The 72,089-nt window shown below is 24.3% G+C and overlaps 1 non-coding gene across 1 annotated transcript; it reads right to left on the bottom strand.

Moving 5' to 3' along the window:
• Positions 1-37,058: 37,058 nt before the first annotated feature.
• Trnah-gug (transfer RNA histidin (anticodon GUG)) lies at positions 37,059-37,130 on the bottom strand. The gene has a single exon. It is a non-coding gene; the product is annotated as a tRNA-His (tRNA).
• Positions 37,131-72,089: the final 34,959 nt, after the last annotated feature.

Below are 72,089 nucleotides of genomic sequence, written 5' to 3'. Positions count from 1 at the left end.
TATGCATATATGCGTATTATGTACATAACTTAAACAAAATTAAAATTTTTTGTATTGCACTTTTCAAAAGCTTAGTTATTAGGGAAATTAAAATTTGTAAGTTTAAAAATCACTTAGACGATTTTAGTTTTGGCAAATTCATTTTGATTTTGAACTAAATTTAAATATTGATTTATGATAATTGTATATCATAGCAGTTTTTTGTCAGTGTCAATATGCTCTTGGAGTCCGCGCATAATTCAAAGCCGTATTTTTAGATAAAAGTTTATTATTTTTAATCTGTTAGTTAAGAGAATATCTCTTAACTAACAATATGTCTGTGTAGAAAATTTAAATAAATTTTCAAATCTTTAACTTTTAAGATCGAAAATATTTTCTATTTAATCATACCATTCGATTTGATATGGTAGTGTCTATAAATAAGAATTTTTTTTCAAATTTCTTCAATTGAAGGAATGCGTGGCTTCATGTCGCTTGTACTTTTCAAAAAGGAAAAGAAAAACTACGAAATAATTAACAATGAAAAAAAGCATTCGAAACACATAAACCCTTTGTATAAGTACGAATGTATGTTATATGGGGTTTTATTTACATACATCCATGTATAATGTTGCCCGATAATTTTTAAGCCTAACAACCATAGCTAATTTCGATTGTATCACTTCACTATATTTAATGAAAAATATGATTGAAATGCTTAATTTTGTTTACTTTTCATTTTATTTTAAATTATGTGATTTATTAAAGTAGAATAAAATGAAATGGCAGTATTTGAGTACCTACACTTTATTAAAACGGTATTTTCAATCTTTAATGCTACTGCGCATGAGGACAAAAAAAAATATCACTTTTTTTCTTTCTCTCAATTTGAGAAATGATTATGGTTTAACATAACCATATTTAGTTAAAAAGTTTAGCGTATATTGCTGTCAGCATAAGCAAGAAGAAATCTGTCAAAAAAACTGTTTTCAACTAGGATAATGAATTTTAATGAAATTTAAAGAAAAAGGGGAATTTTTTTCATTATACGCACATACTGACACACTAAAGTAATAGAACAATTTATTAAATATTGTGTAAGTACTCTATAATTTGTACTTGAAAGAATTTCTTTGTAATTTTTGGTAATTTGTACCCTAGTGTAGTTTATATATGTTTGTATAACCATGTATATATGTAATATGTATACTGATCACTTGCAACTGAATATTATAAAATATACAAAAATATATACGGCGGAAGGCAAAGATGTTTTTATAAAATTTGACAGCTTTGAACTGATCTTTGAGGATAATATTATAATGAAGAGGGTTTGTTTTTAAACTATACATTTTTGCCAGAGACCTTAAAGTGAAGGGTTTTTCCTGTTAATGGGTTGCAGTTGGTTTTAGTATAATATACATATATTATGGGGGATGTAGAAACAAATTGATATTGAGAAAAAAAAGAATTGATTAAATTGTTTGCCTTAAAAATTATTAACACATACTATATATTATTCTTTATTCACTATTGTCATTCAAATTTTTGCTGTATGCGAACATATTTATGTGCGTACAACTGGTATAACTATATTAGAAGGAACTTTTAGTTAACATACATACGTGTATATCATAATATATGAATGTGTTGCATGTAAGTTAATAAGCACACTGGTTGCTTTTGCTTCTGTTTTCTTTATTTAAAATTTAATTTTAAAAGGATTGTGTTTTTTATATACATATATAGATAAATTTGAATTAATTATAATAAGGTGGTCCAATATTAAAATATAAATGTATATACTGAAACTGTATACTATATCCGAATTCTGAAACAAAAATACTAAAAATAAAATTGATAGATTTTTCTTTAAATAGTTTCCATTATTTGCGTTGACATCGCACCTATAAGACTATGATGGTAATTAATATAACGCTTTTTCAAGTAAGCGATAGCATTTTCATTTGCGATTTTAAATGAATATAGTAATTTTGCTTGGACGAATATTATAGTTTTTTCCCAACTACTCCTGTAAAAAGCTAGGTAATCATTAAAAAATTTGCACAAATATCAATCAAATATCAGCTTTGAGTTTTTTTTTTGTAGAACTTTAAAAAATCTTACCAAATATAGACCCACTCTAAAAAAAAAATACAATATTGTTAATTCTTCAATTGTTGAATCTTTTTTTTCCTATTTCTTAATATTTTTTTATTTTATTGTTTTGTGTGTTATTATTTAAAGATCATATTTCACTTTGAAAGGTTTCTATTCTTCTTCTTTCTCTTTCATTAAAATTCACAAAAGGATTTTGTAAAAATATTGTATAGTCTTGATTGCGTGGTTTTTATATAATAATACTTGAATAAACTTACATACATACATGCATCATTCATGTACATACTTAATATCGCTCCTTGTGGTCTTAAAATTACTTTCAATACTCTTTATATGAATAAAATATTTATTCAAAATAAAAGAGAAAATTTTGTGTAAATAATACTAAATTTGTATATATTTTTAATGTAAGTTACGTATTTATATATGTATAAAAGAATATAATTCAAAAATAAATATTGAATTTAAAGATTTACACTCATTTTATGTTTAAATTTTTAAATAAGGCTAATTTGGCGGGCCAAGTGTATATACACCAAACTTATTAAAATAAATGTATGACAAACAATTTTTTTATTTTTAAATCAATTGAATTTGAATGAAGTCGATTTCTGAACAGTTTCGATATCGATAATAAAATTAAAATATTCTCGTGATCACATTGAGTGTACGGAACGTTAACTGTTATTAAAAAAATTTTGTTGGCATTGATTAGCATAGTAGGCCTATTCATAAACGCAGTGTATCTCGGTATATGAATATTGTGGAAACTGCGCTTTTTTTATGTTCATAAAAATTTGATGACTTGAAAATTGTGGTATTGCCAAATAATTCTGAAATTTTTAGCGTATTGCAGCAACTTTGAAGTCAGTTACTTTATAATTATATCAGAATATTATATAAAGTAATTATAACAAATAATTTATTATAGTTTTAATGGCACGTTCTTAAATATAATGATCCACTCCTGTTGTCTACATACTATATTGTATGAATATGTATTAATTGTGTGTTTGAAGATTGATTAGTTATACGCGCGTTGTATGTACACAAAACTAATCAATCAAAAACTGTCCTTAAAGAAAATTTGAATTAAGCAATTCTTCTATACATACGAATATTTAAGAAACCCATAAAGAGTTGTAAATAACTCTTTTGTATATGTATATCGTTAAAGAATAAGAAAATGCTCTTTTCTTATTGAACAACAACAACAAAAAAACAAAAATATATTTTTAATTAACTTAAAATTTTTTTCTTTTATAATTATTGTTCCCTGTGTATATAAGGGGCTGGAACATTAAAAAATACCAAATATAAAGAAGAATAAAGATAAAAAACACAAAGAATCAAAAATATGAATGACAGCTTTTCATAAAATTTTTGAAATAAAATTATATAATTTTTTTTTTCGAAAAAAAAAAAAACAAAAAAAAAAATATTTTGAAATGGAGAAATTGTACTTTAAACTCATTTTAAATTTTCTTATTTGAAAAGCTTTTAAAATTGGAAAAACATTATAAATACAAACATGTACAATGAACTTTATATATTGATCCAAAGCAACTTACTACACAAAAGAAAGACATTAACATTGATTTAAAATAAGAAATTATCGTATCTATGAGTTCTATGAGTTCTTTTCATCCAACAAACTATTGAAAATATGCTCGCTATATACATATGTATAATAAATGTTTTAAATATTTGACAGGCATTGTTTAAAATCGATTTAAATCTAGAATTCAATTTAACATTTAAATTCTTAAATAATAAAGAAAAAGATGAATTATAAAATTGTATAAATATGGTACTTAACAGTTTAAAAATAGAATAACATAATAGAATCAAACTGATTATGAAAATGGAAAATTTTTAAAAGTGAATTGTAACCGAATGTAATTTAAGGTTTAATATATTTATTATGTTGTTTGTCTTAACAATATTACAGTGATACGATGTTTGTATACAATTCAGCTGATAAATTGAAATTGCTGAATTGTGTAATATTGCCGTTTTTTTGCAATTTCGAAGTCATGAATGTTTTTGTTTGCATACTATATGAAAATGCAGTAAAAAAACGCAATGGTGTTGAAATACGATAATCTTACCCTATATTACATTAATTTTTTATTAAATACCTCAGAATTTAAAGTTCATATTTCAATCCAGTAGACAAAAAATAATTTTAGCTATAATTTAAAATTTGCTAAACAAAGAGAGTTAAGTTTAAGAAATGAGAAAGCAAATAATTAGGATGAACGATTACATTACTGTTACGCTTTTTGTAATTTTGACAGATTTTGTAAGGAAATAACACCATATTTTGAGTGAACTTTTTCACAGTGGTTTCTCACATCACATTTCAATTTAAACAAAATGATTTTGTTTCATACAAACATAGTGTTTGTGGAAATAAAGTAGAAAACGGTTATATTTTATGCACAGTACACCATCATTATTCTTGGCCCTTGTGTGTATGCTTACTTAAATCCTGATATATGTGCATATCTATGTAATAACAGTTTGAACCCACGAACTTTTTTTACCTATTCAATAAAAATTTAATATAAAGTAAAATTGAAAAAAAAAAATAATTTTGTAAAACAGAAAAAAAATAGTTTATTTGTGTAACAACATGTGTGACGACTGTTATGTTTATTTGTGTTAATTTGTAAAATATGTACATTTAAAATGTATCAACTATAGTGTAATGTAAATATGTACATAATTGCTCTGTCGTGTAAATTTTATGTCATAACATATACACTATAAACAAGAACTAAAATTTGTATGTAAATAAAAAAAAAATAAGCGAAAAATACAGAAAAATTTCATACGCGTCATCAATCTTTCCAGTCTTACATACTCTTGTTTTAATTTTATTTTAATTTTTAATTTTTACACAACGCGACAACCTAATTTTTTCCATTTTTTCCATTTTTCTCTACATTTTTTTTATATTTGATTTTTTTTTTCATTTTAAAATTGGATTAAAACTGATCGGGGAAATTTTTTTTACAGTACTTACATAATTTTTGTATAATATGAAAAAATAAAAAAAATTTCGTGTATGTACATAAATAGCAGTTGTTAATGTCAACTATAGATGTCAGCATAAAATGTCAATATCTGAAAAGTGCATATTGATTACTTCATCTGTTGAGTCTGGTACTTATTTAATCAAGACTAGAATGTTAACTTGTTGATATTATGGCTCTGAAATTAAATTACAAATCATTGCAAAAGTGATTTATTAAAATTTACGATATAAACTTATTAATATTTACGATATAAGTTTATTAAAATTTACGATAATGATTTAACATCCAATTCAGCTTATTACTGAAAATTATATTATTACCATATTACTGCAATTTTGAGCTCAGAGATAATCAACTGTACATTTTCGTGTACTCAATTATTATTACTGTACAAAATATGTCTCGAAAGTATTAGTAGAATGCTACAGGTAAAGTTTAACGTTAAATTAATTTCGTAATATTTAGTCTTGTAAAAAGTACGAGTTCCAATATAATTATTTAGTTACATATATTTTATTTTTAAAAAGAAAAATGTAACATGAAGAAATTGTGCTACATGCTGTCACTCTTTAGTATCTTACAAATGTAGGTATGTGCTTTATTTATATTATTAAGATTGCGAAAACAACGGAAATGTAAGAAAAATTAAAAATAAATTTACAATTATATTCCAAACCATAATTTACTAGCATGCATTACACACAATAATATGTACATTATTTATTATACATGATATTGTAAAATTTGTGTATAAAATAATTAGTAATATTGTACTGAATTGTAACTAAAGGTACAACAATAAAAATTTAGTTGAATTTTTTATGTATTTGTTTGTATTTCTGTGTTTGGTTTTTAAATGATTGTAGGTCAAACGATACGCTTCATTTTGTTAAACGACTAATCGGGTATTTTTCTTGCGTTTACATTAAATTTTTTTCTTAGCACAATATATTAATAAAACATATATTATAAGAGTATATGTAATATTTGAATAGGTATGTGTCAAAACATAATATGTAGTTTTATTCATGAATATCTTATAATAGCTTTATATAAGACAACGTCTAAAATCATTGAATTTTATATTACTTATGTTTTTATTTAAATTTCTCGAAAAATAAAAATAAGAAAACTTAAAAGTAATTTAGAATTTCTGCATAACGCATTATTTTATACACACTTTATTTCCAATACAAATACATATAAGTATGTTTTATGCTGGTTACTGTGATGACACAGTATGATGCAAATATGAATTCATTTTCAATTTTATTTTTTTCAAATTTTTAAGTAAATTATGTAATTTTTATTTTGTGAAAATTACATTTTCAATATTATTTTAATTTAAATTGTATAAATGAAATAATTTAAATTGTATAAAATAGCTGTAGTACGATATTATTATCCTGTTCAGCTATATGATTTGTAATTGCTGAATTATATGGGAATAAAATTCTAAAACAATTTTGATCTCAGGCTAATGAGTGTAGTTTGTAAGTTATTGTCAAAATTAAAATTTAACTTGAAAAAATTTAACGTATGTGAAATATTTTTGAGTTAAACAGTAATAGATTTAGTTAAATATAATTCAGCTGACAGATGAATTGAGCTTAATTTTGGATTTCTAAATAGAATTAAATAACCAATAATTGGTATAGAATAAGCACTATATTACCAATTATTGCTTTGCTATTTTAATTATTACCAATTTAATTAGGAAGTGGCACAAGCGCGTAACAATTTAATTAAACTATACTTTAATTAAAAATATATTAAGATTTTAAAATGTTGGACAGACGGTGAAACGAATTAAGTCAATGCATTAATTTTATTTTCTAAAATTTTAGATATTTATTCAAAATCTGCTACTGGTGATAAGTGCAAAGAATTAAAAAAATAAAACAATTTTTGCATTAGAATTTTTTTGCTCTAATTCACGCGTTTTGTGTTGTTCATAATTGAAACTCATTGATCTTTAGAACTTTTGCGTTCATTTACATTGCCGGCACGCGTATATGAATTGTTCATTTGTAAAAAATATGTAAAAAAAAAATGAACATCATAATTTGATTTGAAATTTTTTTTTTAATTTTTAATAAGATTTTGCTTTTCGTCTTTTGAGTTCTTAAGTATTATTAGATTAAGCATGTAGTATTATATAGTATACCTCCAAATTTTTTAATATGGTGGGGGAAGATTTTTTGATGCGCGTATGTGGTATATTATGGTATAATAATTAGATTTTAAAATTACTAATTGTTTTCAATATTAAAAATTATTATTTTTTTTTTTTTTTGAAACATTTACACGGTTGACACATAGTTGGTAATTAATGCAATTATAAGCGTCATGTAAAAAAGCGTGCGTATAAATTTTGTATTTTCACATTTCAAAATTTCAAACCTTCTTATATTAAAAAGAAACTTATAAGAAACTTATATTTAGTACAAGAATAAACTATTCAGAGTTTTTTAGGATTGCAAAAATATCGGCCACTTGTGGGATGGAGGCCTAGTGTGTCCGATAAGAGTAGGCGTTCATCACAAAAATAACTATGAACGCAATGATAAGTTTAAAAAGTAACAAAGCCGCAGGTGCAAACGGAGTGCCAGCTGAACTACTTAGGACTTACCCTAGTCTGGCAGCTACACGTCTCGAAAATAGAGAAAATTTGGCAAGAAGAAAAAATATAGATAACAAATGGAAAGGAGCAATATTTATAAAACCAGCGAAGGAAGGCAATGTTGAAGTATACACGAACTTGGTGGGAGGGGGGTATCATTCTGCTCAACAGGAGACATAATGTGCTGACTGTTACGAGCAGAATTTACCAAAAATAGACAAAGTATTCAGAGAAGAACAGGCCGGGGGTATATAAGTAAGGCATAGGCATATATCAGCAGATACATAAGAATAATATGTATGTGAAATATTCTAGCTCCGAACAATAATTAACATTGAACTATGAGCGATTATGTACTAGATGGAAAAATGGAAATGGCTATGGAACAAACGCATAATACTTTAGCCAGGTAGGTATTTGAGTGGAACTCACAGGGAAAAAAAGATGGTTAGACCTTGTGACACTTGGTAACTAACTAAACTTAAGAAGACTTAAGGAATCAAATGGACACTATTAATCAAAAATAGCCCATAGCAGAGAGCAATTCAGAGGGTTTTTTGAAACCATACGTTCCCTTGAAAACTTTTTTAGCTGTTTAAAGTTCATTTTGTTAATAAAACAGTTAAATTTGGTTTTGGATAATTTATTATTATAATGTATTGCACGATTTATAATATAGCTGAAATTGCTGTTTAGCTTAAACTTTAAATCCTTAAATGACTTATTTTATTTGTGATTTGTATTCTTACGCACATGACCGCTTCAAGGAAACTAATTATACAGAACAATTTTAAATTGTTTTAGCTTCAAGAAATTTTCAATTTTCCATGCTATTTTATCATACGCTATTTATAGTAATAGGCTTTAAATTGGTGTACATATGCAAATTTTTTTATTAATTTTTTTAATACTACGAAATATTTTTATTTCTGCAATCTTTATAGGTATAAAAATACGGCAAACAGCTTAAGATTTATAATTTTGATAAATTTTCCTATTATATAAGTACATACATATATTTTAAAAAATTCATAATATTCCCATTTTTATTATAATTTAAGTTTTCGTTTCTTCTTTTTATTTTAATTTTTCTCTAAATTACTTTGCTATTGTAAGCATATAGTCGAATATTGCTTAGTTCAAATTGTTCTGTAATCTTTTAAAATGTTATTATTCTTATTTTTTTCGCAATTACATTCCCCCTGTTTTTTTTAATATCTTTTCCTCTTCTAGTATTTATTATGTGTACTGTAACGTCGCAATTACCAACCGACTATTTATTTTATGACTACCAGAAATTACAAAAATAGAAAACATTTATCTCCATTATAAACAAATATATAGTGAAGAATCCCAATTTTGTTAATTTTCTCTATTAGTTCCCCCTTTGCTTATACTCCAGCGCCATCCTAGTGAAAAATTATCAAAGACAGAAGAGCCTTATTAAATATTCATAAGTAAAATATGAAATATTTTTGTAAAAACAAACATGTACTAAAAAAAATAAATAAAAATTTTTTTTTAATCAAGTTCCAAGGGCATATTATTGTAACAATATGTAAACCGCATGTAAATGCAAGAGATTTAAATTCTTTTAGAAACCATTGAAAATAATAAGAAAAAACAAAAATTAAAAGAAAAAGGAATGAGACAAAGAAAACAGTCTTTCCATTTTTATACTTTATAATTCTGTCTCCCTTCATTTATTTTTTTTTAATAATAATTTAAAATATGATTCATAAAAATAAATATGCAAAAAAAAAACTTATTTAAAATCTAAAAAAAAAATGTGGCCATAAATATTTGCCATGAAATCTTTTTTAAATATAGTTACCATAAGATAATCGAATTTAAGGGGAGTTGTGTATATACCATAAAGCATCCGCAATAATCGACTTACTAAAGTTAAAATTTGGGTATAAATTGATTTCGAGAAATAAGCTTGTTAGGCAGTGTCTAAATTTCTGTGATTTCTTTCCTCACGCTTATTTACTTCAAAGCTACTTGAAGTCACTAATTTACTTCTGGTAAATTAGCAGTATTTGACATTTTCGAGTCTAATATAATTCATGTCATTTATAACAAACAACGAGCAGTGTTGCAAGAAGTAACTAAGAGAATATTTGATCGGAAAAATTGGCAAATAAGAAAATTTTGATTAAAAACCAATTTTTTATGTTATTTTCTAAAATTCAAGTTCTATCGGGCTTAACAAAAAAAAAACTTTATCGAACTTTTTCGTTTCTCATAGCAATGCTTGCATGAAATTAATTTAATTTTCAATTATTTGAATATTTTTATACTTTTTGAAAAAATAATCAAATGGTAACTCTATTATCCTCCAGGAATTTATCCTCGAGTTTGATACAAGTATATGCGATTAAAATTTATCCTTTTTTTCATTTCGAAAAGGAAACATTTCAAGGGTAAAACGCGATAGTGGTTTTGTGTTGCTTAGTTTTTTATTATAATAATTTTTTTTCTTTTTTGTTGGATTTATTTTAACTTTTGTTTTTTTTTAATATGTTTTTTCCTATTTTATTTTTGTGGCAATAATACACATATTTCATTTTACAAAAAAAAAAAAAAATGAAATAATTGAGGGCGAATATTTGGGGCAGTTATGGTTATTTTTTTTTCAATATTGTGTCTGTATATTTTTTTTTTGTTTTAATAAAGGCGAGAAAATACTCAACTTAGTTACATAAAAAAAAAAACAAAAATTTGAAACCATAAAAATGTATAATAAATATTTGAATATTATTTCATTTACAATATTTTCGGTTAGGGTTACAGATTATAATTACATGAACAAAAACAAAACCAAAATTCAAATCTCCAAAGGTTATTAAAGTATAATATATAACAAAAAAAAACAATAATAACTGAGGAATTATATTAAATCATAAAAAATGAACAAAAGAATTTAAGTATAACAAAAAGCAACAAAATTAACAAATAGCGTCACATTCCCGATTTACTGATAATTTGACAGTGATCAAATTGGAGAGTAAGATGCTCACGTTTATTCAATTAAATATATGTAATAAATGACAATAATATTTTTGGAGTTTTTATATTCAATTGAAATGTTGTATTGTGCACTGTGATTTAAGTATAGGTTAACATTCCAACTTTAGCATTTTAAGAGCCAAAAATTATTATTACACATTTCATTCATAGAAGATAGCTAAATAAGAGTTACATATGTAAATGCTAATAATATGAAACCTGCAGACAACACTCTGATTGTAACAAAAATGTTTGAATAACCAGTTAAGAATTTATCAGAAGACCGTTTGAAGAACCGTTAATTTGAACATGTTCATTTTCGATAACACTTAATGTATAAAGGCAATGTTGTCCTAGTTAAAATGATCTCTTTAACAGTAAGAGACAAACTTAGTTTTTGTTCAGTTTATAAATGAAGCTCGACTACTTTAATATTTATTTTTGATAATTGTTCTTTTCAATATTAAACTCTCATTTCTCTTAAAACCGGGAAAGTGTAAAATGATTGAATAAAAACATAAAGGAAAATCTTTAGAGAATGTATATTTATAACACGCCCGAAATTATGGAATATATATGTATGTATATAGAAGAAATGTTATTTTATTCTCTCCAGTTTAATTATAAAGTTGTAAATAAGAAAGGGAAAATTAATTTATTTTACTATATTTTTTTTGTTTTTAAAAGGGAAATGGATAATATCCTTGAACGATATTTCGTTTTTTGTCTTCATTTATCCTTTCTCAAACTCCTCTGTTCGACTATACATATTTTATTTTCCCGTACGAGTATACCGAATATAATGCGTTTATGGTCTGATGAAAATTATTAAATTTTTTTGACTAATTTGTTGATTTTTTTACGATGAAAAGTTGAGTGGTGGTCCCACTTCAATTTTTGAAAAAGAAAAAAAAAATTAATTTATTAACAATAAAAGTCCTAAGAGTATGCAATGTATAATGTCCTTAAGGATTTATTGTTTTCAAGTTTTTCTTTTTTTTTTTATATCAAATTATTATAATGATGCAATTACATATTTTTTGTTGTTGTAAAAGCAGTTCTATAACGTAAAATATCATTTGCTTTTAGTTAATTACCAAAAAAACAATGTGATCAAAGTGAAAATTAAAGGAATTCTACTGGTCGGCCAACATCATTTTAATAAGTACATACTTAAAAGCCTATATAGAAATATTTTTTAGGAATATTAAATAAAATACAAATATAAAAAAATAGAATAAAGGCTATAAATATAGTATGTTATAGGAAAATTACAAAAGGAAAAAAAAATATAGCGTGTTATCCTTGAAATATTTCCTCTTCTTTTTTTAACTCTTCCTTTGTGAAATTTTCTAAGTATAACATTAAAGGATTATTATAATGTGTATATGTATGTATAAAATACTACTTAAATAAATTTACATATTTATTGTTATTTTATATTGTGTTAATATGTCATTTTATTTGAAATGACTTCATGAGTCATTCATATTGTATATATGTATGTAGTTTTGTGAATCGATGACGGAAAAATCGAAACTATAAGCTGACCTTGTGAATATTTAAAAATTTTGAAAAATTATTTAAATTATATAAGAATTATTGTTCAAACTATATGCCCCCCTTCTTGAATTATGGAGCTTCAATGCTAAAAGTTATGAAAACCAACCGTAAAAAATACGAAAGGCAGAACCTTTTCAGAGAGAGAAATAGAGAGGCAGAGAGAGAAATTCGGTACTTATTTCAAACCTCTTGGAACTCCCCATCTAGTGGTGCATCGTATTTTCGGTATTATAAAAGGTTCGAGTAAATTAAAAAAGTTATAATTAATAATGTTTTGAATTTTTAACTAAAATTTTCCAGACAATATCGAGCAGATTCCTAAATTATCTTATGAAGGGCAAAGTTTAGATGCTCCTTCTAATTCATTTATTTTAAAGTTTTATCATAAGCATTATAGTTAAAATACTTTTATAAAATAAAATTTAATCCTCAAATTTTTGTTTTCGTATAAATTGAAAAGGAATGAATTATTTTTTCTAGTGCTGATTGATTTAATTGTAAATAATAGGATTGTTGTCCACCCTTTTTTGACACCATAGCAAATTAATTTATAATTCGTTTCCAAAATTCATAAAATTTTTTTTTTTAATACAATTTTTAAAATGTTAGAATTTAAGAATATTTATTCCAAATTAAATCATAAATCATATTGTTCAAAGAAAATTGATTTTGTTTGACTATCCTTTAATAATTTTTGTATTTGAATGAACGCTGGTTCATATGGACAACAAAATTAATTTCATATTTATTTTTTGAAAGTCATTCCCATTTAGGAATTTCTTCAATTTGGTAGTAAATAATTTTGTTACACGCACGCAATATTTGATTGTTCACGGTAATTTTTTTTTTTTGATATGAAAAGATATTCGTTTGAATTTAAGGAATCGAGGAAAAAATAAATTTTTGTGAGGCGTCATCAATATTCTATAATTTTTGTAGAAACGTTATATTTGTTAAGATTTAAATCCGATTATTTTGATGAAATTATATTTATAAAGGCATGCGGATTTTTAACAAATTTCAAATAATATAGTCAAATTTAATATAGACCTTAATTTTGGAAAATATCATACAAGTTACTATCATAATCTTATCAGTTTGTAATTTATTTTGAACTTCCTCTGCAATTTTGTTCAGAATTATTGCATTATATAAAATTTTAATTGCTTTTTTTTTTAATTATTTAAAGTAATGTAAATTGGTTATGGATGGTTGTTTTTAAAACCATTAACATTTGAAAATTATAAAATATGAAAGTATATAATTTATAACTTAAGGTAATTATGAAAATTTACCATACATTTTAGTAATAATCAAGTTATACATAGTAATTTAAATAATATAGTATATAAATGTTATAAATGAGAATTACTGTACCTATATACGTCATTGAAGTAAACAGTAAGTTTACAAGGAAAAAGACCCTTGTCATACAAGACATAGTAACATTTGAAATAAAGGGGAAATGCACATAAACATGCACCTATATAATAAACTAAAGTCCAATTTCCCGTTGTTTTTATTATTTGAAGTTGTTGTACTGTTTAAGAACCCTCTTTTCAACATTGTTTGTTGCTATAACTATTATTCTAAGAATGCAGTTTTCATAATTTTGAATGCAATCAATTGTTTCAAAACATTATACAATACTTATATGTATATGATTATTTTAAGGGAATATGAACACATTGATGGGCCTGGCCATGATTTCTGAACGCAATCGCATATTTTACTGCATTTTGCATTATATAGTTAGAATAAAAAATATTTTGTATTTATTTTGTTCCTTTCATTGAATAGAATTTTTGTTTTTGCGCTTCATATTGTTATTAAGAAGAGGATAAAAAATGTTTGAAACATAAAAATAATAATAATCATCTTATAATAATAGTAATAATGAAATATAAAATTATAATTATAAAAAAAAAGGGAAAATAAATAATAATCCAAAATGGTAGTATTTCGACTAAACGTTGATGTTTTTTTACATTAAATTTTCTTTAAAAATAAAATTTGAGTTCTCGGCATATTTTATTATTATGTTATTGGCATAACAGTAAAATATCAAAAAAGTATCTTGTATAATTGAAGTCCCTCGGTGAAGTGGTTAATCGAATTTCAGATGGACATCGAGTTTTCGATAGTGAAACATTTTCATCGCCCTGGTTGCATAACTTACAAAGTTTAGTCAAAAGTTCGAAATATCAATAAGCCGTGGTTGAAATTGAAAGACTTAAATGCACCTTCCCATTGAGTGTGGGAACGTCATCGGAGCAAGAGAGCTGCGATAAATCGTTCTCCACAAGACACTTTTCCAGAAGGATTGCTTTCGAGGGAGAAGGAACTCTTAAGCAAGATTATTTTGTTAAAAATGCAAAAGGTTATTTATATTTAAACAAAATTAAAAATTCGGTATTTGAATAAGCTAGATTACGTAAAAAGCTGCATGGATTTATATTCGATGCCTCACTGTAGGTATTTTTCGTTTTACCCTTGAAATTTACTACATATACTTATCATTAATTTTGTACGGTAATTGCATAAATACGAGTACACCTACATAAGAGTTAATTTACTGCTAAAATTAATATTGTTATTATTTATAAATGGATACTTGTAATAATTTTAACTGTTATTCATTTACATATATGCGAATAAAAAACATGTTTATAGTTTTAATCGAAAAATATTCATATAACTCAAAATGTTAATGTACTTAAAGAATTTAATTTATAAGAAATATTTTGTTTGCATATTACCATATACTTTCATATATAGGTAATCTTATTAAAATGCAAAGAATTGTGCCAGACCGCTTGCTACAAAACTGAATTTAATTTTTTAACGACTATGCATTTTTTATATACATATATTACAGGTTTTATTTGATTTAATAAAATTCATTATTTTCATTAGTATTGCGCGATATATGTTCTGCAGTACCGCCTTAATATATAAAATTTATAAAGAAATGTAAACATATTTATTACAAAAGCAAAAATGAAATATATATAAAGGGAGCGGCGGTAAGTTGATAAAATATTGCACAAATCGTTGATATTGGTCTGAATTATAAATATCAGTTCTGATATACTTGTAGCTCTGTGGTTATAGTATGTGAGAATATAAGTATGTGAGCATAATATTTTCAGATCCTTTTATTAATATCGTTTTTAGAATACAGAAAAGCGACCACGATATTTTTCGTACCCTAAACTAAATATACATAGATTGTTTATTTTCACAAGTCCTTTTGATTAAAAAAAAGAAAAAAATATCTTATTTCATTGTTCAGTGAAAAAAATCACTAAAATAATACAAGAATTTGGTTTTTTCATTAAATGTTATTTGATTCGCATGTGTTGATTTGGTAGCTTTTATACATACATGCATTATATTTAATTTTTTTTTCTGTTGCTGATGTTATAATTCACATAATATTTATAATAACTGACATTTTATTATTATTATTATTTTGTTTCCCCTAAATTTCTAATTTTCTACATATTTCACAATAATATTATGGACAATTTGAATGACTGATGATATACAATATAACGAGTACATTGTATGTAGAGTACACATAGCATGAGCGTAAATTAATATAATGCTCAGTGTCTGTCAAATTTTGAGTGATATTCAATTAAGATAAAAATCAAGATAATTTTAATATATGTGTTTGTTAAAAATGTATGTTTGAGTATTGCTTGTTTATGCACAAATTTATAATGTTATTTAAGATTTATACTGTTATATAATTTAATACTCGTGTGGAATAGAAGTAATTCTTCAATTTCTTGCGTTCCTTTTAGAGAAATATAACTCTCAAAATTATTATCCAGTAGTTTACCAAAAGATCGCGATTTTTTATGTAAATCTTATCATCAATGAAAATTAGAGTAAAATATAACTTTTGTACAACTGGTTGACGCACAAGTTCTTAAATGGAAAGCTATAGTTATATGTAAGCTTGTAGAATTCGTTTTAGTTAACTTTAAATGGAATGCATAGTTTACGGTATTGTTTACATATGCGACAAAATCTAAGATAAAATCTATGGGTATTTGATGACTGTTTGCATATCAATTATCTGATAGAGCTCAGATTTTACGTCAAAAATTTAATAATTTTGCTACTAAAATTTAAAGCAAAATAAAAATCAGCTGACTGCTGTCCTAAAGTCTCACAAAAGAGTAAAATCTGACAGAAACTGATGGGAATAGAGTAATTTCTATAATTTGCCGTCAGATAAAGTCTGATAACAAAGAGTGTTTACATATACGGTTTTCATCAGACTCAGATTAAATCCTATAAATTTTGTCGTATATGATATGTAAACAGTACCTTACATAGTCTAGCATAGAACACAATAAATTTTCGCCATTTTAATATTTTTTTTAGGTTTATTTATTTTGACGATATCGGAAACCTCTTTTAAAAAAATTGTTTAAAACATTTACAGTTTTGAAATCGAGTTATATATTGCAATATATATATATGTATGTATGTAAGTTTGTATAAAAATGTTATACAAATTTTCGTAACAATATTCCAACAGTATTATCTTGTCAATCACTATTAATATTTACCAATGCACAATAATTGTTGAAAAGATTTTGCTTATTTATATTTTAGAATAAAATTGAGGGAAAAGAAGTTGTAAATTATTTTAAATTGAATTCCATTATAAATTGTAATATAATTGAATTTATTAAAAATATAGCATAACATATGAGATTATTTTAAAATTTTAAAAGAGCGTTAGTAATAATGCGTGTAAAAGAATTAATTTTATTATTGAATTTTTTTCAAAGATTTTAGAAATAACTTTAATGGGATTTACATAAAGATTATTTATCTGATGATCAAATCATAAAAATTTTTAATTTCAATTAAATTAATTTAATTCTAATAGATTAATGTATTTAATTAATATTTTTAAACTTAGTTTAATTTCAGTAAAAATCTCAAAACTTATCGAGAAAGTACACAATATTTTTTAAACGATAAGAAATTTTCAGAGAAATTCAATTGCTATTGTAAAAAAAAATTCAATTTAATCTGAAACACTTTTATATTAGCACGTTTTTTTCGGGTTTGCAAATAGCTTCATATATGAGAAAATATAGAAGGTTTATCTTTAAGGCGAAAATAGAAAATTTATTTTTAAATGAAATTACAATAAATTTTTATTTTTTCAACTTGAATTTTGGCTCTCCTTTTCGTTTTTGAGTTTTAAAACATGTACACACACACAGACCCTTATACTTAAAAAAAAAATCAGTCTGATTAGGGAACTGGTTCAAATTAAAATTGAATGTTTTTTATCTTTATTTTAAGATAAAGTGTACGTTTAAAACAAAAAATAAATAAAAAGTACATAAGAAACAAAAAAATAAAAGTAACTATCATAGTACATACAATAGTTACCTTTAATTTTTTTTCTATACCTAATTTTACTTATTTTATATTTTGTTTTTTAGGTTTATTTTCTTGTTGATGATGGACTTTGTTAAGTGCAAAGTCACGTTCAAGTCTCACGCTGGCTGCCGTGTCACAAAAAATAAAACAATAGAGAAATAAAGCAGAAAAAAAAACTATATATACTACTAATGAAATAAGGTAATAATAATCTAAATATGTTTATATGTATATGCAAGTATTTGTGAGAATATGTGTGTACATATATAATAATAGTTTGAGTGAACTTAACCCTTACACAAAATTAACAATTAGTCAAATAATATAACATAGAGAGTTCTCAAAAATAACTTGATCTTACCGAATAAGAACAATAGGATGCTCTGCAAACAAAGGCAAATATGGCAAAGGCTGTATATTTCCGATTATAACACTCTGTTATTTATCGTAAAATGACGAACAATATTGTCTTAATTAACCATAATAATTAAAATTTGACGGAAAATTACTAAGAACTTAAATTTCTGAATTTCTGTATTTGGTTATAGACTAAAATTATTTTTGAATTTGGTCTAGAATTTACTTTTATGTGTTTATTTTCTAAAATCTACAGTACGGTTTTATAATCCGTAAACTGACTTTTATTTCAACATATTTTCAACACGCGTTTGATTATTCAAATGTTTTAATAAAATCGTAAAAATTTTTTGAATCACCCTGTATAATTGTACGAGTCTTATTATGACCATTTGTTAAATTACGTATATAATTTTAAGTGTATGTACATGCATATGTACAGGCATGCAATTCATGCATATACATTGAAATTTATTTTGTATTTAAATAAATTTATGTTTGATCATTTATAAGGGAGTAAAGGTAAAACTATAATCATTAGCAATCTTGTTTTGTTTTCTGATTTTTTTCACAAGTTTTTTTTTTGTATCACTTTCAATGCAATTTTTTTCAAATTTTCTCCCTATACAAAAGAGATTGTTTAGAGTGAATTTTGTATGGTGAAGTAGGGCAGTACATGTTTTTTTGTTATATTTTGTTTGGTGTTGACGTTTTTCTGTTTAAGAATGAAGTTGAAAATTTTGTGATCGGAAATTTTTTGGAATGAATTGCAGTTGTAGTTTTTTACTAATTTTTCTCCTCACTGTTTTATAAATTGTATATATAATAGCATAAATTGCTGTTTTAAATTTACTCTTTTCGGGTATAGTGTGCGGGTTTTAAGTATTCCTGACTAAGTAGATGTGTTTTTTCACCAATAAGATAAGGTGCTAGATGTGTTTTTGACACTAATTATTATTGCTTAGGTCATTATACTATGTGAAACGCATACTATAATTGTATCATTGATAATAAGTGTATGCTTACTTAACAAATCCCATTGGACTGTTCCCGTGAGATTACAAAATGGATATTGTTTTTTAATTTGATATTTCTGATGTTTTGCAAAAATTAAGTATATTGAATTTATATAAAGCAAATTAAATTTTCGTAAAAGGAGCAGCATATCTATTCTAAATAAGGTTATAACAAATTGCTTATATAAAATAAATATTAAACTGTATAGGGTAAATATAACAATTAAACACCGGCGAATTGCGGAACAAAAAATAAAAAGATTTAAGAGAGAAACTTGATATTTTATATAAATGAGAAGAAATTTAATCTTGGTTAAATTATAATTAATAGACTATTCGCTGATCGAAAGGAAAGGAAGAAATCTTATGAGTGCCATGTATCCAGAAAAGAACGCTTTTTGTATTTTTATTTATATCACTTATTATAAAAATACACGGAGTCCAGTTAACATTGGGTAATCTCTTCAACATTTCTGAGCTAAAAGGTGGCAAGTTTAGTTGAAACTAATTTTTTGCAAGAATCCAAAATAAGAAAGATTCGGATTGGGGTTTACTAATCCCATTTTGGTATTATGTATTGTGTTTTATGGAGCAATAATTTGGTAGTGCATAATATTCTAAAAATTCATTTTGAATTCAAAAACTTTTTTATATGTATGTACATTAAACAAAACCAAAGTTCTCCTAGTGACGGAAATAGATTACGTCAATAACTAAATTTGTTACCCTATATAGTGGTCAAAAATAATTTATGTATGAGCGCAACCGATACACTTTCAACTTTATTTATTTAAATTGAGATAAAAAAAAGTACTGAAATCGAAGAAAACGTTGAACTCCCGCGAGGGCATATTATTATCTTTACCTTCATTTTATTTTTTTTTTTATGTTTTTGTTTTATGTTTTGTTTCATTAGCTTGCCCATTGTTTTATTTTGTTTTTTTTGTAGTGCTTTTGCAAATATAATTCAACCATACTTTTTTTTTTATTTTGTATCTTTACGGTTTTAGCATTTTGTATACTTACAAATACACATACAAAACTTGTGTATTATTATTCGAAAACACGAAATTTTCATTAACGAATTTACATATGTACACAGATCTATGGATATACGTTATTATTATCAATGCAGAATAGTGAAAATTTTAAATAACAAAAATAATATCTAAATTCAAATTTTACTTAAAATATTAACGATTTAGAATGATGAGCAAGCAGCTAATTTATTTATGCATTATGTATAAAATCGATGATAATTTCAAATGTTTGTCAAAGTGTGCGGTGACTGGGCACTATGAGAAATTAGCATTTAACTTTGATTGTCATAATAATTTTTTTTCCTAATAATGTTATACAAATTGTGTATTTGTAAATTTTTGAATGTAATTCAAATAATACAACTTAAACTAGTCATGTTATAGATTATTAATTAAGTAATATTTTTGTTTGTACAGAATAATGGACTAAATATATTATAGAATAAATTATAGAATATGACTAAAATTGTAATACACTTTTAAACATTTTCTTTTAAATTTTCTTTGGTTACTAGTCGCTATATATCCTGAAATATAAATACAAATTGCTCAATTCAATTGGTCTAAGAGGACTTTTGCTACTTAATTTTTGTAATTATCATAATTTACCCAGAAATTCCAACCATAAATTCTCTTCTTATACTTAATTATGTAAAATTGTTTAAATTTTTTAGTTTTAAATTGCAAAGAAAAAATTATTCTTATAATTATTATTTTGTAATTAATAATCGAAATAATTCGTCTAGCCAATGTCATGTTTGACAACAGAATTAAATGATGATAAATATAGAGAATTTTATCATATTTCAAAAAAAATTTTAAAGAATGACAAATATTTAGTAAAGCTAAATAAGTATCTACATTATATAAGAACAATTTTAATATAAATGCAACAAACAAAACTTTCGTTTAAGTATTAAATTTAAATGCATTTTGTATACCCACACTCTTCTAACTTATAGACGTCCTACTTTTATACATGTAATATGTTGAGTTTGTCCAATATTACAAAACCTCAATCAATATAAATTTTTTTGTTGTTTTTAATTTTAAACGAAGGGTTTTTTTTTTAGAGTACGTGCTGCTGATAAAAGAAACAAAAAAGAGAGAAAATTAATTAAGAAAAAACAGAAGAAGCAAAAAAAGGAAATTCTGCATTTTGATGTGACGTTGTCAACTTTTAAATGCGTTTTCGAAGCAGTCAGCATAAGAGAGAAACAATAAAAAAAAAAACAAAATGAAAAAAATCTGTGAAAAAAAAACTCAATGGTAAAAGAAAAATTCATGCATGACCAGCGATTAATTTCGAGTCCCGATTTTTTTATGTGTAACAGAGATATGTTTTTTGTATACATATTATGTATGTTTGTATAATCAAAATGTTATACAGTACGTTGAATTTTTTTCCCTTGTAGTATTTTAAAAAATTTCAAGTTTTCTTAAAGTTTAACAAATCTTTAGCGTTTTGAATAATTTTAAAATATAATATGTCTGAAAATTAATGCTCTTAAATATCTAATGCTTTAAAACAATATTAATGCTCAAAAATAATTAATAAACTTTTTCGTATAAGATATTTAATAATTGATACTCTGCTTCAATTAATGTTGGGGTTATTTCTAGTGTCATGCTTCATCATGCTCTTGTTAAAAGAAGTGGTTTATTAAGTAAATGTACTTTAAGTAAAAATACCGAAACTTTCACGGCAGCAACCGTGAATTTTTTCCGTTTCGAGATTCGAAATTACGATTCGAAGCTTGAAATTTTGAAGCTAGAAGCTATCTTCAATTTTTTGTTTTTTTTTGTGAAATTTTCGAGATTCCGGAGCGATGCGTAATTTTTTACAACCGCGTGCAGTGTGAAATAATTTTATTGTTATTTAAAATTCAATATTGTCTTTTTTACAAACAATGCAGAATTTGCTTAAAATTTGGTAGATCCACTGTATATACTCGTTTAACTCATTTTTTTCTATATAATGTACATGCAAGTAGTTATAAAAATAAAAAAGTTTGGTACTTTTTATTCATACACGTATGTATGTATTTAAATACTTGTAGGCTCACGTTCTTTATTTTATAATTTCAAGATTTTCGTAGTTGTAACAATATAGTTAGTTTGATGTAATTAGATTATGCATTGGGTTATACATACAGTCAGTTTAACAAAGAAAATGCATATAAAATTTGCAAAACATGCAAAAATATTGTCCAGAGGGTTTAGATTTAAAGCACTCAACAAATTTGATACACAAATGATATTGAAAATTTTGTTTTCTATATAGGATTTTGAGTGAATTGTTTATAATGCAATACAAAGCAGCTGCAAGCAGTAAACAGAGTAGTTACATTTTTTATTTTTCGATTTCTCAACTGCATAGCTGCATTAGTTTTTTTGTTTATTTCCAAATGAACACGTTTTTGCATCAACTGTTTTTGGATTTTCTGCTGCTTTTGCTTTTATGATTTTTGTTTTTGCTAATTTTTTTTACGCTTTGGTTTTACCATTCTTTGTAAAGTTCTGGTTTTCTTAAATTAAAATAGTATCAAAAAATAAAGTAAAAATTTATTTATAGTCCTTATCTTGAAATTTGTTGAAAAGGAGAATAAAGGGAATATTTAAATAACATATTATGAAGAAATTACTATAAAATCCATTCAATTGGAAATTGGTTAACGTAATTTTGACAATCTATAAAATTTGTAACACGTTTTTAACTTTATTCATCCAATTATTTTGAGTTTTGAACAATTTTTTGTTCCGATTATGATTTGCCTGATTTATTAAGTATTTGTATAACTATTTTACTATAAAAATTAATTAGATCATAAAAGCTGAACAATCATAAATGTTCCCACTTAATACTTAATCACATTGAATGAGTATTTTGAAAAGTTTTAACGGTCTCCAGCTTTGATTTATTTTAATTTTAATGTAAAAAACCTATATGTATAGGCATAAATTCATAATTCATGAAATTAATTCCCATATTTATGTTATATAATAATGTAAATATGGAAATTACTTACTAAAATAGTAAAAGTTAAATTTTGGATGCAATCTAGTTTTCCATTCATTCCTCACAGAAAAATAATGTAAGTTATAAAAAAATATGTGTCTATGTATGTCTTTCAAAAACCAGTTTAATACTAGTCGTATTATAGGATCAAGTTCAATATCTTTATATTAAAATCGATTTCTTCTTTTAAATTTTGCACTTAATACACACCAAAACGTACAAAATTAATTAATTCTGCAATAAATGTAATTGCACCCATTATTTTTATAGCTGGTACTTTGGTCTGCATGAGTGAATATTCGCAATATAAATATGTACATACATATATGCATACTTTTGTGTACATGAGAATGACATTCCTTTTTTAGCAACATGTTATTATCACGTGCGATGGATTTTCAACTTAAAAGACAAGTGATTATTTTGCTTTATATTTTTGTTGTTTTTTTTTTCAAAGTGCATTGACAAATTAATAATATAAAAAAAAATTTATTCTGATTGATTTAATTGGTGATGGTCGGCCGACAATCATTTCTTAGAATTTACAAAAACTCACACGCAAAAAATTTGAATAACATTTAATTGCATCAATTAATTTTGAAATGAAACTATTGAAGCGGATAAAATCGATATAAAAATATTTCTGACATTTATAATGTCAGAAGAGTTTGTACGGCGTATCAGTTACTTACATTTTATTGATTTGAATTCGATTACAAATTGGGAGTGCTTGACTTTTTTTGTTTTTTTATTAATAATAAAACAAAAAGAAAACAGCAGAAAACTGAATTGTGTCATAGTAAAAATAATATACATACATTTTTTTTAAAATAATAAAGGGGGTTTCCATACCAACGATAACCACTGAAAGTAGATTATTTTGGTTTGTTTCATTTGAAATTTTCGAGAGGTTTTTCGTTATTTTAAAATTAAAAAAATTTTAACCTGAAAATATTCCAAATATTCTCGAAGTAAGAAATTCTTGAAACTTGAGATTATCTGCCTTATGGTGTTTAAGTTAATCGAATTCAAATGATTATGATATGCTTTTTACATTTATTTTTTCCCGTGTTGTTTGTGCCATACATATGCATCTTTGTGGGAGTTACTATTTTAGCATAACTTTTTGAGGATACAATTTCTTCTATCGGTGCTTTATTGTCTGTCAATTTGTGCAAATAATCGGATATTATTGTTTTAATTTACAGCATTGAATGTTGAATTGTGCGGTTGAACAGTCTTCCGATGTCACAATTCGGTATATTTAACTGTTTCACACCTTTTTAAATTGTTTTCATGCACTTAATCGTTTTACATTTCATTGTAGGAAGGTTTATGCCACAGCTTCCATATGTATACTTAATTTTGTATTGTTATATCCATGTATTTATAGATGGAGCATTACTAGTAAATTTATTTTCATAGTAATATTTCATAAATATTTTTGGGTTTAGCTTCCGAAATAAATTGTGTCATCTAAAAAATTTAAACTAATATTTTCACTTTTTATTAATAATTTTTAATATAATTAAATATTCATTAAGTTAAATAATTTATGAATCACAATCACGGAATTCTTCAATTTTTTTTGTTTTCATTCCACTTTTCATTTTTGTTAAATGAAAGTGTGTGGTCAAAAATTATTGAATTATAACATATTAGCTTAAATCCACTCAAAAAATCACAGTGGGATTATTGTAAAAAAAAATAATAAAAAATAAGTTTTTGGCATTTATGTACATAATATATGTATATGTATATATATATAATATATATATGAATTTACATGTATGTTCATATATTGTGTGTTTACAGCTATCTTGTGGATGTAGAAGAAAAAAAGCACTAAAGTATCATATTATAAAGATTAAAAACAGCAGCTGTGCAAAGAAATCACTATTTAAAAATTGGAGTTCAACAGAAAAACAAGAAATATGGTAAAAAAATGGAAGGTGATTTAGATCAAAAGAAAATAAATATTAACCTCTCTACTCTTTCTTTATATAATTACTACAATGGCAACCGGCATGTTACGCTACAAACTATATGGTGTCAATCGAACAAAAAAAAAACGAAACGAAAACTTAAATAAATGACCAGCATAAATTTTAAAACAAAAAGCGGTCAAAAATTAAAAAAAAAAAACAAAAAAAAATATAAAAAGCAAGGAAAAAACAGACAATGAAATTTAGGCGTATTGAACTCAAATGTAAGTTATTACAATCACTGCCCAGAAAGATAAAGGTAAAATTTTGAAAAACAAAAATAATAATAAATAAAATGAGTACAAGTAAGAATTATTTTACTCTATTGTAGGATATTCCGTTGACGTACATACACGCAAATTTTATAACAACACGGAATTAGTTTTTGAATTTCGTTGGATTGAAACTTTTTTGTGTCTGTCAGAAGCTTACATCAAAGATTTTTGCGAGAAACAAATTATCCATTTACAATATACGGGGATTGGCTAGAATTGAGGCCAAGTTTTTTATTTTGATTCGCTTGGCGACGGAGATTTGACACAAGAACTTAACGGTGGTCACGGATTGGAATTTGTTATGGATCATTAAGACATAAAAAAAATCGGAAATTAACGTAACACGCCTTTATTGCTGTAAGGTATAAGTCAAACATGGGTTAAGCACCTGTAACGAGGTTACTTTGTTCTGTTCGTAAACCACTAGGACGCGAAACTTTTATAGAATGTGAAGTTTGATGATCTGGTTACCTATTACGTTGTCCGAATCCTTCCAATTGGATCTAATCTAATAATCATTAGGTATTCTGATACATAAAAAGTTTTGCGTCATATCTGAATTTGATATAATAATAATAACCGAATTGCCAAAATAAGTATGCCAACATCTTTCAGGAAAAATATTTACTTGAATAAACCAACAAAATTATTAACTAAATAAAAAATTGTGAAAATTTTTACCGGTATTAAAATGTTGGTAACTTTTCAAAAAGTTTATAAGTTAAAATATTATTATTAGGTATGTCGCTAATTTATAAAATTTTGGAAATTTTTTTTTTAATGTTGTTGAATCATTCAACTTTCATTCACTTATACACTTTTGTTGTGCACTTATATAAAAATTTATTCACTGAGATTACATTTAAAAAAAAAAATTAAAGTGGTTCACTTTGTGTAAATTTTTATTTTAAGTACTAAAATATGTTTTGAATGTTTGTATGTATGAACATTTGTACATATATTTCGTTAATAATAATGCGAGTATGTTAAGCAATTCATCTTAATTTAAAATATCTAATTATTCACAATATGATGTCATTTCAAAAATAATTCATTGCATGTACTTTTTATTTATTTACTTGATTTGACTATACAATAATTTTATGACAAATGTATTGTCGTATACAAATAAATAAATTGTATTTTATACATGCATCTACAGAGTAACCAGTTTTAGTCGATTTTTTTTAATGACGTTTAATTTAAATTCAGAAATCAGTTTTGTTGATTATAATGAATATTTTCTTAATTTAAGTAAGAGTTTTTAATTCCGGTTTTTCTTTTATTGCGTGAAAATGTTCATATTGTATTATTGTAGGTACTTATAAAAGTTATTAGAATCGTCAGTTTAATTTGATTTTTAAATGTCCGTATCTAATAGTTTGAATTAATGTATTGAAGACTGTCAAAATCTTTAAATCAAGAATTTTTAATTCTGTACTTTAAGCAGGATGTTCTTCGTGGCTATAAATTTTCATTTACATTAACACTTCGATTTTATCAGTAAAAGTAATTCTGAGTATTCCATTTTCTTTTGAAAAATTTATTAAATTTTCTTTTAAGCAAAATTTGAAAATAATTGTAATTGTTGTAATTATTATTAAAATTATATTATAGAAAATAGACTTGAAAATTATCTAAATTTAATATTAGGGAAATTTAAATTTTTCTTTATTTTAAATAAAATTATTTTACATTTTATGTTTATTACATAAGTACATATATTTGTACAGAAAATAAGTCATGCATGTTATGAGGAATTAAATTGCACTTTATAGTATTTTTATGGTTTTATACACAATACGATTATAGAAAAGTTTTACTATAATAAATATTTTTAGTTGATTTTCGAAATTGTGTAAATGCCTTAAAATAATATTTAAAAAAAAGGGGGTAAATTTTGTAATTTTATTTGATTTGAATGATGTTAGAATAGTCACACCTTATAAGACTTATTCAAATAGAAAATTTTGTGTTCAACAGAGCAATAAAATGAAACTATTAACCGTTTTTTTATTAATTGTTATTAATTGAATAATCTTACTTTTGCAAAGAATTAGTTTTAAATTTTAGAATACTTAAGTATTAAAAGGTAGAATTGTAATATTTTTATTATAGTAGGTATTTTTAACCTAAAGTGCGCAATATTAGGGTGCTCAGTTATCTTTTTATTGAAAAAACGATTAAATTCATCCGATCAACTGAAATTTCAAATCTGATGTTTCATTTACTTAAGGTTTTTTTTATTACCTCAAAAATGCTTAATTTTCGAGTTACTTGAGAAATTTTCCATATGTAGTTTTTTAATATTTCCGAGGATAGTTCAATAATTCACAGTTGATCAAAATTAATTTGATATTAACAAAACTTCTTAAATCGTTCTAATAATAAAATCAAATTTATAATTCGATTTTTATATTCAAAAAATTACTTGGAAAATTTAAAGTTATAATGATGAATCTCTTTAAATAATATGTAAGTAAAATACAAAAATATTTTTAGAAATTATATAACTTAATTAAAATATTCAATCAAGATTAAAATTTCTTTGATTGATCATTTAACTATCATAACCAAAAGTTTATGAATAAATTTTTAACACATTTAAAATATAATAAAATTTCAAAATTATTATTTGAAACGGATTATGTTTCTCCTTAAGAATTCCTTATGAATCATCATCGAAATCTGATCTGTTGCCGACAAGTAATAAGAAAAATTTATTACCCATCGAATTTGGTATTAAAAAAATACCTAATGAATCATTTTTCTTTTTCTTTATTTTGCTTTTTTAGAGGTTATGATTTTGTAATCTTAAATTTTAATTCAAAGAACACAAAATATTACTCATTTGATCTGTTTTATGTCATTTGGCAATCATTCATCCATTAATTTGTACAAACATATTTACAATTAAGAAAATTGATTTTTCTAAATTCAAAACTGTCATTTTTTATCTGATAAATACGATCCAAATCGATTAATTTGAAGAAAATATTGTTAGAAAAAATAAAATTTTAAACGCCCGGAGTAATTAATTTGTTTTTCTGTTTGTAATGTCGAACTTTTCAAGAATAGTAGAGTACTGAAACCTTTATGACAAAAGAAACATGTGTGTTAAATATCAGAAAGGTGGTTTTAAGGTTAGAATTATAAAGTGAATTATTGGGGCAGTTCAACTGTTAAGAAATTCAGTGCTTGTGATGTTTATTGCCAAATTGTAATTTACACTAAGAATATGCTTAATATTTATGTTTGTTCTACTATTAGACAATGTGCTATTTTCGAGTACTGAAATCATCTCAATTCTATACATTAGTACATCAACCTTATAGTTAATTGGAAAATTTAGATTTGCTCGCTCATTGTAATTAAAAATATACAAATTCAATTTCAATTTATTATAGTTTCTGTACAAATTTATCATCATTTAGATGAAAAATTAAGACCCCGATCGATCTTCTGTTTTATTTATATTATAAAAAAACTGAAATTTTTCTTTTATTTTTCAAAAAAAAAAAAAAATCTCAAAGTTAAATACAAAATTTTAATAATATCAACTTAAATTTTCGTATGCTACTTTATATATACAAAATTAAATAATAAAAGGAATTATAATAGGAAAAAAATTGTGATGGAAGAAAAAGTGGCAAAACGAATTTCAATCAGTTAACAAATCAAAAAAAGAAAATATTTTTTTTTATTTAAATCAAAAGCGGGAAAATTTATGATATTTCAGGCAAACTATCAGACATTTGTGCAATTAATATTCAAATATGAAGTATTTTCCATTTAGTTTATTGACATATTCACTTTTTTTTTCATTTTAGATTCCTACTTTATTGAGGAAGTTGGTCTGATCATAAGAATAGGTGTGTAATGTTGGCTGTCACAATTTCATTAAATTTACCGAACATTTTTTAAAATATCGATTAAGTTCCATTAAAGCTGTTATACTATTGATGCCTAAGCCGTTGTGAATTTAAAAATATGTGTAACCTCATTTGGAACTCATTAAACTAAAGGATTTGAAGTTTATTTTACATATGAAAGTATGGAGCCATATGCTGGAATAAATGTGCATTACTATACTCATTATAATTCTGAAGTATTCTCTAGAAAATCTAAGTAGATAACATACCAATTGCATCTGTATCTCTAACAATGTGATAATTATGCTCCCGTATTTGTTTTATACTCGTATATAATGCAAAGTTATGAATGGAGTGACAAATTTGGTATGTATTGGTTTTTTTTCTTTTTCCCTATTTAATTGAACAATAAATTATTAATCTGTTCTATTATTGTGAATCTGATATTCTGATCTATAATTTGAGAGAATTCATCTCAATTGAATGGAACTTAAAAATTTTAATAAATTTGTTTGTTGCTGTCTTTGCATACAGCTATTGATTGTTATTATTTTAGGTTAATTGTGTATAGATGTAGTAGATGTGCTTCTAGTAAAATTATTTAACGTTAATAGTTACTGTGCCATATTAAATTCATAGTTCAGATTTTGATTTGAGTTTTTAATTGCTTTGTTAATGTTAAATATCAATGCACCATGTATATTATACGCGTTGATGTATTATATATAGTATGTTTGTGATTTTATATAAATTTTTTCACTCTTTTAATTTATTTTAATAATCGAAAGAGAAAGATTTTTTTTTCTTTTCAAAATATAATTCATATCTTTTTACTCTAAATTGAAACTAATGTTTTCAGATTGCATCGATTAATCGGTTTTGTTTAAATTAATTTCTTAATTTTTTTAACTTCTTTTTAAACTTTTTATATGTTTAAATATTAAGTTAATGGTATTAAACTTTGATTTGCATAAATTTTAAATCCAGTTTTGTTTTCGGTGCAACAAAACCTTGGAAAAAATAAAATTCCATAAAACATTTCGAATTTTTGTTGTATTAGTAATTTGTGAATACTACAAAGTAAAAACTTGATGAGAATTAATTAATAGTTTTATAAATTTTATTAATTAAACTATGAAAACTATTTATGTCACCTTGATCTGTATATTAATATCTCACAATGCTAATGAATTAGTTGTAGTTCTTACTAAAATGGAATTATTTTAAAATTCTCATAAAATTTAAAATAATTGGAATACAAATTTTCCAATTTAATGTAAAGTAAAATCAGTTTAATGATTGACGTTTAAAAATATAAGGATTTTCAATAATTCAAATCTAGCTTACGTTTTAAAATAATAAAGCACGTTCGATAAATCCAAACTGCAAAAATGAAATACAAGAATATAAATTAGAAGAAGAGCATAACAGAAAAATGTTGGATATTGAAAAATTCCTCACTATGTTACAAATCTGTAAGTAAACTTTCCAGTTTTTGCATTTTTTTAAGTATGTGTAAAAATACTTTTGAATCTTAATTTAGATCTTTCAGTGTATATCTGATTTATTGGAAATCCCCTATTTTCTCTTCTCATACTTCTCTTAAAGCTTTAACTCATACTAAAATATTCTGACAAATCACACAATTAGCTTTATATAGAGTTTAATTAAAAGTTGGGCATAATATCTAAATAGGAAAATATTATGCAGTATTTTTTAATAAATTCAAATCTCTTCATAAACATATATACATATGCACGTAGGTGCCCTCTTTGAAAATAATTTCAAAAATAAGGAAAATATTCTGGTAACCTAAAATTAAATAAAAAAAAATTGCTTAAATAGTAGAATTACATATTGGAGTCACGATTAATGTGCACACATATATTTGTATTATATTCAATTTCTTTTAGATTATTCAAATCAATTGACATAATTAACATTTTTATGCCCTTCTCTTTACACATTTAATTCAAATGAATGGGACTGCGATTGAAATTTATACTATTTTGTAGATTATTTAGTATTTGTTTTGCGCATACATATGTATATATTCTAGTGCATATATTCATATTGCAATGTGTAATTTAAATGAATTTTTTTATTTTTTACCCGTATGTTGAAAATAAGAAAAATAAAAGTTGAAAATTGGCTCTTGATAACTATAGGTAATAATTGTCGAAATTTTTTTCAGGTATGTTGTTTAATTAGTCAAAGATAACAATTAGTTTGCAATTAGGTAACTGTGTCCGTTTTTTGCAGCGATAATATTTCGTTTTTCCGTTTTTTCTTTTGTAGCTTTTAATAACTTAAAAATCAAATTAAAAAGGAGCTATTAGGGTTAGATACAAAAAAAAGTTCAAATTTTCTTTTTGTCAGTAAATTAAATAAAAGACAAGCTACCTGCTTGCTTGTTACTCTTTTGCAAAATTTCTTCTCTAATTAAACATAATCTATTTCGTACACCCATTTTTGAGTATAACAATATTACTAGAAATTCTAATGTATAAAGAAAACTATGTGTAAATACCTTAATTTTGCACATTTCAAATTTCATCCGATTCATAACATCGCATTAACATTGCTAGAATTAACTCAAAGTACATGCACGTAGAAGTATTTTCATTCCAACTACACAGTCCCTTCTAAAATATCTTTATCTACGTTTTTTAAATGTTTTTTTTTTTTTCAAATTAAAATCACCCTCTTTATAATGCTGTTTTTTTTTTTTAAAGATGCAACTAAAAAAAGAAAAGAACAACAAGCAACTAGCAAAGAAAAAGAATTAAATCAGAATTCAAAACTCGCTCGATCTAGATAAATATTATAATATTCAAATAGGCAAAGAATATTTTTTTTCATTAAAAAGCAATAAATGGTGCAATGCACGCATTCATTACAACATAACATCAAACCAAGTGGTTGCTTGCTATGATACTTCATTTAATTTTTAATTCTATTAAAATGATAGCATTTTATATGTTGACAATGCTCTGTCTGTGAATTTGATGTGAATGCTATTAAGCTACTATATATAAATAGACAGTGCCTGTTGTATTGCTATTATTGCTTCATGTTATACATATTCATTGATTCCCATCACGGAGTGTTAATCAAATTATTCAATCACCAAATTTATTATTCCCGTTCTATTATGTTAATTTGCTTTTTTTCGTTTTTAGACGAGAATGGAGTTCGATTACAAACGAAATATTGAATACTATCTTTTCTTCCCTTAAGGCCTTTGCAAATTCACTTGATTTCTCCATTTCCCTCCATCTTCCTCAATTTTTTGTAACCTGTCTGAGTTGATCCCATGAGAGGCGTGAATCCCATTCTCCCCTTTCAACATCAGCTCTGCTTTTTTTCCTTCTTTGTTATTGTTCAAATTTGTTTGTTACTAGCACTTTAGCCCAGATTTTTTGGCACGTTATTCTTAGATATTTGTTGAGGCTGAAGGATTTTTCTTTTAAGACAACTCGCAAGACTGGAATCTTCTCAATAAAACTACTGAATGTTACTCCAATCTTTTTCAGTCTGTTGTTTATTGGTTTTTGAATTTATATGTGAACTATAAAATGTTAGTGAAAAATGTCAATCGAGAAAATAACATGGTTTCGTTACTTTAAGTTTCATAATATATTTAATAGTAGTTGTTAAAAACCGTACAAAATTGTCAGAATTATAAAGAAAATTAAAAAAAAAACTGAAAGAAATCAAGTACAAAAGTTCATAAAAATGACAAAAAGTCTATTTTAAAAACGATTATATTAATCCAAGCGTTACATTATTGCAATCATGTAATAAGTGATTTTTAGTATTTTTGGTGTTTTCCATAGTCTTGTTTTTTTTTTTCTTAAATTGAGGTCTCTGAGATTTTTTGATTAAATTCGAATCATATATTATGGTGTGTATGGAAATGTAATATAAAAAAATATTTTTTTATATTTCTAGAGCTGCTTTTTTTATAGAGAATATTATTTAATGATCATGATGATGACGATGATTTGCGTGTACATGTACTAAAATTAAATGAATATATTTTATCACTAATTATTGTTACGTTCACTTGAGAGGGATTATTAGGTCTATAACCTTTATGTTTTGATATTTAGAACCGCTTCGCCCTTTTTTTTTGTTTATAATTTGTGCTTCTTAATTAATTTGTTTATATGTTTAAATTTTTCATAATTTTAAATTTCATTTATACAATAAGGATTTGATGGGATATTAAAAGATTGCCGAATCGAATTCTTGAGGAGTATGTTAAGTTTTATGAAGTCTAATAGATAATTTTAGTAGAAAATCAAAGCACAAATAATGAAATTACAGAGGGTTAGTGGCGAAGAGTTCAGAGACATCTTCGGTCAGAATTAAATCTAAAAAGAAAATTATAATCATGCTATATAGCTAAGCAGAACTTTGGTATCGAATTCAATGTTTTTCTGCGTTCAAATATCAAGGCTGTAAATGGTAGAAGACGCAAGTATACTCGTATTATACGACATAACATCGAATATTTTCTTATTACACAATTTTGCATATAAGAAATCATTTATTAAAAGATTTGCATACCATATAAAAATTTTTCCTTTATTTGTCTATACAAAAGATCATTTATAGAGTTAGTGTTAAGCAGTAAAAAGTATTGAAATCATTTTACAAAAGAATCGTTTTATGTTCAGTAAATTCAAGTATTTTAAACCTTTCAGATGTTAAAGATGGTTTCCTTTCTAGTAATATTCTACAATACATATATGAATAAAATGTATACTGTAAAATAAATGTACATGTACATAATAAAGATTAAGATAAGTTGAGCCAATATTGAAGCATCATTCTTCTTCTTTATTTCTAGATGTCAAGTTGTCGTCTATAAAATTAATTATAAAAATAAAAGTGTAGATTTAATTTAATGATTATTATTATTCACGAATATATTTTTCTAGTGATTCTCTACTCAATTTTATAGAGTTACTTTTTTTTTTTTTTTGGATTTTATATAATAAAAATCAATTTTTACTGAGAATAAATAAAAATATGTTCATGTTTTCTCATTTACTTTATAATTTATATTCATACAGACTGAATTTTGGTACAAAAATTTTAAACAAGTCAAATGGAATTATGTGTTTAATCAAAAAGCTTATGTGCAGATTAAAAAATATGTACTTGAAACATTGCATAGTTTTTCTTAAATTTCAGAATAGATTAATTGTTATGCAATTGAATTGCATTCAAGTAATTTAAACGTTGAAATTTTTGGAAAATTTATTTTTCTTTTAGAACATTAAGGTAAAAGAGACAAACAAATTTTTAGCATATTGTTCTCGAGTGTACCTGTATTATTCTTAATGTAATCAATAACATATAGAAAAATTTTTAAGAAAATTTTGAAATTTTATTTATATAAAATAGTTTTTTAAAATTACTAGATTGAGTTATTGAAAAAATGTTGAAATTTTACAACTGCCAATCAACATTATTTTTAACTGAATATAGTGTTAACTATGCAACAAAGTCATACAGTTTTTATTCTACTTAAATGGAAGCAGCCTGGTTTTCAAATATATGTATTGTTACTACTAGTTTACTGAAATTTAAAGACTCACTGATTTGGTACTCCAAAACTAAAATTTTTTACTATTTCAAATACCACTTTATCAATGTTACCATTTGCCTCACACTTTCGTCCTTGCATATTGTCATTTTATATATGTATTTACAATTTATAATTTATTGAAAATAATTAATTAATGATTTGTAAAGAATCTTGATAATATTGCGAATAATTAAAATAAAGATTAAGATTGTAATTTGGAAAAATATTAATTATTTTTTCTAATTATTTAAAATTAAAGCAATAAATTTCATAAATTACTTTGCCCGGAAAAAAATTTATATTGTTGTTAATGAGTTTGTTGATAGTACAATTTTAATGACCAAAGAAACTTTATGTGACCATATATAACTAGTTTATATATAGAAGATTTTTAGCAAAAATTTCCCCTTTGTTTCAATCTTCTTTCTTTTATATACCATCCCATAACATCTAATGTGTATCATTATTTTATGTGACAAATGTGTTGTTATTTTTATTAAGAAGAATTTGAAATTCCAATTTTACGTTTCCAATTTGTTTTTCTACAAAATTTTTTGAGTTTAATTAAAAATTTTTTTCTGCAAATATTTGTTCTTTTCTTTTTATTAGAGTTAGCTCAGTAAAATCATTACATATAAAATATTTATAATATGTGCATAAATTGGCAAATAGAAAAAAAATATAAGAGGGTGCAAGGAATATAATTTTTATTTGACATTCAAACAGGAAATGTCAAAACAATCCGCAACTTAATGTTACTAAAAATCATTAGACCTATACCTCCCCCTTTATTTATTACATAAAAGTACTATCCAAGTTTCATATAAATTATACATGTTCGCAGGGTATTATTATTTGACTTTTAAGTTTATTATATTGAACGATAACTCGGAATTTCTCGAATCTATAATTTTAATAATTTCACAAAACTCCAATATTTGAAATACCATACTGCAAGTAATTGCAAATTTAAAAGTATGAACTCTTTGAGTTAGAGAATTATTATCGCAAACCAAAATCATCCGTGGTAGGGAATAATAGCAAAATAGTACTGCATGACTCTGTCTGCTAGTCATAGTGCAAAAATCAATGCCTCTAAAAAATTAAATTATCCCAAAGAAGTGATGACTAAAATTTGATATCAAACTCGTAATTTTTCTTATATAATAGCAAATATTGCTTTTATATTTTTTAATTTTGATTTGAAAATTTTTGGGTTGGAAGTTTAGGTTTTTTTTTTGCGTTTGTTTTTTATTTATTTTTAAAGAGAAATCAAAGAAAAATCATTCTTTGATAATGTAAATATTTATTTGAAGCACATATGTTTCCTAATTTATTATTTGTTTGGACATCACTTATGGGAATAACATTCGAAGTTATAATTTGAGAAAATTTGATTTGAATAAAATGAACACATACGTATAGTTAAGCACATATTGACATTTGATCTCACCCTTATTTTAACGTTATACAAACGTTAGATTTGAGTTAAAATCTGTTTTAAGAGGGTTGGACAATGATTATTTTTCTTAAATTATAAGAAAAGCTATTTGCAATATTACAATTTCTATAATCTAAGAAAGGTTGTTCCGATAGTACATAAATTAAAATAATATGTTGATGCAAAGAAAATGAAAATAATAAATTAGATACAGATTTAAGGTTCAACCTAAAACTTTATTGCAAATGGGTAAAATATAACTAGTTAGTATTTTTGGGGTTGCATTAAAATTTTTGACCAATGATCACAGGTCGTAAGGTGTTTTTTTGATTTGAAAAATATCTTAGTAAAATTAAAATTTGAATTAAAGGAAAAAATATTTGATATCTTATCGTACATCTATACTTTAATGATATCGGCTATCTAAATCTATGATATTGCTTTGCATAATCTTAAAATTTCCAAGTCAAATATATATTGGGTTTACACAAGCCAGCACATCAGTAGCATCATGTCTTTGGTTTAAGAAAAGTCTACAGGTAATACAAATTAAAATGAATTCGTTAATTAAGTAACAAAGATAATTTCTACTTTATACTCATTTTCATTATGTTCAAAATTGCAAACTACGAATTTTAAAATTTAAAAAAAAAATTTACTCTCCATCCGTGACAATGAATTTAATCATTGCCGTGACCAGGATTCGAACCTGGGTTACTACGGCCACAACGTAGGGTCCTAACCACTAGACGATCACGGCTATATGGAGAACTATACAGTGATATTCAATTCAAGTAATTTTAATTTTTATTCTATTTTATCTTAAGTTTCTTATTTAATACTCTCATTATACATACGTATTTACATTCATTGAACAAAATCATTACATTTACCTTAAAAAATTATACTGTTTGCGTGTATTTCTTTAATAAAATTATTAAGAAGAAATAAAAAGAAAATAAATAAAATTAAAATAAAAGATAAATTTAGCCTAAAGCATTTATTTTTACATTTTATTAACTGTGGTACTTACCATGCATTTGAATATTTACGTTCAATAAGTGGTATAATTGGAGCAAAAAATTTTATGTTACGATTGGTATTGAATTTAATAAAGAAATGTTAAAGAAGTTGAAATCAATTAGCTTTTTTTTTAACTTGCTTTATAACTCACATATAAAATTTGTTATTTTATTACGTTCATGAAAATTTTCAAATTATATTAATTATTTTGTGAATTTTGTATGAGATTTTAATGAAATTTAATGTTTTTATGACTATGGAACAGCAATACTTAATATATATTTTTAATTACACAAACATGCAAACGCTAATTCGAGTATTCTTTTTTTTACATCTTAAGAATCTCTTGAATACAGTTTTGCAGAAAGTATTAAATTTTATACAAAATTGAAAATTTTGAGTTCAGAAGTAAAATGGCACACTATTTGTGCTTTCCTTTACAATATGAATTTTCTCAGATTACATGCAAAACTCAACTTATATTTAAGGCAATTAAAATATAGATAGTGTAGTATTACAAAGTTTATGTAAACGTATGTAAGTAAATAAGTGCAAACATTAATTATAAATTGAAGTGTCTGTCACTCTAAATTTATAAATTTATTTTGTTTCCACAAGTTTCAAGTGGAATTTGAACAGAATAAATGTAACATTATCTATATGTGCTTTTAATATATTTTATTATCTTTGATCAGTTTCCATTTTATGATAACATATTTAGTTTTAACATCACATCATTTATGAAATTCTTTATAAAATAATTAAGTAACTAAAACTAAAATCATTCATAAATTGTCATATTTAAATGATTAATCGTTTAAATTGTCAATATGCATGCGTGCATACATTTTATGTATTTTTAAAAATAAATTAATAGGTTGCCATCCGATTCCTAATCTAAAAATAAATATTTCCGGAAATATAAATTTGAAATTGTTTTTAAATATTTTGTAACAAAATTTGTGTACTGTTTAATAAAAATTTTTTTTTAATAAATTTTTGAAATATTTTTAACTAAATTTTTGAATATATCTTAGATTTCAGAGAAAGGATAACAAACTAAACGGAATGGAAAATAGTAAACAAGAAGAGAAAAGCAAAAATGAAAACAATATTATTAAAAATTTGCAAATGTATGTTCCAAAATGGGTGTAAATGAAATTATGTAGGTATAGTTTTGGTTTAGTTGCACTTAAAATTTATTTTTAGTTATAAATAATATATTATAATAATTAATTTGAGTTTGAATTTTAGGTAAGTACTGCAGATTATTAAAACTGGAACTTTCCTCTATATTGAACACCATTTGGTTAAGTTTTTATATACGAAAACAACTAACTACCTAGCAACTAACGTAAGCTATGAAAAAATTTTTTATTCGAGAATCCACAATAGCTACGTTTTTAGCTAACGGTAAGGAAATATTTTAAAAAAATACATATGTATATAGTAAGTTGCTTCTACAATTAAATAGTACTTCTAAATTTCTACCAATTTTTCGATGAAAGGTAACCTTTATCTTGTTGATGGTATAATGCAATCGTATGTAATTTCTTTTTTGTATTAAATCATATTGCGTTTATTTTGTTACACTGCAATGCACTTGGATCTTTTGATTCTTCTTTTCAATCTAAACAAAATTTTAGAATATAAATTCTATATATAAAATAAAAATCATGATTTAAATTATATACTTTTTCAATCTTTGGAAGATGGAACGATGTTTCATTATTGTTTATTTATTTTTTATTTTTATATTTGTCGTTGTCAGTTTCAGCTTTGATAAAAGCCCGCCTTTCATATAAAAAAGAAAAAAAAAACTACATATTCTACATTTATAAATGAAATTCTGGGTATAGTTTTCAATTGAAATAAAATGAATAGGAAAATAAGAAAAAAGAATATAATAAAAATGTAAATAAATGAATAAAAAGTCCATTAAAAGTGTTGCAATGCAACAACAACAAAAAAAAAAATAATTACAATCATGCATACATATTAAAAATTTTTAATAGTTTGTAAATGCGCGAATCAACCAACATCAAAAAAATCAAACAAAAGAGTATCTTTTTCAATTAAACACAAAAAAAAAAGCAAATCCGACTGATTCGAGTGAATTGTTAAGAACAGAAAACATCAAAAGCATTATTATTTTAAGTACACGCGACATCGCGCTTTTCTTTTTTAACAATTTTATTGAATAATAATTATAATACAGTTTTGTTATAAATTTTTTATTTTATTTAATCTAACAACAATATGTAAAATTCATGTTATATATATAAATAGCATTTAGTCACAGAAGGATAGGAGAATTAAAGTATTTAAAGCGGGAATTAATAGTTTTAACTACTAATTACTGGTTTCAAACTTAATGTGTGACATTTAAGCGAACCTATTTCAACAAAAAGCTCAATTTAAAAATGTTAAATCAAAATATATAGATAAATGAGAAATTGTCTACATAAATAAGGGACCTGGCCGGCTTGCAATTTTCCGTCTTACAACCCGAGTTTGTAAAATAACACTGAATTGCAACACATTTTGTAAAGTATTGTTTAATTGCATGCGATCGTACAGTTGCATGTGTCTGCGGTTGAATATAAACCTATGGAATATAAATAAGCAATCAAACAGAGTTCTAGCGGAAAATAATGGGAATAGTGAACCTGTAAAAAGAGTTCGATTTCATATAGTTCATAGTAAAATTTTATACTATATAGTGTTCCTACTAGCAATATTGTATAATTGTAGTTATTTTTTTGTTTTGAAATAAGTTGAAATTGTTATGGCTTTCAGTATCTTGGTATATTGTTGTTTTATGTCATACTGAATTTAACTTTGTCGACACTAAGCCTATTTAAACATAAAAGATTTAATGAATGCTAATCTATTCTAACCTTATACACAGATAAAGAATTATTAATATAATAATTGTTATAATTATGATAATTGATATCATATACTAATCAAATACACATAAAAGCAATATTTCGATTAAAAAACCTAGCAACCATGCTCTTTGTCTAAAATTTTAAACAGATTCAGATTTAAAGTTGAGTTGGAACTACTTATTAGTTGTGTTCACATATTTCCCTTCTATTTTTATTTTCCCTTGTTGTTCTTTTTTCCACTTTTTACTATCATAATTTTTGCAAAAACTGAAGGTTATATATAGCCTGATATTGTGCCAATAACAGCAGTAACGTAATAATTAAAAAAAACTATAACTATTATAAATAAAAGAGTGCAACAGATAGTGTAAAGTTACATACAGACATACATTGTATTATATCTGTCATGTTATACATGATTTTTTACTTAACTATAAGTAATTTATGTGTATTTGGTAGATTTTTTTATGAAATTTATATAAAAGTAAAATTTAACACACCCGCATAATGTCAAAATTTATTGGCATGTAAAGAAATCATTTTCGAAGGTTGCGCAAAGTTAAGTTATATACAATTTATATATGTCAGAGTATACATTTGCTTGTACAATATTAACCGCCCATTAATAAATAAATTGACAGGACTCATTCTACAAATTATACTTTGTGTGTTTTGTGTACTAATTGAAATTTAAATTAGTGTTCTACAATATTAAATTTGTTTAAGACGATTTCTTTATGGTGGTTCCAAGAAATAACTTGATCATTTGGGAACTTAATAGCAAATTATGTAAAATGTATGAAATATTTTGGTATAAAGTTAGTTCAGTCTGCTAACAATTTGGTGAGATACCACAATTAATATAATGCTTTATGATATCTAATTTTGTTATTTTTGTGGAAAATTGTTGATGCTTCTGCATTTTAACCTTATTTACTCGACTTAGATCATTCAGATTATTCATATATTAGTTTTTAATTTAATTCAGATTTTGAAGCACTTATACTAATAATTTTTCTAATAATCTAATACTGATGATAATAATGTGTTTTGTGAACTTAGGTTGAAAGTCTTAATGAACCCTACTAATTGGCTGTGTTAAGCACTTAAGCAACATCCGAAATTGATTGAAACTAAATTTTAAATCCAAAAAATTTTAAATTTATTTTTTCTTTATATTATATTTCTTTATTTTTAGATTTTAATATAAATTCTAGTATATTTTTAATCCTTTCCAAAAAAAAAGCACAAATTTCTAGTACATAAATTTTATTTGAAATTTTATCTTTTCCCATTAATGTTGTATTCAATGTTAAATGTGAGTTACTGCACTTTTGAAAGAGAGTAAATATCAAAAATTCAAAGATTTATAATGTACACACACACTAAGTAAATGAGCGCTGACATATCGGTATTCATGCAACATTTCAGTTCTAAAATGCACCCCAGTTCTTTTTGTAATAACTCTTCAATAAATTTGATTACATCTGAATTGTAAATCTCACGTACGTTTTGTTTATTATCATTTTATAGTGTTGATTTTAACCCATGGGGGAAATTTAGTAACATGATGAGTGTTAAAAGTCGTAAATGTGTTTTTCTGTTGTTTATTTCAGAAATTTTCTGCAAAATTTTTGTTGTTTTTGATTAGAAAAGCAATAGAAATAAAACATGTACGAGCGGTTTTAGGGAATCAAAAGAACACATACAAAACAGGAAGAGGGTGTGAAATTGCAAATTTCTTTTATATTTTATGTGCGCGACAATATTGTGATAAAGATCTCCTTTGGGAATAAAAATTTTATCATTAATTTTTGGTAAAACATGAAATTTTCTTTTTTAACAGTTCTTTTTTCTTGTTTCTGCACTTTTGTTTTTCCAAACAAAATCTTAGATTTAATGGTGCGTTAAGAATAAAAACTTTAATTTATATGCACATAATATGCAATGTATAGTATACATACTTAGATATTAAATCCTGCAAGTACATCATGTACAAAGTTTTAAAAAAACATAAAAATTTGGTTTTTTTAGGATTATTTATTGATGTTTGAGGCAATTTTATTTGAAAATAAATGAAACTATAATAGAAATTTTTATTTTCGAGGGGGATATAATTAAAAAAATAAGAAAATGTGGAGACTTTCTCATATTTTGTAAAACCAATCATTGCAAAGTTTAATATCCGCAATAAATTAATGTAGTTTCTCAAAAAAATGAAAGTTTGTGGAGATGTATTTAAGGTTTTTGAATGGGAATGCCATTTTTCACAAAAAGTACCCTTAAGCCTTTTATATATGCTTCATAAGTTTCATAAAGTAAGCTACTGGGGTTCCTTATATTATATGCTGTACAAAATTTTGTGAATCAATCCCCTTTAAAAGAGGAAATTGTTAAGAAATTACTTCTTGGACAATTGAAATTAGTTTTTTTCACACTTTGAAAAACTAATCAGAAATGTTCTTTTGTGTATATTTAAGCATATACAGGACTTTTAGACTTTCATATATTTTGTATGTAAAAATTTTCGAATTGATTAAAAAAGTAATTTTGACGGAAAGAAATATTTACAAGAAATTTGCGTTTGCGTTCTTGAATAACATATAAAATAATTTAGAATTTTGAATTGTTTAACTCAACTTACAAAATTAGATTTTTTGATCTATACTCTGAATTGTTTAAAAATAAAATTTTTATCTCCAAACCTGAATTTTGGTCTTTGATTGTTTTACAGACATAAAAGACACGGTATCAAAGCTGTAAATTTATGCGGGAAATATGTGAATGGAAAATCATTTTCGCGAGAGCAATTAGAGCTTTTGACACTTAAAATGAAGAAGTAGATGCATAAAGTGTCGTGAAAGTAGAATTTGTGAATTCGAATCGTTTATAGAAGAAGTGTTCAAAAGGATCACAGAAGTAAACAAAGGAATCACAAAGGAACTCGCGGTTGTTGATTTCTTTGCACTAATAAAAAATTGGAGCTTGCTAATTGCTTTGCAAGGAATAATTGATAGTGGATAATATTAAAAAATATGTAACTAAGGGATATTGACCCGAAATCGGCAGATATACTTTCAGATATATGGAGTTAATAATACAATAAATATACGGTTTTGTGTGTTTTGCAGGGATACTCTAATTTAAGGTAATATTTTATAAAAAGACTTAATTGAGAGTTTAAATTTATAATAACTTCTATGTTAAAATATGTTTTTAATGATTTCTATCTTAAACCAAAAAATATTTGCGAAAATTTTATACATTGTATATTAGTATTTTTATAATAGGTATTAAAATTATTAGAAATAACAAAATTATTTTTTTTGACGATCGATAACTTTACCTATTTCTTATGTTAAGTCGTAATGATTTATCTTAAACTGAAAATATTCGTAAAGTATTTTATTAAAATTTTACTATATTTGAAAATTATGTCCAAAATTTCTGTTTAAACAGTCTATAAATCACTGTATTTAAATATAAAACAAATAAGCAGATGTTTATGAAGTAATTTTGTGTAAATTTGATATTATCAAAATGCCATAATATTTGCAACCATTTTTGGCATCATTTCGAATAGTTTAATTCAAATGGAAATTTTGTTATATTTAAGGTTTTTTTCTTAGAAAAAATATTTTAATAAAATTTTAATTTAACATACTTAAATTCAAAATTTAAAAAAATAATGTCTATTTTACATTTTAATCTCTTTAATAATGAATATGGAATTTTTGGCATTTTCGAGCTTATTTATGGTTAATACCTTTAAAAATTTTTATGATATTTGATGATTACCTCCAACATTGTATTGTAATATTTTTTTTATAATTTGAAATCATAAATATCTGGCAATAAAAATGATTGATTCTTCTCTTTTATAATTTTAAAAAATATTTTTATCATAAATTGTCTTGTATAAGAAATTAACATAATTTTAATATAAAAATTATAGTTAAAAACCTAATATTATACGGAAATTTTACTACTATATTATGAAAATTTTTGTACTTATTTGAAAAAAAATTTATAATCTTTGAAAATGTTATTTTAATGTATAGAAAAGTTCCAGCTCATAAAGTTTACATAAACAAATATGCAATATGATCATCTCTATTCAATTCTTTGCTATACGATCTCTATTGTTTTCATAATTTATTGTAATATTCAATATATTTGTACATACATGTATTTTATCTAATTCAGGTCTAATTTGTTAATTTTTAATTATGATATATTTATATATATATCTATACATATTCGTATGTGTTTAAAGTTATTCTGAATTTAAAAAATAACAATAATAAGTTTTTATTTGGATCAAAATGAATAATATTAGCCCTTGACCCTAAAAGTATTTTCATGTAAAATTAAATTGTTCCCATTATTTTATTATCGTATTGTTGTATATTATGTTTACAAAAATTCCTTTAGAATTGCTATATGTAATATTTACGAAAATGTTGAAAATTTTTTAGAATATTTATTGTTGTTTAAATATAGTTTTAGTTTGATGTAGTTTTAAGTATAATGATGATGCCAATTATATTGTAGATTGCACTGTTGGAGTAGCAGTGAACTGCTACCAGTACATAAGAATCTATTGGGCCCCCACTAGGTGTGGGACACGTTTCACCAATATCTTCTCGATATAATGCCGCCATCTTAACAACAAAATGGTATGGAGTTAGTTTCGAAGTCACCTCCATTGCCGCGGTTTTTCACGTCGTCTTAGTCCCAGCTATACAGATGCGTGCAAATCTTTGCTAACGTTCCAGGTTTCTGTGTGTTTTTTCAAGTATCATCCTTCTCTCCAAACCTTAGTCTCATGATAGACTTCCCGTCTGTCCCCACGTCCTGCCTGAGATGTCTCTAAAGAGGAAATAAAAAATACTTTAATGCCATAATGATGATATTAGCTTTGAGAATTGCATAGAAGTTTTTGACTTGCTCTTTCTCTTTGGCAAAATATTAACTTTAATTTAAAGCTTTTATTTAATTGATACGATTGCAAATTTTAAAAGTCCAGAATTTAATTGACTTTTAAAAGGGTTCTACTTATTTTATTAAAAATTTTTTAAAATCGTGATTAACTATTTTATCATGTAATATCAATTTAATATAAGTTTAATTAATGGGAAATTTTTAATTTTAATAAAAGTTTTAATTTAAAAATTCTATAAAAAAATTTTATATGCTAAGTATGTGCATGTTTTTTTTTCATTTAATTTTACTGAAACCACAATTAAAATATTTTCGGTGTAAAAAAAATAAGAACATGAAAAATTTCAATCAAGTTAAATTAAAATGGTTCATTTAAAATTTAAATATTCTTACCACGAAAACACACAATGTTTTCATAAACAATTATAAAAGCTTTATATATTATTATTCGTTTGGTTATAAATACAGGTGTGATATATAAAGTATTATTAAATAGTAGTTATAATTTACAAGTACCAAACCCATATTATATTATATTTAGTATTTAAAAGCTGGTTAATTTACTGACTTGAATTTTAAATATTTACTATACTTAAATATATAAATATTTTATACAATAAATTTGCTTGAGTATTAAAAATTTGCATAAAAGATATAAACAAGCATGGCAAAATTAAAGTTTCATTTTAAATTATACTTCTCTTTTGAAATTTTGAATACTACACTAATATTTATTTTGCCACTAACTTTGGTCTACTTTGAACATATCAATTCATATTGATTCACTTGTTTAAATTAACTTTTTTTCGTATTGGACATTATACTTTGAACAGTTAAGAGTCTATTCATTCATTCGATTAAGTTGTACCTACAGATACCGGATTTGCCAATAAGCTATCTTAATTTCTCACTATTACAATAGGTGTTTATGTCATATTATATATTTTACCAAAATGTGTTTTAAATATATTGAAGAAAACTAACAGTATATGTTTGTTTTCCGTAACGTTAAAATCTAAATATTTCTAATGAAAAATAATTACTCATTTTCATTTACTGCATAGTATGACTAATTAATTATTATACTGACCGCTATAGGAGAGTTCACCTTTAAATAGAGAAATTAGCAATAAAACATATGTACATATTTTTTTTTATTTTTGTGTTGTATTATTAAAAAATGCTATTAAGTTTGTCTCTTTATGTGCAAAAAAAAAAACAAAGTCTTGGCTCATCGACTTCTGGTTTGTCAATTAAAAAGAAAAAATTAATTAGAATAATTTTTATGGACTGTGTTTGTCAATTTGTGTTATAAAATAACAACTGTTAACTGTTGATTCATGTAGGAAATTCAGCAATATGTGCTAATTATTAGAAGAATAAGTATTAATTGGAGAAAATTTCAATAACAGTGCTTTGGGATTACAATTATAATAACAGTTAGTTATGTTTCTTCTTCTTCACAATAATGTTGTCATTGTCACAATTGTCATTCTATTCATTTTTGCATTTCTATATATCAGTTTTGTGAATAAGTCAGAAAAGTCTAAAGAGTATTTTAAATAAAAGCTTGCTACAAGTAAACAGGAACTCAATTGGCTCACCAATTTATAATTATGTGGTCATTAATTTTCAAGTTTACTAATTAAAAGTTTGTAATTTTATTATAAATTTAATTTCCTATGGATCTTAATTTCTTATATGGATGTTTAATAAATTTATTAAATAATAAACGAAAATAAATTAGAATTGAAAATATTTGGGCGAGGTGATCTATTGAAAAATATAAAAACTATTGATTAATTGACCGACTAGGAGCAAGTTTTCGTGAAATAAATTAATCTTTAATTACATCTTCTCTGAATATTTTTTGAATATTGTAGAAATTTTCGGTTTCCATTGAAATGATATTCAAAATTGTAAAATAATGTGTCATATTTGAGTAAACTGTAGGTATATACGTTAGTTAAAACTTCTAATTTAATTCTTATGAAAAATACATACGGTAACATGTTCAAATCCTTGAACTCTGCTAAATAAGGAAAATCAATATTTGCGTGCAACTCGTTTTTCACAATTTTCACATACTGAATTTAATTACATATGTATTTGATTTATGCTAATAAAAACACATGAAAATTATAAATATAAATTACAATATATAAAGTTACTACACATGTCTTTAAAATGTTTTATAATTGATAAGAAAGTTGTATAATAGCATACAGGGTTTTAACATTTGTCTATAATGGAACTCATTAGAAATCAACAAAAACCGGAGGAAACTGTAAAGATTTAATGGAAAATAGAACTCTATTCTTGAACATATTTTAATTTTATCAAATCAAACTATATAGTTATGGGAAATTTTGTTAATTAAACCAGACTCGTTTATACAACCGATTTATACTATTTAACGATGTAAACAATTTTGCACCTAATGTTGACATTCACACTTTTTATCCCTAATACTCTTTTACACTTTATTTAACACACTTGTCTCTCTTCATTATTTTTAGGCCGCCAAGCTGTTCAGTTCATATGCTTAAATCAGCAGGAGAAAAAAAAAGAAGTAATTCTTTTTGAATATTTTTACTCATTGCTGGTCGTCTAAGCTGTAACTACAAGAACACATGTACAGCGAGACAAACGCTGATGTAAAAATGAAACTGCTTGCGTGTATGAATGTGCTGTAACCAATATACTTTAGCCAAATATTCGAACTTCTTATAAATTCAAGAATAACATATAAGAGGAAAATACATATGAAAGGAAGAAAAATCATATCAGGAAGAGTTTGCGAATTCAAGTATTTTCAACATGTTGAACAGTGTGAATTGGTAATTTAGTACTTTTACTTATTGTCACTTTGCTACTAGATTTTTTTGAACAAACACTGCATGCATTGTGTGTAATCTTTGGTTTTGAAATTAACTCTTATATTTTGCTACCAATGTATCATTTAAATACTATAGGTCTATGTATATTTAAAAATTTTTGTAATATTATTAACATAACAACATTTCGGTTTTCTTTGTCTTAAGTTAAAATTACTTAAAATCGTTTATAAGCTACCTATTTAATATTTTACCAAATTTATATATACGTACCTATGTGTATATTATGTATATCAGCGGCACGTAAAATAATATTAAATGTGTAATAATGTAAAAACGTGATTCCTTTTACGAAATTAATTTCAAATGAAAAATCTATAAGGAACATAAAATTTCGAAAAAAAAAAGCACAATTTAATTTTGCTCTGGTTTTTTTTTGTGAAAAATGATCTTAATTGTGGTTCAAAGTTTTCCCGGTCATTTACTTTGTAACTATATACATATACGTCTATATAGATATATACATATATGTATGTATGGCTCTACCGTGCCAATTATATTATTACTAAATATAGAAAATTGGTGCATACACAGATAGGTGGTTTTGTTATTTATTTTTTAAGTAACCAGCAATATTTTAATCGTACAATTTCAAACAAAAAACTTGAAAAACAAAAAATGAAATGAAATTTGAGTTTTCCAATGGTGTAGGTATAAAACATACACAGTGTTATTTGAATTAAATGCACGTATGTATTAAGTTTTACGGTATTAAACTTTATACTTGAAATATTTTTAGTAAATTTCAGTAAACAATAATATATGGTTTTCTTTTTAACTTTTTATTTACCTTTTTACTTTAATTATGCCAATTGAACCCCGTAATCTTATCCGTATTTTCATTGTTGAATTTCTGTACAAAATTTGTTCAGTAAATCAATAGATTTTTTGGAAATTTTTGTTTTGAATATAAATGACATGAAAGTACATAGATACGTGCATATTGGCGAATATGTTTGTAAAATTTTGTACAATTTTCTGTAAACTATTGCTTATATTTCAATATTCTTTAAGGTTTATTCGAAAACGAAACTTAAACTAAAATATAAAACGAAAAAAATGCATGAAACAATAAAACTGACCGCTTAAATCGATTGACAGAGTTAAGAGGTCAGTCAGCCTTAAAGATTTTACAAACTACTTCAACATTTACATAGTTATAAAGTAGCACATTTTCTTTTAACAATTAAAACAAATGATCGGTTAACATTACCCGTTTAATATCGTGAAATGTTTTCTGTTGCATACTTTTGGGGTAATATTTTCATATCCTTTTTTTAATGGTAAGGCGGGAGAAGAAGCAAAAAAAAATAGTTCCGATTAATTTGAACGGCTATAAATATTAATATAAATATTAAATATTTATATTAAATATTTAATATAAATATTAAACTACGACAGACTAGTAACCTACCTAACTCTATGATGCAATGAAACTGAGGCATGACTATCTATGATCATGCACTAGTTCTATGCTCCTCCTAGGAATAAAGAAGAAAAAAAAAAAAACTTGATCGGCCACTTTGTCTTTGTGACCCTTTGTCTATCCAAGATAAATCAAAAAATATCTTTTAAAAATATTGTAGTTTCGATCATTAGGAAAAACTTGGTACTTTTACGGCTTTAGGGGATCTTAAATTTAAAGAGGGAGAGATTGCATAGTTTTAAGCTTTAAAATTCCTGAAGATTTCCTTATACAGATGGACGGTCACATATGTTGAAACTAATTATAATTTTTTTCAAATTTTTCTAGAAATATGCTGACAAAAAGTAAAAAGAAGAATCAATTTTTTCCTTTCTATTTCACTCTTTTTTTTAGTATATTATTTTTTAAATCATAGCTTTAGCATGAATTCCCAATATTTTCCTTGCAATTGAAATGTTATGTATATATGGTCAATGGCCAGATGAACTTTCCTTAATCCGATTTAGTTAAAATAAAATTTGTATATGTGGGTATCTACACAAATATGAAGTAGAATTTTCAAAAATACATAAGAGAAATAAAAATAGAAGAAAAAAACTTGCTAAGTTTGCTTTTGAAGAAAGTTGTAATGACGACATAAGCAAAAGAATTAATTCAGATTTAAATGTAGGCCTTATAACTGTTGCTATTAAAATTAAGTATAAATTTTAGGACAGCTTTCTTCTATACTAGTTATATGTATGATTTAAGCGGTACAAGGCGTGAACACCACTCTTAATTTATTGTAATTTCTTTTTAATTTTTTATATTTTGAAATTTATTACTATACCTATATCTATTATTGATTATGAATTTTATCATAATTTAAAGATTTTTATTTATAACCTTTATGATTTAGTGCTTATATCCAATAGGGGGTTTGAAAATAAGTAATTAAAACAGTTTCTCAAAATAAAATTTACATTTTGAAAAATTTTATATTTTATGAATTAATTTAAATTTTCCTTAAATTAGTTTGTTGCTTAAGAAGACAAGGCTTGTTTTCTTCCCTTCAATTCGTATAGTTAGAAGAATTGTGAAGTATTAAGGTGGCAGGCTAATTTTTTTGTCTTAGAGCGTAACAGATTTCCTAGTTGATAAATTTTCTTAATACGTAAATAATACTTGATTCGATCCACTTATCTTAGTCTATTTTTAAGTGAAATTCACTACTAATTTTACTTAAAGTTCTTCTTTGCATTAAAAAAAATGTATTTTGTAATTTCGGTAGCAACTGCGATTTTATCGGTTTGTTCAAAAAAATTAAATTTTTAACTCAGATTAAGTTTTAAATAGCTGAATATTAAAATTGTACATAATATTCTAGTTGAAATTTTAATAATAATAACTTAGAATTCATTCTTGAATTCTAATAGCTTTGTGCATAATGTTAATAAATTATAATTTAAAAATAGAAATTACTAATAAATTAAAAATTTATAATCGGAAACAAATATCATCATATGAATCAGAAACTTTTATATTGAATATTAATTTTTATAATAATTAGAATTACTAATTGAATTTACAATTCACATGTTTTGTGTATTTGAATACGTTAATTAATTTCAAAAATTAAAAAATACAGTATAGATTAAGCGAAAAGCTTCTATAAGTTTAAGTCAAGTGGAAAATTTTCAATATAATTGAATCAAATATTTTTCTAAGTAAATAACACTATAGACTTATTTAAACAAATGAGATTTTTTCTCTACTTGATTTATTTGAACAGAAAGTTATATAATATATAAGTGTTTTGAAATGCATATAAGTAATTCTTATCTTTTGAATATGCATACATGCATATATTGAGAAAAATGTTGATAATTTTAAATGCAAAAAAATTATGAAAAAAGAAAATTCCCATGTGAAAAATTGATTAAATTGTGTTTTTAATTAATTTTTTTCTTATAGTTACTTGATAGCTGCAAGTCTCGATAATAATCTAAATTTCTTTTAATTAACTTATTATATTTATTATAATTTATGTGCAATTATTATAAATTATGTACAGTAAATTTCGTTTACAAGTTGAATTGTGTTGCAATATTATATTAGTACTTCAATTCCAAAGCATTACTTCGTTTCTTGGTCATAAATTTCTCGTACGTTATATATATTTATATAAATTTTTGATTTCGAAACTAAAGCAAAATTTTCTTTTAGGTGTATGATTCAGAAGCAGACTGAATTTTGTATGGTTCAGTAGCAATTCAGTTTGGACATAAATTAGGTAAAAAATTCGGCTGAAACAAAAAGTTTTGAATTTCAACTTTAAAAATTTCTTTTGTGCAAAAATTGAACAATTTACAGAAGCTTTTAATAATGTTTTCAGAATTCCCTTTGTATTTTCTCTCTCTCATTGCGTCATGTGAGTTTCACATAAATTTTCAATACCTTTAAGTCAAATTGAAAAACATTTAAGTGACTGTAGAATTCTTATAGTTCTTATATTTTTCCTTTTCGCATAAAAGAAGCATGGAACTTTATTTTTTCTTCAGTTCAGATTGAAGACTGATTAAAGATTTCAGTTTAGTTTGAAGATAACTTGAAGTGCTGATAGTACTAGTTTCATATTTTCTGAAGAACTCTTATAAATTTGTTGTGACCGTCTAAAAAAGGATCAAATTACCTATTTTATGGAAAAACCATCAGTTTTCGCCACAATTTTTTTTCATAAATTGTAAAACTATTATATAAAAATCAAAGTTTTATTTTGAAGAAAAAACTAAAGTACAATACTTTTCAATAACATTTGAAAATTTTCTCAAGAAAATAAATGCGCTTCTTATTTTAAATTTAGACATTTTGCACTTTTCTAATTTTTTTTTCTCACCTGTATTGTTCTAAATTCTCTTCACCTTTAATTCCATTTTTATTTTTATTTGTTTTTCGTGTTTTTGTTTTTCTTTCTTCTACGAGTACTCTTCATTATAATGTACAGAGTTTGAAAGAGTTGGAAAAAAATTCACTTATTTAAATGAAATATGAGGTCTTTACAAAAAACGGTATTGTGTAAAAAGTATAAATTTACTTTCAAATAAAAAAAAGAAGAAAACAAAAAAGAAAGAAAAATATAAACAGTTAATTACACCTGACGAATATTGTTCCTATGGAATAATAAAGAAAGCAAAAAAAAATTATTTACTTACCTGGTAAAATATTACCTTTCCAATACGATATGCTTATATTTTGTATATTATGTATGAACGTAGGTTTGTGTATTTATTCGATTTTCTAAGTTCTCTTCATTTGAAAAATAATTTAACTTTAAAAGTAGGTTAGTTTAGCAATTTAGTTAAATTTTTTTCATGCTTATATTTTTTGTCTGTTATAACATTTTTTTTTGTAATTTTCCCCATTTTTTGTTTTTATTTTTTAATTTTTATTTTTTTGGAAAGTACTATATACTTATTAAATTGAAATTAATGAGAAAACCTTTCGAAAAATTAAAATTTTGTTATTGTTTTTAAATTTGTACATTTTAACAATTGTGGTCAACAAAAATTTGTGTTTGAAATTCATAAATAATTGGAAGATTGTACATTATTGTGAAAGTAACAATAGAATTGTTAAAATTACATAATTTTAAAAGTTTCTTACTTTACTACTGTTTTGTTTGATTATTAGGGAAAAATGAAAATTAAATGAAATGCAATAAATACAATATGTAAATGTTTTCACATAATGCATTGCAAAAATATTTCGGCAAATTTTTTCATGGAGTGAGTTTTATAAAATGTTTTTGGAATTTGTATAGATTGTGTTTTACTCCCTCTAATTAATTAGTTGTCGTAAACCACTATTAGACAAGGTTAATTACTTTGATTAAACTGTAACCGTACGAAATCTCTCTGTTCAAGTTCTTGTAATTAAGCAACAAATCTGTTAAGAACTACTATTAGACAAGGTTAATTATTTTGATTAAATTGTAACCGTACGAAATCTCTCTGTTCAAGTTCTTGTAATTAAGCAACAAATCTGTTAAGAAATACTTAAAAAATTAATTGAAGATAGTTATCTATGTTAGGAGTTCGAATTGAATACGATTTGACAATCATAAGATGAAAAAATTATACCTTAAGTTCGGAAGTTCTAGGTTTCGAAATACTAAATTAATTTCGAATTTGAAGTTTTAAAAAATATGTACGCTCATAAGATTAATAAATCTAAACTTAAAAACTAAAAAATGATTTCATTGCATCTCAAGTCTTCTCTTATACTACAGAGAACACAAACAAATAAATTCAACAGAATATAAGAAAAAATGTGCTATATTTGGACAATAGTTGAGGATTTATATTTCATGTTAAACGTATTTTGATTCTGATAAAAGTCCTAATGTAATTTTCAAGGTATTCAATAATTTGAACCAAAAAAATATAATAATATTTTTTTTTGTGTTAGATGTAGTCATATACATATGTATATACATACATAATGAATAAATAAATATGTAACGATAATAATTTAGAATATTTTATTAAGTGTTCTAATGTAAAAAGTAGGGCGTGTGGGAATTTTAATAAATTAACCTCTAATAACATTTTTACTTCTTACTATTGTAAAAATCGTAAAATATGCTAGACTTTATTATGCATCCAAGATTATTGCTATAAAATATACTCATATATTTTATAAAATTGATGACTAACAAGTGTATTTGGTTTAAAAATGGGCGAGCTCCGCTAATAATACGTGGGATGCCAGTAAATATGCGAGAGCGTAATATAATAGTATAAATTTAATAAAATTTTATTATTTTTTGTTAGTTGACATAATGATGAATTTTATATTAAAAATAAAATATAAAATACATATGTTTTTTTATCAAATTTTAAATCAAAAATTTTTATTTTTATTAAAAATCAAAGGAAAATGATTTATAGTCGGTATTAAAAAGTTTTAAATGTGGTTCTACCAATTTTTTTTTGTTTTAGTTTTAAGTCGTGATTTTACAATTTATTTAAAGTTTTTATTGTAGGTTTCAAAAGGAAATATTAATTTTTTAATCGTTTATTTAAATATTTTATATTTTCTTATTGTAATAAATTCACTTTAATGCGGATGCAATAATATTATATGGTTTTGTAAAGTGATTTCAACAAATTTTATTTTGATTCTACAGAGCTGTTTTAAAAATTAATACATTTTATAGCTTAGTTGTCTAGAAAATTGCCAAAGAAAATCAGCTTGACCGAAGTAGGTCGACAGTACATTAAGCAATTGGTAGTATTTCTGACAGTAAATTTGGTAATACGTCCATATTTATTATCGAAGGGCTGATAATGATAGGATGAATAAGTAACCATTGGAAAGGTAGAGCAGCTTTTAAATTTCCATTAAGGAACATTTAAGAATACTGGAAAATAAGAAGTCAGATCCGAAAAGAAACTTGAAATTAGTTCGAAGAATCTATTAGACAAACCAAAATAAATTTGGGAAGTTATGTATGGATGCCTTAAATTTATTATGACTTAACGAAATGGTGTGTTTTCCGTAAAATATTTTAATTCCAACGCGTTTATTCATATATAATTATGTTAGTAGATTGAGTATAGAACACCAAAATTAAGTAAATTTTTTGATATCCTGAGCCCTGAAAAGATATTACTCGAAAGAGAATTTTGTATAATGGAAACTTTTGGAACTTAGATTGTATACCTAATGTTTATAGATTTGGATATTACACTTGAATGTTTGGGTTTTAATTGTGAAAGTAAAGTGAAATTTAAGCATTTAAAATTTTATAATAAGGCGAAATTATTTTATTACACTTTTATTATTATTTTGCTATCAAGAACAAAACTGCTCAAAATTTCGTTAAAAAATTAAAAAAATTTTTCATGTATTTTTCAAAAATAATTAAATATTTTCATTTTAATTTATTTTAGGTCTTGATAAATGATAAAATTATTTACATAAGCACTATGTTTAACTAACCCATGAAAAAACGAAATTATCTTATAAAACATAATTTTTTTCTCACTTACGTTGGGAAATCTAAATAAAAACATAACGATCAAGATAATATGAATGATAAGAAAGTTCAATGATATTTTAAGGTAACTCTCATAGAGTCTTAATTTTTATCAAAAAGCTTTAAATAAATATTTAAAAGAAAATAAAGTTTATTATAAAATTAAATTAAAGCACTTGTGTATCAAAAAGTCTGAATAAAATATTTTGTTTGTTTTTAAAAGGAAAAAAAAGTAGAGAAAGATAGAGAAGCTTCAAAGCATGTGTGTTTGAAGGTGTTAATCCGTTGAAATTCAATACTTTTATAAATTAAAATTAAGTAACAATGATTAAAAAAATCTGAAAAATTTCAAAACATTTTAACAAAATTTTATTCCTCTAGAATTCAAAACTTTTGAAGCACTTTATTCAGAGGTACGCGTACCAACACTATTATAAATTAGTTAGTTCAGACAGAACCAACTAATTTGTCATGTTATAGAAAAATACACTTTTAAAAATATTGTAATTTATAAAAAAAATATAATTCTTTTTTTAAATATAAAATAGACAATAAAATATTTTATCATACTTAGAATACTCAAATAGCATATTTGAATTTTTTTCTCTTAGTTTCTCTCATAAAGTTTAAAAAAGTAATAAATAAAAATTCATCATAAACCCAATATACGTATAAATGTCATAGTAAAGAAGTAACAAGTTTATATAGGTTTACTATACTATAACTAGTCCGAAATACAAAATACACAAAAAAGTAAAGATTGTTTACCTATTATAACTATTTTTGTAAAAAATTTTACTATAATAAAACTTGTATAATAAATTCGTATTATAACCTTTATAGTGAATTTATAATTGTATAAAAATATAAGTAAATAATATTTATATACAGATAGAAACTTATATAATATATGTATATAAGAAAGTTAACTCACTTACGTTATGTTTTTCTAGAATACAAAAAACTTGTAATCAAAATTTCCTAATTTTTAAAATTTCGTTGTGTCACTCTTTAAAATGGAAATCTTGTGTTCTTCGCATTGTTTGTTGTGTAATTACAAATTAGATATATGTATGTATATAAATAATTTGTAGAAAATTATTTTTATATATCTATTAGTTTTATAATTTATTATTACTTTAAAGTTACAATTATTGTAAAATATAATTAGGATATTGCCGAAATTATTTTATTACGTTTTTATTATTATTTTGTTATTAAGAAGAAAACTGTTCAGAATTAAAGAAGAAAATTGTTCGATATATGTAGTAAATATAAAATGCTTGCGAGAAGATGTTCATAAACAATAAAACATTGTACCTTAGTGTATGTGATATACAGCAAGTGGTTATCAAGGAATTCGCATTATCGTCGCGGCATTTATTTGTCCTCTACAAATAAATTTTATTTTTGTAGAACATACTTCCGTAAACAGGCCCAATTCACCGTAATGTAGTTTTATTGACGTTCTTATGAAACGTGAAAAAAAAATTTAAATTGTTTTTTTAAATTCCAGATGTTTCGAATTAGAAATTTGAATTCGATTCGAATGTCATGCGACGTTTTCTATATTGTACATTTTAATTCAGTTTAGCTGCTATGAAATTTATTTTTAAACTTCGTAGTTTAAAATATAGTAGGTGAGAGTCCAGTTTAACATTTGATATCGCATCGTATAAACTTAATTTGCTCAGAATTAACTACTTGTAATAAAAATATGAATGTTTTAATTTGCCTCCTATTAGAAGTGTGAAATTACAAATTTTTTGAATAATTGTTTTTTATATCTTACCGAAAAATTTAAATATTTTGAATTAGAACGTTTTGTAGTAACCACTAACACTGTAACTATGTATGTACTTAGATGCGTACAGCCAAATACAATAAAATATGTAGATAACAAAAATTTTATTTTTGGAAATTTCTTCGGACTTTATTAGTTAGCGACACGCAAACTAAAGTAACAAAAATATTTTATTTGTGTTTAATATTAGAAACTCACTACCACCTATGTGTGTAGATATGGAATACGTACAGGTACATATGTAATTATTATGGATTTAAAAAAAGAACAAATAGAAATATTCGTTATTTTTTTTTGTCTTTTCTTCGACTAAGAACTTTCTAAAAATTTTAACATTGTAGAAAAGAAAAGTAAAAATATTATATACCGTTATAATAATATGTATGTATGCATATGTTTGGCAACCGAAAATTAGTTATATCGATATTATCGAGAATTATATGGTTTACATTACTATTCAATATTTAATAAATGGTATTTAATAAAGTCTGCCTATTTATTCAAAGAAAGAATATAAATAATTTTAAAGATTCGTTTAAATAAGGGTAACCCGATTATAAATTGTATAAAAGATAGGGCTTTTAATTAATATTCAGCATAATAGACTTGCTTCAATGTGCTAAATTTAATTTAAAAATTAGTTTTTCAAGTTGAACATGTCAAACTAAATATGAGGTTAAGCTATAATTTTTCGAAAAAAAAAAAAATTATTATGTAAAATATCGCACAGAGATACATACTTTTTAAGCAGTGGGGATAATACTTCCACAAAACTAAAAAAACAAGATAATTGCTACATCGGGAAGCGAGTATCGTGTGGATATGTACGACTACTTTTTAGTATAGAGTTAATCAAATTTACTCATTTTGTACGGTGATATTTTACGAAATTCTTTAATGGACAATGATCGTTGTTCGTGGTAACACAAACCTGATTCTCATTAGTCCTCTCCAATGATTCTGAAAGAAATATGCTTGACCATAATGGAAGGAATTACATAACCTTTTTTTTCATATTATTAAAGTAATTTATTCAGACTCAGATTTAATAATAATCATTCGGGTGCACAAATCATTAAACAACAGCGCCAACTCAGATTTAGTTAATTAATATAAAGTACAATATAGTTCTTTATTTAAGCATTTTTAATTAATTAAATGGATTGTCCTTTGCATTTTCCGAATACCGATAAAATGTGAACTTATAATTAATAAAATAATAAATAAATATAATAAAATTAATAAATAATTAATTTTATATTTGAATTATTTGAATATCAAATATTTTTATTCTATAGATCTCACACTTAATTATTGTGCAATATTATCAGTAAGTGTAAATTAGAATAAATAATATTTGTTAGTTAAAGTAAGAGAATCGGTTCATTGATTGCTTAATTAATAGTGTAAGTTGCGGTAGTGTGCAATGACATATAGTATATATTTATGTAGAGGTGGTTATTACAATGTTCTTATTTCGGTTTAAAACTGAAAAGTTCACATATTAAAATTCCTGTAGATTAACATTCGGAAGAAATTATTTTAGCGTCATTAATTTTTTATGCTAAAAATAAAAAAATTCTCACGACTTTGTTTTTTATGACATTTATGAACTCTACTTTATTTTTTATTCAATTTTATAGATGAATAATTACTTATGTTATAGGTCTATCCTACACTCTATCCTACCTATTTTTGGGTTTTGAGTTTTCATAATGTGCGTATGTTTTTTTTTATTTTTGATCAACAACATATAAGGATAATGAATGTTTGTTTAAAAATAGTTACATAAAATAATAACGATATGTGAATACCACGCATATGATTCACGTTATCGGTTTCTCACAAAAATTCATTGAATTGGAAAAGTTTAATTTTTATTTTTTACCCTTACGGGAAATTGTCCTTATTGAACTTCCAAAAAAAATTTTATTGCTTGTAATAAACACATTTGATAAAACCAAAAAAGAAATACGTTTACGGATCAATTTAAATATAAAATTAATAATTTGTTTTGAAGTTATGAATTTAAAATTTCGTTTATCAGAGTAATTGATTAGTTATACAATATGAAATTTTTATCAATTTATAAAATTTCGAGGCGATCAGTATTTATAGGCAGTTTAAAATCTAGTAATTTCGAGTAGTGTTAATAGTTTAAGAGACGTGATGATCCAAAAATTCTAAAATTTAATTTGTATACATTGCGAAACCATACAATCTGAGGATGCAAAACTTTTATATATGCAACAAGTATATGAATTAAATACTTCAACCTTGAATTAAATACTTTAACTTGTTCCTTTTTAGGTTAGTTTATGTTAGATTGACGATGTTAATGGATACACCTAGGCCAGATAGACCCGTTGTGATATCGCCGTTTTTCCATATCTCCCGTGAACCAGTTCAATCTCATTTTTAAGTACAATTTTGGAAGTCGTTATCGATTCTTATAATCTTAGTGTGCTTATGTTCTATAGCACATGTGAATATTTTGTTCCCTATTAAATTTACGATTGAGTGAGCAGCCCAAGACCATTTTTTATGTTTTATGTTTTTTTCTTATTGTGATCGTAATAATTATTTCGCAGGTTATTAAATTCTTCTTTTTTTAATTTGGTTTATTTTTAAAATAATTATAGGTCCCAAATAATTTTATTTACAGTTCAATACAATAATTTCCTAAATGTCAATTTTGGGGTGAAATATTTTGTTTACAAATAAAATTACTTTAATAGAATAATTTACATTAATAATTTAAAAAATTTTATATTTGTTGTTATACATATATTTAAGGTTTAACAATTGAAATTCAATAAGATTAAGACTGACCATGTTCCTGCATTCATGGATGCACTTGAAGCAGTTTATATTTTTCACTACTTGCAAGCAAAAATTAAATATTAAATGGAATGCAATTGAATATTAAGAGAAATGTAATGGAATGTTAAGAGAAATGAAAGTTTATGATTACAAAATATCATTTGACAATGGAGAATGAAGTAATAATTATAATTAACTATACAATACTGAAGTATATATGTGTGTATATAATCAAATGGTTCAGACGTGTGAAGATTGGTAGTAATATCTTTCGGAAAGGGAGTTCTGATTTGAGTTCTTCTGTATTTGATGATTAAAGCAAAAACATATAATTAGATTAAGTATAGGATTACGGCAACCTAGCTATAACTGTTATGATTATTCAAGTTAAAGTGAAATCATATACGTTCGGAAAAACTCTGGTGGTTCAGAATGCAATCAGGTCAAACAAGGCTATTTTACAAGGAGTTCTATGCTATTTTACAAGGAATTAAAAAAATAATACTTTGAAGATCATGAATAGATTTTTATTAAGAAAGTGAGCTCGTTATATTCTCACAAAACTCCGGTAACAATATATTTTTTTGATTATTATTATTTTGCAATAATAGCACTATTAAGTGAAGATTTCTCCTTTCAGTATCACTTAAAAAGAAGAAATTCATAGGCAGGAAAATGAAAACTAAAACAAATTCTTATGCAATAAAAAAATCATTATGAATTTTTTATCAATAAACATAAGAAAGCCGAATGCACCATTCCTGTTCAGAGTTTGATGAATTTAAAAAGAATTGTAGAACCTACACACATTTTATAAATGAGATTCGAATTAGAATTTAATGGATCAATAAATTCAAGAATATAACATGGGAAAGAAACATGAATTGGTAGAAAATTCCAAACCATTTCATTTTTTATTGATTTATAATTTTTAATTTTAAAAGTAAATGCAAATTAAAAGTTGCATTTTAAATAGGAAATATTTTTTAATTTACCTCAAACAGAGGAACGTCAGTTGATGTGGAAGCATGAAAAAAAAACATTCTCAAAGTTAGTCATTTCCTGAACAAAAATTTTACGAGTGAGCTAGAAATAGTTTCTTTTCTGTTTTTATTATTTTTGCAATAAATTGAATTAGTAACTTCAAAACCTAGTTGCAAAACAGAAACTTTCCTTTAAATAATGTTTTTCTCACAACATAAAATACAATTTTTTTTTATGCTTATCAACACATTCACACACCTTTTACACAGAAGAGCAGCGAGTCTATATTTATTTTGAGAAAACTTTTATTTTTCATTTTTATTTTCAACATTTTGCGACTTTTATTTTATGGTCCACTGACCATTATATTTTTAATTTTAACTGTCTTTGGATTCGGCTGTTGCTTCTTCAAAATGATATAAAAAATGTTGTATGCATACTTCTAGTATGGCGACATTATAGATTGTGCTTTTTTTAATGTTTTTTTTTTTGTATTTTGTTTTTTGTTTGTACACAAGGTGGCACAACTCTAATAACACTTGTTGGATAAAAGACTGGGGAAACTAAATTTGAATGAAATTTTTGAAAATTGAATATGAATCAACAGCAATTGTTCCTTAAATCGAGTGTTGCAGAAATATCAGTATTAGCACATGGGCTGGTGGATCTTAAATAACAATTTTAATGACGGATCTGCAAAGAGGCTTGGCAGCATTTAATATAAAATTCTAGAATCTAATGGAACTTACAACAAGGCAAGCGTTGTCAATGATAACGATTTTAATGAATCAGTAACCTTATTGAAAATTAAACGATACGTCACAAATTAAAACAAGGTGTTCTGTAAGAAATTCTAAACGGAAAAGGAACATTACTGTATAAAAAGGATTAACTTACCGATATTCAGATACCATACCAATAACAATGCTTGCACTAATTAAAATACTAATCCTAAAGTAAGAGCTACATATTTTCAATATTAAACACCAATACCTCTAGCAATAGACAAAGGTATAATATTTTATACAGTAATTTACATGATACTTGTTCATAATCTATTTGGCAATAAGAATTTTTTTTTCGTTCAACAAGGCGAACTCTTTACCATATGACTAAAGAAAAAATATTTATTTTCATTGAGACAACTTGTTTTATATTGTGATTTGATATTTCAATAGAACTAAGTCTTCTCTAACATAAACCAACTTTAATTTTTAAATTGCTGAAATTCCCTACTTTCTATATATGTACATATATGATATACATATTTGTAACTATATTTATGTACAAAAATACGTATAGAGGGCCACAAATATACCCTTGAATAGAATTTGTATAGGTCGCTGTTAAAAGAATAGTTTTCCTTCGTTTGTTTTAATAAATGTTTTTTTTTTTTGTATATTACATATAAGAATTTCAAAATTTAGGGTGAGGAGCTCTTAAACTTTTATGTTGAAAATTTTTTCACTTATAGTTTTAAAGGTTGTTTTTTTTTTAGTTTATTTTCCTAAAGGACGTATACATATGACTTATATGTGTATGTAAATATCATAAATATAGTTAGCTTAGACTCGTTCTTAATATTATAAATATATTGTGTTCAAGTATAATGCATGTTTGTTGAATTGTGCGGTACATACTATGGTAGTTATACAATGGGAAGGGCTTTCATTCTTTACGTTGGAATATTGTACGATAAAAATAGTAGAATAATTTTTGTTCTCAAACAATGAATTCATTAATAGATTTTAAAAAAGTTTTAATTCTTTTTTTTTTAATTCTAAATTTAGAATTTTAAAAAAGTTTTTAAATTTTATTTCAAGTACAATTTAGAGGAAACAGAGCATTAAAAACGTTAAAAAAATTAGTTGAATTACACAAGTTTTTTTTGCTTTTTCCCTATTATTTTCTTTTTTTTCTATCTTGTAATAGACATTTAGTCTAGCCTTTTTGTGAATCTGGCGAAAGAGATAAGAGGTAAAAATATCATATATGCAAGCGGGATTAATGAAAATTATTAAAAAAAACGTTTTACATTAGAAAAATACTATCATTGCCAGTGATTTAATTTCATAAAAAGTTCTGAAATGTTAGCAAAAATTTTGTTCCTGGTTCTTGATACGAGAATTCTTTCTCTCTCAAAGAACATATGATAATGTTCTTTAAAGTTCAATTGATTCTTCTAATAACTAATAGAAAATTTCTAATACAATCCGATGCATGTAGTTATGCATAAATTTATTGTGACCTTTGAAGTTTTTATCAGGGTTACTTCCTATCTTTGAATACATTGAATTGAGTATTCGATTTGAGGAAAAGAACATATTATTGACGGGTGCAATTCAATTTTATTGTTAAGATGTTTTAAATTGAGAGTAACATGAAATATAATAACAATATTTAATAATAACAAATTACTAGAATAAGTACAATTAAAAAAAATTAGTATTACTTAGTATTACAATTAAATAAAAGAAAAAGTCTTCAGATTTCTTGTATTGGGTAAAATGCAGAAGGTCATTGAAAATTTAATGGTGAAATGAATGCGTCTATATTGCGGCTATATTAAAATTTTAGATTATGTTTTTGAATTCTGACTAAACTATGGGGATGATGCGGCTTTTTAATTTATTAAAAGCACAATATTTTGAAATCTTTAAAAAATTTATTAAAATCTAAATAAGGGGTATAATTAAGTTTTTCAAAATGTTGGACTACTTGTTATTAAAAATTTTAAGGAAGAGATAATTCTATGATGAAAGGGTTGTATTATTTTAATTGAGTAAACTATATTTTATTACATTACTATATTAAACATTTAAATAATTCCTTTGATTTAAAGACACCAGGAATGCAACAACCGATAGGTTTACATGTAGTGCAAGGAACAAATGCTTACAGACAGGGAAATGTGTAAATATACATAATTCAATATAAATATTTGAAGGGCAATTAGGAAACATGTCATGCTTATGTACATACGTATGTATTAAGTTCATACGTAGGTACATATTTTGTTCATAGAAATTATTTCATTGCTAAATTTAACTTTTATATTATATTTAAAAAAAAGAAATGGAAATAGAAAATAGTTTTTTAAAAGTATCTTCGTTAAGAATTACAACCAATATTCCATTTTAAAATTAAAAAAATTTAATATGTATACATGTTAATTATAAGATTCTATATATTTGATTTCAATTTTAGGAATCAAAATAATTTTGGACTTAACGTTTTTTATCTTGATCCGTAGAAATCTATAAAAAATTTTTATCGGTTCAACAAAATAAGGGCTCGTTCAGCTGGAATGGCGAAAAATTTGTCAAAACTTCTTACGATAAATATTCCTACCACTTGTTGATTCGTTACTTATTAATATCGTGAGTTCAAATATTTTATCAGCAATTCACAGTATAAACAAGTACATATTTGAGGGAATATGAATACCTCATAAATTCAAATTTAAAATTATCAAAATCGGAGTTTTTTTTTTTGTAAAATATTTAAACTTTTTTTTCTTTAATTTTTACATTTTTGGATTTAAATTGTTATTTTTATATTTTTCTCATTAGGTATAACGTTATTAAAATTTTATTAAAAAATATAAACCCTAAATGAAAATAAACTTTGAAAATAAAACGAACAACAATAAAAAGACATAACCACACTAAAATACTAAAAGAAACAAAATACAGAACAAACAATATGAAATCAAAAATAGAATCGGGTCAATTGGACCAATTATTTTTTTATTTACTCTAATAACAATATTAGCTTTTTATAATTTTCAAATTTTCCGATATCAACATTGTTTTATAAAAAAAAAGAATAAATGGGAAAAATAAATAGGTTTTATTTTGTAAATTATTACAGAATTGTTTTCTTCTATTTTGATTTTATTGGGATGTTTATGGTCATAATTCTATTTTACTAATTCTTTTATTTAAGAGCAAAAAAGGGTGTGTGTATATTGTAAATCTATCATAAAAAGTATATACAGAAGCAATTCAATGTAACTAAAATGTAGTTTATAGAAAATTTATTTTTAGTTTAGTTAAGAAATGGCGCGCAAGTTGTGCATAGAGTGCAGGTGATACAATTTATATCACATATAATTGTTAGTTTTGCAATTACTGTTTGTTTTGCGCACATCCAATAAACTAAACTTTTGCGTCATTTAAATCGCTTACCTTAACTAAATATTGCAATAATGTAGCTTGTTATAAAGTACAAACTTTTTGATTGCATACGCTTATACAGTTGGGCACTTGAATAAATCCTGAACAAATGGAATACAAATAAACAATCAAACAGTTGCAAATCTAATAATTGTCTGAGCTCTAATTATTTTCGAATTTTGTTATAAATTTGATATCGTATTTTTGGTACTTTTGCGCGTTGCTGCCATTATTATTTCTATACAAGTATTTTTTTTTTTTATAGAAAGGGAAATTCTTTTTGTAAAATTCTACTTTAACTTTTTTTTTAGTTCTTTCTATTTAATTTCTTTTTTCTGTTGATTTTTAATTAAAATTGAAAATATTTTAAAAAAATTATTATCAATTGATTTGTGTGTAATGCGGAACTGGTTTTCATTTTATTTATTGTTTCCCGTCTTTTTTTTCTTTATTAGGGTGACCATCTGGGCCATAAATAGATTTATATACATATTGTATATTTTATATTATACAATATGAAAACATAAAAAATATTATAAATCCATAGAAATTCATATCAATATATGTTTGTATGTCTACATAAAGTATGTAAGAAATTGTTTATGAATTTATTTTGAAATTGAATTTAACTTGAAAATATTTTGTTTGTATACAAATGAATTCTATTTCAACAATTAGAAAAAATTAGAACTTTTATTAGACCCTTTCATTGATTTTCGCCCCATTCCCAAATAGAAATAAAATTTGAGTTATACACGAGTAAAATTTCCGTGTACTCAAACTTCAAAAGAAAATATACTTTAAAAAAAAACTTAATTTCAATAAACTTACTTATTTCAAATATATAATATATGCCTCTGCACTATAAATGCATTTAAAAAATTTATTTCAATTTTGATCTTGAATGTTTTGACTTTTATAAATTTTAAGCAATTTTTGTTTATTTTTAGTAGATTCAAGTGATTGGAAATAGTTTTACTGATGCATCAATTTTATATTTTGTAAGCATTACGCATATATATGCATATTGTTATATGTATACTTATTATGAAAACGGAAATTACTTTAGCTTTTTATTTGTGATTCTCAGAAATTAGAAAATTAAAACGGAGAATTATTAAAATTAAAATATTTTTTTAGTAACAAAACTTTTGATTATTTTGAATTTATTTACAAGATTTAACAAAATTTCTAAGAAAACTTTTCATAATTGTGTACAAAAGTGAAATAAGAAATTGTTTTTGAGAAGCTTGTATTTATCTTTTGTTGAAATTTTGGAGATTCGCTTGATGAAATTTTGAAATAAAATGTTTATTACTGTATTTACTTGATAATATTGAATAAAAAACATATTTTAAATGTTTATTATTGTATAAAAAGCGTATTTATCGTGTAGTGTCATTTTTTAATGGTAGGAGAATTTCTAAACATATTTTAAGACTTTAATTAGGGACGTATTGGATTGCATAGTGGGTTTACAAATCACTTTAAATGGGTTGGAGGATAAAGATTGAGGTTTGAAGATATATTTACGTTTAAAGTGTTGCGTCTAACACAAAATTTTTACCTGCATTTTCGACTGAAATCATGAGTGCTTCCTCTATTATTTATCAGTAGTTTTCGTTTAAAACATCTCATGAAATTCTAATTTTTCAGTTCTTTCATTTTTGTTTTCAAGCAACTTACTTACAAAGGCTAAAGGAGTGAAAAGTTCCGTAATATACAAACAACATCCTGATGTTGTGACTTTTATTAATCCCCACTCTCTTTTAAATTAAGTTAAATTTCCTTTTAGTTTTCTTATCAGATTTGACCTATTCTACGTTTACAAGTGTACAAAAAGTATTCACGATTTATGAACTTCATCCACCATTACTACATCACATAAAAAAATAATTATTAATTGACTTTTATTTGTATTTTGTCTTTTCGTTTATTTACATAATTTAATATTTTCTTAAGAATTTTAATATCAAAGAAGTTCTTATATTTCATTTATAAACACATTAAATTCAAAAGATCGAATAGAAATTAATATTTTTTGATTTCTTATGAAAATTTTCTAGATTTCTAAACAATAAAATGGTGTTTTGTTTGAGTATTGAAGAAGATTGAATAAATCTAAATGATTAAAAATTTTAGTGTTAAAAAATTCATTATAGCAAAATTTCTTTAGGATTTAAAAGAAATCTAATAAAAAAAAATTAAAGCATAAAAAATAGAAATAAAATAATAAAATTTTTATGTGTTTTCAATTTTTCAGTTCCAGTTCATAATTTTCGTTCTTATTTCAATTTTTTTTTCGTTTGTTTTTTGTATCAAATTTCAGAATTTCTTTTCATTGTTATTAGGTACGAGTATTAAAAAATATGGTAAGAAATAAAAAAAAATGTTTTTGTTTTAGAAAAAATTAGTTTTTTCTTTTTTTTTATGTAAATTTTAAAAAAATCATAAACCTATTTTGCTTATAGTTTAAAAGCATTAAAATTAAGTAATTTAAAATCAATATGGGGTCCTATATCGGACCTTGTCATATTTTTCGTTTGCAACAAAATATTGTGAGAATTTTTACACTCCTCTCACTATTCACTTTTGCTTTGCACAATTTACAAATTACAGCCTTTGTGTTATATGTTATGCATATACATGAAGATGTCAGAGTTCATTAAAATTTTGGAAATATTTTTGAAGAAAAAAGTTGATATTTTTTTTTTAATTATGCGAAAGTCATAAAATTGTAAAATGACTTTCTTTAGTTTTCTTTTCCAGCTCTTGTTATGCTCTTTTTGATGATTTTTCTCTTTTATAACTCAAATATTTACGATTTAATGAGTTTAAATAAAATTTGTTATTCTTATTATTAAAATATTTAAATCGGATTTATTAAAAAAAAAGAAAGAGAGGAAAAAAAAAACTCATTTTGTCATACAAATTAATACAGGTAGTTTAAATTATGCAAAGTATTTGTTCATTAGCATTTTAGGCAATCATTGTCAAAATTTAAACTAGTTAATATTTGTAAAATTTCTTTTTTACTTTGGAACATTGTAATAAAATATGAATTGTATTATACGAGTACATGTATTTAATTAAAAACTTTTATTAAATGTTTTTATGAAAAAGAGCAAAGGGCAATTTCTTAATATATTTATTAATTTGTTTTTGTTTTCCAGGCTCCACTCTTCAGGAGAAAGGATCTTTTTTTAGTGAATTTAAGGAGTGATTCGTTCTCTAAGTTGGATCCTGTGTACGTAAATTGCATTTCATTCAAATTGCAAATTTTGTTAGAATTTTTTCTCCATCCGGCTTCCAAAAATATATTAAGAAAAAAGCTAAATGTATGTTTATTCGACATTGAATTTTATAAGAAACTTCATTTTTTAAAGTAGTTTTGTTAATTTTAAATGAACAATTACTATTCATGATTCATGAAATTAAATTTGATTCATTGAAATCGAATTTCAAATAAAAAATTTAGGACAAAATCATATTTGCTCATATTTAGTCGACCAAAAATTAAATTTAGTAGCCAAAGAATTTTTAATATAAAATGGAAACAATTCGAATATTGAATATCGAAAACATTTGGGTTGAATTTGAGACATATATGTACGAATGAATTTTTTAAACTTTGAACCTTAACACAATTTTATACACGTAAAATGTATATATAGGAAAATGTATAAGGGAGGTTTAAACGAAATAAATTTATTTCTGTTTTTTTTATGGCATAATTTATTTTTAATTTTTTTTTTTTTTTGGTAAAACAGGTGCTTCAACACAGCTTGCAGCTTAAACTTAACACAGACTTTCTTAAAATGAAAAATTAAAATTTTTTTTTTTTGTTAAACTTTAAAATGTTAGCAGGAGTAGATGATTATCTTTTTTTTTGTTCAATTTAATTGCACGTTTTCATATGCGTGCGTGTAGTATAGGTGAATTCCAGGTGCAAAATATATAGAAATATAAAAAAATGATTTGTTATATGCAAAGATTTGAAATTTTAAATTTTAAAATGAATCTTTATTAAATCTTTCCATGTTATTTAAGATTTATTTTAACAGACGTTTGATTTCTTTTTTTATGCAGTTTTGAAAATAAATAAGAAATTGATTTAAATACATAAATAATTTCAGCATTAATATACGGTTGGCTGGGTCAATTGTATTATACAGCTTACAGGTGCTTTTAAAGTAAAGAAAATATTTTGTGAATGGTGTAATATGTGGTCAAACTTATCCTAAATTAAATATTTAATTTTTAAAATCTTGACAAAAATACAATGCCAAAGTGCAATTTTCAAGTATTCAATTTTAATTGCCGAGTGTGTCGCTTTATAGTATTGTCGACATTCCCAATAATTCTACTTTTTAAAGAGTCCACAGTACTTTTTAAGGAGTTATGATATCCAATATCTGCTTTATACTAGGAATATTATCCTTTACATTATACAATACGCGTATGTACACAAATAGCAAAGACGCCTCATAAAATACTTTTTTTATTACATTTTTTTATTTCTTATTTATTGTTGTTTCGCTACTGTTGTTCAATAATTTTATTACATTTTATATTGACTATTAAAATCAAAATAAAATTATTTTTTTTTATTTTATTTTCTGAATAAATAAAAATTCGAAATTCATACCGAAAATTATAATATAAAAAGATGGATGCACTTTTAAAAGATTTATTTTTCTTAGAATTTTCCCCTTTACTTATAGTTTTCCTATAATGATGTAGTTTACATTTAAAAAAATCTTTGTACCTTTTGACTTATAAAACCCACATAGGGAATTACAACGAATTAAAATTGTAATAAATTTAGAATTTTGTTCTTTATTTCTTTATTTGATTATAGCATTTGTTTTGACAAGTGTAGTCCTAATATAATATATCATAGGTGTCTGTCTCCTCATATATACATAAGTACATGGTTGTTGTATAATAAGTAATTAGTTATACCCTCCTATATAATAATTACAATATAAGAGGAAATTCTAATCTATTAATAGTCTCAAGAGAATTTTCCCTTCTTATTATATAAGAATGGCATTTTTGTAAATGAGTTTTCTATATTATTTTTTTTATTATATTTACATTTAAATTAACTTATCTTGTTATTACAATGATCTTTTATTAAAGAAATAAATATTACGTTTTGTTAACACATAGCTATATTCAAAAATTTTTAATTTTAATTGCTTTTTATAAGATTCTTTTATGTACTTTTAAGTTATTTGAGACGCCTTTAATTCGAAATTGATTTTTTTCTTAAATCAAAATGAGGTAATTAAAGAAAATTTAAATAAACACATAGCTACACAAAATAATTTTGAAAATATTGAGAAAAATCTAATTTTTGAAATACACGTCTTATGCTGTGATAATTTGTATTTCGAAAGGAACCAATCTAAATCAAAGTTCATATAAGTATAACATTTACAACATTTTGTGTTGGGTAACTTTAAAATAAGGATCATGTCTTGTTACTTTTAATTTTCAGAGATTTGACAATGATATCAAAGGGAAATTCAATGTTTCATTTCAATGTACTGAGATATATTTGATAGAGAAGTACTCGTACATTTAATGAGGTATATATTCATTGATATTTTTATTGCCTCTCACAATTTTCTTAAGAATAATATATAATAATTCTTTTTCACTTACAATAGAATTTCACGTATATTTAATAACACTTTTCAGACAATTGCAATTGCACGCAAAATAATAATATGTACACATGTGTATGTATGTATTAAACGTTTAGTATTTAAACCTTCAATCATCCATCACTCAACATAATTTCTTATACTGTACATACATATGTAGTTGTTAATTCTTAATTAAAAATTTTTAAATATGCATATTAATATTTTTTATTTGACCTTTCAAACATTTCATTTTAGATTCTATATTCGTAACAAACTTACAACGATGACAAGGGGGAGCAGCAGAATACAACAACAAAAATGCTATTAGAATTTGTGAACTTAACAAAAAGGAAAACGAAAATTTCAAGTTTCAATCATAAAAATGTCAAATATGTCACAAAAAATATGATTGTTTACTGTAAACAAAAAAAAAAGAAAAAAAAGACAATGGAGGAAAGAATCAAAAATTTTTTTTTGAAGAAACAAAAAAAAATGCAAACACTTTAAAATTTAGAAGTTTAAAATTGAGGAATAAGGATGTCACTTGAGTATGTGGTCAGATCTTAGTTAATTCTGATTCAAACATTTTAAGTCACCAAACAGAAATGAAACAAAATTTAAAATATGGCTATTTGATTTTAGCATTTTGTGAGCAGAATCTAACAATGAATGTGTACCGCTTCTTTATATAAGGAAAAACGAAGCAAGTGCAGTTGGATATCAAAAAAAGAAGCTATAATTGAGTCAAGAAAGTGGCAAGTAAAATACTCAATTTAATTCATTTATTTAGTTGCATTCAAACTTTAGTTGCATTCCATATGTCAAGATTCGTTACGAGTTACCATAACGGTTATACTATTATCGTTCTCAGTAATTACTATGAGCTAAAATTTTAGTTCCATCAATGAAATATTTTGTTAGAAATTGTACTCCAATTCATATCCTAATTAGTTGGCATCTCTGATCCATACAGAGAAACGAATTAATAATATTATTCAAAAATTTATTCAAAATATTAATAGAATATACACTTGAGACTTTTAGAGATCAATATTTTCCATAATATACTT

This window comes from Condylostylus longicornis, unplaced genomic scaffold, assembly GCF_029603195.1.
Source record: "Condylostylus longicornis isolate FDR11 unplaced genomic scaffold, ASM2960319v2 ptg000064l, whole genome shotgun sequence".
In the NCBI taxonomy this organism is placed as follows: domain Eukaryota; kingdom Metazoa; phylum Arthropoda; class Insecta; order Diptera; family Dolichopodidae; genus Condylostylus; species Condylostylus longicornis.
Note: the sequence above shows the minus strand (reverse complement) of the source record. Positions and strands in the feature narration are given on the sequence as shown.